Below are 72,089 nucleotides of genomic sequence, written 5' to 3' on the forward strand. Positions count from 1 at the left end.
TATTATTATTATTATTATTATATTTTCATTATCACTTTTACGACTCTACTACTACTTCTATGGTTTTATAAGTTGAGAGAAGGGAAGCACTCTCTCATTTCCTGCCACCAGGGATTGCGACTGAAACTCATTTCGGTTCAACTTCTGGTTCGGGCTAAGCACTTCAGCATATCGGCTCGACATTACAGTCCACGGCGCGGGAGAAGTGAGTTATTCCGGAATATTGGTTCCAGTAACACTGGCGAAACTACTGCAGAGAATCCATTAGATCTTGATTGATTTAGTTTATTTTACTTCGCGTTTTGTGCCTCTTGGCTAATTTGCGAAGATGAGGATGAGTGATGAAATGATGAAATTGATGAATGGACATTCACAAACAACCAAGCCCGACCGGGATTCGAACCCGGGACCCTTGGCGTCGCTAACCACTCGGCCACAGGGTAGGGCGTCCATTAGATCTTCTAAAGGCCAAGAGCATGCAGAGGAAAGGCGAAGCAACTTGTACGGAGGAAGATAAAACGCAGACAGGTGTTCATGCAAAACACTCGCTGGTGCATGATTGCCATATCTAACTTTCTTTTACGCTGGTTATGTATGATACTTTGAATGTAGCGAAAGGGAAAAGTTTAAAGTAATTGGAAATTCATGTTGCAAATTTTAACTTTTCGATTTTTGAATGTATGAAGTTGAAAATCGGAATAATGTTTATTAATGTTACCGTAAACACGGCCAATTAGGAAACGTTTTAATTTGAAATACAGAGTTTTCATATCTACGTAACTTTTTAAAAATCCTGATACTAGAAAGTTGAAAACTGGCTTAACCAAAAATGTAAGTTGCCACATTTGGTTTAATTTTATGAAGGTATAAAGTCGAAAATCGGAATGCTGTTTGTATACAGCCGAACAGGGGAATTTAAATAGCATGAAATACAGGGTTGTCATATCGATTCTTTTTCCCAATTTTAAAGGCAGGAAGCTGAAATAGGTATTTAATGGTTACATACGTATACTACTGCAAAAATTACAAAATGTCTGGTTGCCATATCTAACATTTCAAGTTTGTAAGCAGTAACCTGGAAATAAGCATGGCGGTTATAAGAAAATTGCAAAAATTTTGGAAAAACGACGAATGGAATGTTGCTATATTTAATTTTCTGAGTCTAGAAAACCAGAAAACGTATACGTATAAAATTAATATTCTTTTGTATTAAGTACGTTGTACACAGCAAACTGAAAGCAAGTTTTCAGTAATGAACAATGTGTAGTCAGCAGATAAGTCGAAACAAGATGTATAAACCTTAATAACCGTGATAAACACAGAATGTAATATTATCTACTTGGATAGGGGCATGTCCTGAATTTTATGGTTTCATTTTGAAAAACCGGAGTGCGAGCAATACGTGCCTTCCTCACTGAAGGCATTTGATTTGATTTTTGTTACTAAGCTTTGAATTTTGGCTAATCGCGACGATGATAATGAGAGAATTGATAAATGTGTACTGAAAAAAAAGTAGCGCGCTGTACCCCGATAACATAGTGGTAACAACGTCGCCTTGTAATGAAGGGGCACTGGTATCGATACCCGGTGGAGGGACATAGTGGCTCGAATCCCACTTTAGGTAGGGTTTAAACTGTAGGTCTATTCTCGATAGCGTATTGTTGAGTCTTAAATCCACCAAAAGTCCACAACAAAAGGCATTGTTTCAACGTATGTTGAATGTATAATTGCAATGTATATTGTGATAAATTAATCCTTAAGCATATATACATTTGAAATTCTGTTCAACAATAAGAGACTTCACTCTCCTTTATATCTATTCACAAGAGTTTAAAAATACAACTTAGTTATTAATTTCCAAATGAACAACCTTTTATTTATATCTTTTACGTGTGTGTGTGTGTTTTCTGAAATCTGGCAAAGTCCTAATAATGTATTCACTTCATAAGTGTCTATTACATAACAGAAACCATCATTGGGTATTCAATATCAGACGAATAACGAATTCCATGGGAATATTTCTGCGAGTTCGTGGATGTGAGTTCAGCTCTCAACGACAAATGGTGTTGGTTTGACCCGCGTTAATGTCATTGGTGTTTCCTTTGTGTTTGTTTCTCTATCACAGTATATTTCTTTTCCATAATTTAAGTGTCCTATTTTTTTACCGACTTATCTAGGATTTATTTAAAATTACGGATCATGATAAATATACGATTAAAGGCAAGGCAAAGGTAATAGTCCGGAAAAGACAAATTGAAACTTATACTTAGTTGAAAGGACAATTGGTCATTGTTGATTACAATTATAGAAATAACTTGATCGAAATACTTGGTTTTCTTTTACATACATTTTTGTGGGCCTCCCCCATGGCGCAGTGGTAGCGTCATTGCCTTGTAATCGAGGGGTCCCGGGTTCGATACCCGGTGGAGGCACAAGTGGTTCGGATCCCACTTTAAACTGTAGGTCCAGTACCGATTAGCCTTACTGTGCATAAAGTGGACTTAAAACAGCAACTCAAACCAAACATACATTTTTGTATTTTTTTTTGTGCACCTTTCCATTCCTACTTGAACAGGTAGACTATAAATTAAAACTCGGCATGGTTTCCTTCAATTCATTATTACAGTATAGATCTTCCATGATTCTCGTGGCTTATGTTGCATAGAATTAACAATTACGGATTTTTCTTTGTTGTTCTTGTATATTGATTTAACAAATCTAGTCACCTTATAATTCCATTAACCGAGACTGGTTGGAATGATTTCTCCATTCGCATGGACGTCCGGAAGGGAGGAGGCCACGCCACCCGGAAATGAAAGTCAATCAAGAAGTACATATTTCACGCACATAATTTCATTTCAGTCACAGTAATATATGTTAATTATTGCAAGGGCGTTGCAGGAACATGATAACTTCAAACTGTAGAATTTTTTGTGAAGGGAGTAATACTATTTTGGGGAAATTCTGCCTCATTCTGGCCTCCTCCCTTGTCCCTTCCTGGAAAAAGTCCTGAAGACGTCCATGTATCAGCGGCGTTAAAAATTTCATTAAATTTCCATACACCACCGTTGACAAGCACACATAATATGCATGTAATGATACAAGAGAACACAGCTTGTAAATGCTTCTTTTTATGACAGTGAAGAGAAGAACAACACGCGCAAGTAAAACTTTTAAAAGAGAACAATCTAGCCAGAATTGGTGTAGCATAATTGTAATGCAACTGGCAACACTGGATCTGTCTGGCAAAGGCGATGTCTCTACCATGTACGGATAAGTCGAACGCAACGTACAGTCGGAGAAAGAATTACCTGGGCCACGGGACCTAGAATCTCGTAACGTCTTAAAGCCTGTTGTGTATGCAACCCAAATAACAAACTATTCGCTTAAGTTTGCCTGGTGGATATGAGTTCTCGGGAAGGATGGATGGAGCTTTGATAGCATGAGTCACATGATTCATGCGCCAGCCACAACAAACAGCTTGGTGCTACGAGGCCTCCACAAGGAAATGTCAGGAACTTGGTTTCTTAACAACAGCTACTCAAAAGGAAATATACTGACTGATATTAGAGTCGGTGTCAAGAAGGTTCATCACTGAAATGATGGTTTACATCGATTTCTCACCACAGACAACGCGCAAATATAAAAAATGAGTTGTTTAAGTCCGTTTTATGCACTGGACCTTCAGATTAAAGTGGGATCCGAATCATATGTTCCTCTATCTGGTTTTGAACTCGGAAGCCTTTGATTACAAGGCGAAGACGTTACCATTACGCTTTCGGAGAGGCAATAGAACGCCTTGAAAAAGAGACGAGCGAAAATTGCGACGTGACAAACCATATTTGACCGTAAATTTTAAGATAAGTCAATATTTTGTGGTTACAGGTTCGAACCGTGGGAGAGGCATAGATTTTTTGTCCCATCGTTCATTTCCCGAGTTTTTAATTCCTCCTCACCGACACAATTACCGCGAGTGGTAGAAGAAAAGCGAAGAAACATAACTGAAACATAAATAAAAGGAAAAAGCGAGACAACTTTTATCATTAATATTCTGCAGTCACTTCAGTCGCATTTACGGATGCTACCTTTAAAGAGAGCCGCGGTGTCTCCCTTGTCTTTTTCCTTCCTTTGTGTTCTCGCTTCCCTCTGTCACGATTGGTCTAATACTAATTAATGCAATGTTAATTACAACATTTAAACAACGAAACAATACACAATCAACTGCACCACGTCGTCGCCTTGTAATCAAGGGGTCCGGGTTCGAAACCCGGTGGAGGCACATAGTGGTTCGAACCCGGTGGAAGCACATAGTAGTTTGATCCCACTTTAAACTCTAGGTCCAGTCCCGATTAGCCTTTTTGTGCATAAAGTGGACTTAAAACGCCAAATCAATCAATCAATCAACTGCACCAAACAACATTTCAATTGTTTTCGAATCGGAAAACAATTTAGATGCTGTAAAATGAACTAAGATGCAGTAATAAGGTGAGATTTTTGTACGGTATAGAACTAAATCGGTGGGGGTGTTCGATTTGATTGGATGTTTGTTATTTGCTGTTGCCATTCTTTCACTTTTGGCAAATCGCGACCATGAACATGAGTGATGAGTGATGAGATGATTAAATTGATGAAGGGACATACCAAGAAAACCCATGCCTAAGCTGAGATTCGAACCAGGGGCCCAAGCCGTCATAACGCGCTGTCCTAACCAGTCCACCACGGAGGTCTGATACTAGTGGATATTATACCATACTTTGTGTGATCAATTGGGATCAATCAATGGAATGACCAGGCATATTATTTTTAATACATATTTATCATTATATCACGTCATATTATTTCGCACAAAGTAACATTAGAGACAATCACTCGTGCTGTTTTTCCTTTCAACTAATTCCTTGACTTTAGGTTAATCACAACAATAGGGTAAATTATGAAACAAATGATAATGAATATGGGATTTTGCCAGTTATTACGAATTACCTGACACAATCATAATTAAGCAGGCTCGTCCTTATCCTCGCCATCAGCGAACAGGAAAGAAAAGTGATGTTACGTAACAAAAATTATAAATGTAAACATGATGGAAGAGTACTTATTTCATCTCTCTCGAAATCTCCTACAAAACCGGAATATACGAAATATATGTATCTTAACACACGTTTTCGATTTCTATATTTAACTAGTTGAGACCGAGAACGGGAGAAAATTTTCAATTCGAGAAACCGAGAGACCGAGACACTGACAAATCTAGTTTCTTATTGACAGTTGTTCTGTTTGTTATTGGCAATTATTATCATTATTCTTCCTCTGTAGTAAATCATAACGATTTATGATCAAATAAACCAGATAAAAGGGCAAGAATAAGAAAGTCATGCCTGCCCGGGACTCCATCCCAGAACCTTATTTTACGAGATTTTGAAATTCTGGAGAATTCATCCGTGTTTTGCGTGGTTTTCTCTTTCCTCTACTTCTGTTATTTTATCATACATGTATAATTAAAATGAATCTGAGAAAATATGTAGCGATTCATATTAGTGTTGGTTAGATGCTACAGATGCGAACTCCAACCTGGAATAAATTATTTTCTTCTGTTTCATATGTGGTTGAACATGAAATTTTTTTACACTGTTACAATTTTTTTAAAAATTTTTGTTTTGTGCACAAATAAGATAATCTGTACTGGACCTTCAGTTTAAAGTAGGACACGAACCACTACGTGCCTCCACCATGTATCGAACCCGGGATCCTGGATTACAAGGCGACGGTGTTATCACTACGCCATCGAGGAGGCCCCGTGACAAAATGTTATTCACTCGATTCTAACCATAATGTATTTCAACATTTACAATATCGTTTTCTTTATCTTGTTTATATTTGTTAACTACTTTTATACGACTCTTTTTGTGTCTTCGAATTTCGTCTTGTTTTAGGAAAAAATAATATATGCAGGCTGTATAAAAATCCCTCCGTGCAAATAGATAGAAGGCTCACTCTCGAGAACCAATTTATAAATAACATAACCATTAGGAAACTATTCGAACGTTAACTGATATAAATGCAGATGAAACAATACTTACAGGTAGTAACGAAATAACTATTCTTGTATAGGCTCACAAGCAACAGGTATCCGGTGAGTCATTCACTCTTGCTATCTACGGGCGAAGGTCACTGAACTAAAGGGTGGCAAGGAGGCGTCTGCTCTACCAAACTAGAAGACGATGTCCCGTGTTCCTGTTATCAATGAGGAGGAACGTAGCTTTCATATAAAAAATACGTATGTTTTGGTCCCGTAGAACACTTTCTCGTCGTGGCCTTGCAGTTACCTCAGGACAGTCGCTTCTGTGCAAGAAAGATATATTCCCATTGAGGGGAAGAAAAGAGCTTCGTTGCCCCCTTCGTGACCATCGTCGAATGAGTCGAGACTTTGCGTGCCATATGTGCTATACATGTGCGATTATGTGCGCGAAAAATTTCCAATTGTGCGAGCTTAATAAGAACGCAATAAGATGTCAAAATCCGCGGAGCAGGGTAACGCCTCTCCGCAACTTTCAGATAATGACCTCAAACTTCGTCCCCCATATGTGCTGATTTCAAGCTTCTGTTTGGTTTATTTTGCGTCGCATTTTTATCTCTTGCGGTAATCGCGACGATGAACATGATACGAATACTATGCTACATTTAAGCATCTACAGATTTCGAACCTGGATCCTCTGGCTTTGTAGAGAGTTACGGGGATTTCTATTTTTATTTGGTGTTTTAAGACCACTTTATGCACAGTAAGGCTAATCGGCACAGCATCTACAGTTTAAAGTGGGACCCGAACCACTATGTGCCTCCACCGGGTATCGAACCCGGGACTCCTTGATTACAAGGCGACGCCGATACTACTGAGACATCGGGAAGGCTAAGAGAGAGAGTTACGGTGACTATGCTAATTGAAAGTAGCAGAACGACTAATTATTCTTTAGTTAACATTGGACTCGTTAATGAATATTATGAATGTCAGTTAAAATTGTAAAACAAAACTACGTTTCCAGAGTGCGTTACTAAGTTACTCACTTTATACGACGCCTGGTGAGCGCCGGAACAGCTTGAACAGGTGAACAAATTCCGGATTCTCCCTCGTCGGGATCGAACCCAGATCTCTCGCATAGCATCAAACACCCGTCCTAATGACTGAGCTACCGTGGCACATACAGTATACTAGCCTTTGTAATTAAGGCGAGTTATTTTAGCGTTTCGTTCTACGTATTTAGGCGAATCATTTTCTGACATATAAACTGAATCTCTTCTCGGTGCTGCGACTTGGCTTCAGTCACGTGACTTTCCTGCATTTCTTGGACCTGTTGGCTTTTGCATGAAAGACGAGTTGCTCTTGAGACAGACAGAATCACCCGATCACCTAAAGGTGCAATGTGTGTTGCCTACCCTTCCGGCATTATTTACTGCCATTAAAGTCTTATGGGGAAGAACTTTTTTCCACCACTCTACAGCGCAGTGAACGAAGTTCTCAACCCCGAAAGCACATACAAACACCCTCCACCCCTCTTGAAACGGGCACAAGACCAATGCGCTAGCCGATTGCACTGAGTCACCTGCAAGGAACACGGAATACGGCACAAAACGAAGCTGTTTGTTGTATGGGGGAGGTGGGTCAGACAAATCCGCAAAGCAGAAAAACTGATTGCTTGAAATTATTCGTAACCCATTCAACACATAACATTCAAACTCTTATATCTAAGAGTCACAATACAAAATAGTACATCTCAATACAGAAATACTATTTACGTAATTCATATTTCAACTTACATCAAATGAACAATTTACGTACTATAGCTCTCTCTCTCTCTCTCTCTCTCTCTCTCTCTCTGTATTGAGCCAAAACAACATTCTTGTATTGTTTTACCAAATGTTTAATGTGCATGATTGATTGATTGATTGATTTAGTTCATTTTACTTCTCTTGTTCGTCGCTTTTGGCTAATCGCGAAATTGGGGATGATCCATGTTATGATTAAATTGATGAACGATACACACAAAGATTGTACACTCGCCTCACTTAGTACTCCGGCAGTTTGTTTCTTTATACAGCACATTTGCAGAAGATATAATTCAACATACAAGTGTATAAAAAAAAAATATTACTAACTTCGTTGACCCTGTACAAGCTCATGCCGGGATTTGTACCAACCCACGGATCCCTGACGTCATAGGGTGCTGTGCTGTAGAGAGACCACAAACAAAAAACGCTTCGGCCAAAGTCCCCGCGCACCTCCCCTTTCACCCGTTCGACTAGTGCCATAAGGAAGCATGATCCACTCTGTCTCTCCCCTCCAAGCGGGGGCGATCATACAGACAAACAACTAGAGTACGTGGAAACAGGACTGCAGGCTCTTTTCAATGTGGTTCTAATATAACCACTCCGTCACGGAAGTCGGCTTTAATCTGCACATTCCCATTATTCGTAGTTGCATTACAGCATTCGTGTAAAAAAACCTTCTAACCGGATCGGAGCGTGATGTCAAAAGCACCACGCTCTGGAGCGGAGTGCTGTCGTCTCACGCTCCGCTCCGAATCGGAGCGTGCGTCTAAAAAATCTGAACCACTCCGCTCCGGAGCGGAGTACTGCTGTATCACGCTCCGCTCCGGATCGGAGCGTGTGTCTCAGAAAGCCGAACCACTCCGCTCCGGATCGGAGTGTACGTCTCAAAAAGCTGAACCACTCCGCTCCGGAGCGGAGTGCTGTTATATCACGCTCCGCTCCGGATAGGAGCATGCGACTCAAAAAGTCGAACCACTCCGCTCCGGATCGGAGTGTTGTCGTACAACGCTCCGCTCCGGAGCGAGGAGCGGAGTAGAACTGACACTTCGAAGTCGCTCCGGAGCGCTCCTTTAGTACGCTCCGCACTCCGCTCCGAAACCCTGATTATAGCAGAGTTCTATTTCATGAAAATATTTTAAAAATATGATTTGTTATAAATTTGAAATATACAGGTGACTTTTTCTGCCAATCACGAAAGGAGCGATGGATCATCTTCGTGACTTGTGGATAATTCAGCATTCCATGGGAACATAAACATTTCAGCATACATCCAAATTAATTCAATTTTTATAATTATTGCATTTAGTCATTATCACAAGGATCTTCGAAACCTTATCAAATGTAACTAGTTCTGGCAAGGAACTTTGCAGACAAATATCTCAAATCAATGACTTGTACAGTGCGTTCAGTTTTGTTCGGGGCCGATATAGTTCGTGACTGCAGACGAAGAGGCATGGCGCAGATGCCGGCATTTCCTATCCATAACGTCAGGATTCTATTTAGGGAAACTTGTTCTGAGATTAAGAGAAACAGAACTTACAACAAAGACCCATTCTATTACATTGCATTCTAATGGAAATTCAAACCTTACCTCCACTACGAGACAAGTCTCCATTGGCATTCTTTACAATAACCTGCTTTGACAACAGTCCCTCGTACACTCTTCTATGCAAGTCCTTATTTGTCAGGGGATCATCGCCAGAATCCTGAATAATTCTCAATTCGCTACCTGAGCCAGATGGAAGTTCCTCATAAGCAAAATTTTCTACGAATTCTTTACACGGAGTTCTCGAAGACAAGTTGGCAAGAATACACTGTCGCCTGTGCGCGGTGGTTAGTGACGCTAACCACAAATTTTATAAGTGAGTGTTTTTTTGTTTTGTTGCTTTGGAGCATGGCACCAGGGCTCTATTCCCGGGGTGGGTGATCTAATTTCAGAAATGTTGTCCCTGCATAAAGCGGCTCTGGGGCTCACCCAGCCTCTAATCAATAGTTATCTGGGAGCAACCCTAGGGGTAAAGACGGCTGAAGTGAGCTGATGAGCGCATCACCTCCTAAATGTGCCTTCATGTCACGGTACTATGTGCATCTTGGGTCCTCCATGTTAGCTCTTTAGAGTTCTCGGGGGTGTAAATTTCAAATAAGACAATGGGGTGTGAACGTCCAGCCCTCCTTCGCTAGACGAGAGAGGAAGTATAAATATAAATATGGTTCTCTCTGGAGGAGGCTGGGAGACAGAGAGTGTTGAAAGAGTATCCTACGTGTTTCAGTGGCCTCCGATCATCTTATGTGAGCATCAGCTAGTCCTGTCGATGCTAAATGGCTTTTACACGCGGTCCAGCCGCGGAGTTATTCTTATGGAGAGTACAAAAACTATGCTGCTAATTTGATAAGTGAACTGCAAGAATCGAGGACATATATATATATATATATATATATATATATATATATATATATATATATATATATATAGGGTTTTCCGTATAGGACGCCGAATTAGAAAATTAAATAAAACTAGGGAAAATATCATGAAAATAGTTATATTTCACATATATGTAAGCAGTAACATCTCCCATTTACTTATGAAAGACAATGTGAGGCATATGTCCACACCTACTGAGTCTGCATGCATTTATATGCTCCACAAAATTATTGATAACCCTCTCGCAGATGTCTGTCTCGATGCCTCCAATCACCCGTATGATTTCCGCCTTCAGTTCCAAAAGAGTTCGTGGTTTGTTGGCGTTCACCAGTGATTTCACAAACCCCCATAAGAAGAAATCACAGGGTGTAAGATCACATTTCTGGTCGCACTGTCTGCGTTGCACTTTCATCACTTTGGTAAAATGTCTTCACAATTAGAACACGTTGCTCAATCGTAAACTGTTATATATCGTAACCACAACAAACGAGTCAAAACAATTGAGGCTACATTAATCAGCATAGCAACAGATACAGACATTGGTAACTACAGGTTTGCCAACTTCGAAACAAAACAATAGCACTCGATTAAAATTCGGCGTCCTATACGGAACACCCTTTATATAGTTTAAAAATATGTTAAGCCTATTTCTGGAATAGCCCTGAAATTAACTTCTAAGATCTTGCCTAAGTTAACTTATTATGGGGTTTTAGTCTGCTGTGGTGAAGAACAAGGTGGGAGACCAGGACTAGCGAGCCAAAGTAATTATTTATTTGTTGTTTTTCTATCAGAATCAACCCAGGTGTGTTAACAGAAACATGTTAGCCAAAGAGCTCTATTTATATTACCCAAATGGTGTTATTAATATTGCCAATAAGAGTACAAAAAATTGTTCTCCGGTCACCAGCCAGGTTAATTCGGCGTTATCATCTAACGTTTCGAGCGCATACATTGCTCTAATCAGGGTATACCTCATACCCTCATGATGAGAGCAATGTATGCGCATGAAACTTTGGACGCTAACACCGACTTAACCTGGCTGATAACTAGGGATGGACGATATTGGAAATTTGATATTGCGATATATCGACACAGACGATACGATACGATATTTTTTCCGTATCGTGATATCGACAATATAGTGACGATGTATCGCTTACACGATAGCTATATTTCGCTAAAATATTGTGACGATATATCGCCAAACACTACTGATAACCCAAGAACACTTGCTCGAATCACGTCGCCAGGGAAGCACAATTTCTATGTTAAAGTTCCCTTGAAACACTGGATTGTTTTAAAATTTCAAAATGATATTGCTCTCAGTATTGCTACATATTTTGTATATTATTTATTTATAAGAAGAAACTTAACTTTTTCGGAAGAGGGTATGTTAGGTTAGAGGACTGGTACAAAGAAAATTCAATTATTGTGATGCTATGTAAGATGTTGCTCTCTCATGACGTCAACAGGGAATACAGTTTTTTCATTGGTTTCAAATTTTGATTTTACAGGACACAAAACTACAAAGATGCCACGACATATTGAAGTTCCTACCTTGTATTCTTGCTCACTGGATGCGTTTTGTAGTGTATTGTTGTCAGAAGAGGTTGAAGAAATTGTGAATGGATCTGACACTTGGCCTTTCGACAGCTACCCTACCAGAATGATAACTGATCTGATGGAGGCTGTTGTAGTTCGAGGTATTGCAACTCATAACCATGCTCCCAGAAATAAGAAGATACTCTTCACTCCATTGATCGAGAGAGGAATAGTCTTTTGGTCAGCGGACGACTTTAAAGTAATGGCATCTCGGTGCTCAAGCTTAACCGAGCTCGTTTTGTGCGGAAGAGTGGGGCACGAATTTTCCGACATTCAGCTGTTTCTTGGAAAGTCTCACATACAGAGAGTAATCTTCATGCTTCAGAACTTTAGTCTTACTTTGAATCACTCAACTCTTCGATGTCCTCCAACAATATACACCTACGTACTCAGGTGCTTCGAAGATAGATTACTTATGAACAAGTTTCCAACTTCAATAGGCAGCTCAGCCACTACAATAGAGTTATATCTATTTGAGGTTTCGCTGACTGTGGAAGACATTGGAACGATCCTTAGCTGTTGTCCTCAGACTCGAGTTCTAAGGAATCCAAAACTTGTAGCAGCTTTGTATAATTTGAACAACGAGCTAGAGGAGAAACCCCATTATCAGCTGGTTAACCTTGATATGGTTTTGGAATCAACTCTTTCTTCTCCAGACGAAGTTTCTGCTGCTGTTGAACTTTGCGTTGATCTTTGTCCCGAAGCAGCAGTTGTGTTCTTTCTTCTAAACGATCCTCTGCCTTTGGAGAACATCTACCAATCTTTGATTTCTCTCGAGCGTTTGGAAGCGTTAAGACTGGGCTGCATTCAGCACAGCTTGACATCCAATGAGATGTTCTACTCTCTCCTTGTAAAGAACAGCAACTATCTAAGGTCTCTCAAGATAGGGCTCTTCAAAGGTCTCGACATGAAGCGTTTGATTTCCTCCTGCCCCAACTTAGAGTGCCTTCAACTCCACGAGAACCGCTTCACTGTCTATAGTCTTCCCGATACACCCCAAGACAACCTGAGGAATCTTATGGAACTAAGAGTGACGAGCACATTCAATCCTAGGATGCCGCTGTGGAGAAAGGTGCTAGTGAGTCCAGCACTTGTCCTTGTGGAACTCTACAATGTTCAGCTTGAAACACCTCTTTTGGATAAAGTTATGCAAAACAATTATTGGCCACGCTTGGTGGTGTTTGTCGTATCCAACTGTGACAATTTAGAATCGAGACACGTTGTCAGCCTCTTACAATCAGAGAATGATCTCTCGCAGCTCTCAGTCTACAACTGCAGAAACTTCATGGAGTCGGACAAAATCACTATACAACAATACATTTTGGAGAGAAATTTGAAAGTTGCTTTCACCTTCAGGAGCTACTATACGCTTGTATAATGTCAATTTTAAGATTTACGAGTTTGACAGTCTACCCTTGTAAATTCAAAAAGTAATTATGAATCAAATAAATATTTCTTTAATTCTGTTCCCAAAAATCAAATCTTATTTTGCTCTGTTCCTACACCACACAAGGAGAGAGGATAAATAATTTTATACGAAAAGATAAATTTCAGCAAGCAGAGTAATTTTTCGTAAGTTTCTTCGAAGTTTGCTTCCCAAAGTAAGCACACTATCTTCTGACCTGAATAACGTATTGAACCAAATTCATAATCTACGCCCTCATTAGGAAACTGACAACTGGTCACAGTAATTGTTATTTCGTTTAATTAAGGAGGTTTAAATTACTGTTAATTACTGTTACGTTACGTTTTGAATCGATTTGTGTTGTACATATTATAGCACTCAAGACAATTTCTGCTTAATTTCTACCTAAATGCTACCTGCACAATTACTTTACTGTAGGTTGTAGGTATACATACATACATTATTTGAAGAGAAAATATTTTTAAAGTAGAAATCCAGTTTTACCTGCTTCTTTCTAATTGACATAACTGCGTTGTGACCACTTTGTCGTTCATTAAATTTATAAGATTAGCACACAAAGATTGTACATCCATCTCCTGCAGGCGCTCCAACGTTCTAACAACATTGGGAGGGCTCAAACACTTGAGCTATAAGTTCACAAAAAATCTCACAAATTCTCGCTTCCATGCATTACAAAACCAATGCCCTGCTTATTTTCTTAAATCAGTTATTTACTAATTGCAATAAGCGCCCCAAGAAATCACGATAACAAATATGGAATAATACCAAGAATTGTGGTGGAGAATATATTTGCATGAAAGCAGGTTTAAGATGTTTCCTGTACGAATTCCATTCTAGTTTCCAGTGATGACATTGTTAAAAATGTCGGTGACCTACATGACAACGATGAAGGCGACGAACTCTTTGATTCAGATATGTCTTTTCTGGTGTGTTAACCACCATGACGATACTAGTGAACATTGGAATTTCGTTTGTGAACAGAACGAGACACATGAAAACAATAGCCCACCTGATGAGACGACAAATTATATATGCAGATACTCAGAACCATGTTACTACTAATTCAGAAATAGTGTAAAAGAGACGAGTACGAAAATTACAATTTCAATAGTAAAATAAATTGTAATCTCGTCTTGTAAGAGAACATGATAAATGCTATTTCCTTCACCTAATCTGACTTGCTAAAAGGTACTTATATTTTTCTCTCCCTTTAAGTTTTGTTTATTTTTCATGATACAATTATTACCATCCTTAGACTATTGTCTTCTTCTTCTTCTTCCCCTTGCAGGTATGGGTAACTAAAGCCCGTTTTTCGATTACAAAATTGATGATTCCATCGGCGAAGTGGTCTTCCTGAATTTATTTTTCCATTTGATCTGTATTTTTTTTGCTACCTGGCATCCTCAGAACATTTAGATTACACTTTAACTGAAAATGTTTAATTTCTTCCACTATTGCTTTGATCTTCCGTCTTCGGATTTCTTCACTTTTAATTTTGTCTCGTTAGGTTACTCATCTCATTTCTGAACAATTTATTCTAGTTTTATCATGTTGGCGAAGAGTACATCACTGGGTACCATACAGAAGAGACGGTTTTGAAATTATGTTTTCTATCTAATTTGAATTTCTTTTCTCATTTGATTTCCAAAATTTATTTTCAAAATTCCAATTGTTCCTTTACATTTTACTAAATTTTTCTGAACATCTTTTTTGTGTTGGAACTGTGAAATATGGCTTCCCCAATACTTGTGTACAAAGTCTGTTACCTGTTCAATTATTGTATCGTTTGTCACTATTTTTACTCTAGGATTGCCATTGCCATTGCCATTGACATGTTTGATACTCAGAAATGTTCATGTTAAAATTTGTAATAATTGATTGAAGTTTGAAAAATAGACGTCTGTAGATCATCTTCACTTGCTGCTATCAATATCTGCTGGTCTGTAAATATTACTGTTTGTAGTATTGTATTTCCGTCAATATATATTCCTGAGAGCTTTACAGATTTCCATTCCTGAATAATTTTATTAAGGTACAGAATAAATAGTAATGGAGAAAGATCACATCCTTGCCATAGTCCTCGATTTCTCCCTAATGTCTCCATAGTTCTTTCATGATCTAATTTGATTTTTAGTAATGTAGCTTCATATGGGCTCTTTATTGCATTTAATAAATTATTTGTGACATAATAATGTTTTAAGACTTCCTATAATTTATGTCTCTTGTTAATAAATAACTTATATTTGTACTGACATTATGTAAATATGCCTGTAAGGAAAAACCACCTAAAAAGAAATTTACAGATCGATTACATAGTTCACCATTTTTCAATATGGCGGTTTTAGTGTAAAAATAATAGTTTGGGTGTTATAGCATATTGGCATACCTTACGTACCAAATATATTTGACAAAATTTATTCTGTTATAAGTCACTTCCATTCTCATTCGGAATATTGAAATTATCCTTCACTAACCGTGTGGATGATTAGAATAATATAAAATATCTTGTTATTGGTGTTACTGATGTCAGAGGAAAGTTATATATCAAAATCCAAGATATTGTCAATAACCTTTAGAAGACAATATACAGTTATTACGTGAAAACTTTCATTTGATCGACATGTTTTCAATATCACTGACTTAGCGGCAGGTTGATCACCGGGTTGACATGTTGTTATTAATGCTATGATATATTATGTATCAAATTTCAGCTTGCTATGAATTAGTTTCTTTTTTCCTATTTTTACTGCACTATTTTGCATCATAATAATAAATTATATATTGTCTACTCTTAGAATACAATTTAAAAAAGCAAAACATTCTTATAATTCAGAATTTAGTGTAAGTATTTTTCTTACTTCATGTCGCTTTTCCTAACAATAAAAAACTGGCTTTTGTAGCTTCAACTAAGGATGTACCGCATTTTGAAATTCCAGTGACAAATCGCATGCTAATTGTTTATTGATTTGCTTTATTTTACTTCGCTTTTTGTGCCACTTTTGGCTAATTTGCAAAGATGGGGATGAGTGGTGATATGATGAAATTGATATATGGACACTCACAAACATCCATGTCCAGGCCGGGATTCGAACCCCCAGGCTTCGTAGCGCGATGTGTTAACCACTTTTCTTTCTTTTTATTTATTTAGGAAACCCCTAAGTGGAAGCTTACCCATCATACTTTCATTCATTCATATCATTTTCACTCAAATATCTTGTTCAGGACTTTCAGGACAGACAATCACAAACATCCACGTCCGAGCCGGGATTCGAACCCGGGACCTCTGGCATTGGAGTGCACTGTGCTAACCACTCTGCCACGGGGACCGGCACTTGGAATGTTGAAATTTACTAATTAAATTATCATCTAACAAATGGTGTTTTAATAATGTGTTTCTGGTTAAGCAATATTACAAAATGTCTGTGTTAACTCTAACTATATGGAATTTGTCTATAAATACATTTAATAACAGTTTAATATAAATTAAAAATCCTTAATTATTTACTTCACGGGCCTCCCCGATGGCGTAGTGGTAACGTCGACACCGTGTTTGTAATCAAGGGGTCCCGGGTTCGATACCTGGTGGAGGCATATTGCACAGTGGCTCGGATCCCACTATAAACTGTAGATTCAGTCCTGATTAGCTTATCTGTGAATAAAGTGAACTTAAAACAATTTAACAAGTAATTACGTCACTGCTAATGTGAACTTCTACATCACTTAAGTATTTGATTTCATTGATATAAACGTGATTGATAAAACAGTTCAAAATAGTTCCTCCCTTGGATACAAAGGAATGTATTATAAATGTTGAGCCAAGTCTACAATGATAACCCTCCTGATGGCATCTATTAACTGGTGAAGTTTAGCATCTCAAACCTTGACGATTATGAAGATACATTGTCTGTAATTGTCCGTGTAACTAAAAAAGAAATGACAAGAGCCAATAGGAAGCACATAGTGTTTCGGATCCCACTTTACACTGTAGGTCTAGTTCCGATTAGCCATACTGTGCATAAAGTGGACTTAGAACAACAAATCAAATCAAATAAAATAAGTGCCAATGCACTTCCTTCTAAGAAATTAAGAAAATAAAGAAAATTGAGATATGTCCCTTTTTCTAGATGTGGACGAATTATAAGGCCCACAATACACTAAGACACATACACACACAATAAATAGTATCTGTTTTATTCATATGGTATAAACGTTACATTTAACATTCATCTTTTAAGTAAATGAGTAATCAGTTACGATTTACATTACAGTGTGTTTCACCTTATAATATTTTGCAGATATATGACAACCTTTGTTTAAATAGCCTCATCTGTACTAGCTTGTATTTACTATACAATCTATTGAGTGCCAACTTTAACTCTTTTCCGTATATCATGGACTATTCAGTTGAAGTATCACGCAACAGGAACAGATAGATGATGTCACATATTTTCTTCTGATTGTTTCGTCCCTAATAAGTACTAATAACAAATTAACTTACAGTTTAAGAGGAATGCATTAAAGTGGTTTTAATTCATCCATAATATTTTGTACTCTGAAACAAATCAATTTGTACTCACACCAGTGTTAAGAGTGCAAAGATGGCTAAATTATCTAGCCAGGATTTGACCTAACAGTTTATATTCTGTGACTTTGTTGTCATGATGATTTATTCTAACCACGAATTCTACATCTGATCATTGTTCTTCTTCTCTCATTAGATGTAAACGGTAACATTGCGCTATAACATTAACTTTAGGATGGAATTATGTCTTCAAAGCCTGAATAGCTTGTCATAACTTTTACTTGAAGGTTTTTCTGGAGCAATTATATCACTCAAATATTCATATGGCAATGATCCCTAATCATCAATTAATGTGCATAACTTTTTCCTTCTGTTGAAATACCATTGGCTGAGGAAAACGGATCAAATATATAATGATTCCTTTCTCTGTATGAAATGATTCAAGGAACTGTAACCTCAAAGCTTCCATACTAACCTGAATCTTTAATCCTTAATCCTCGTAGCCAATTGTTAAAATTAAACTACATGTTCTTGAATAGAAAATTTGTAAAATAATAATTTCTTTCAACTGTACAACATGTAGGCCTACACCATTACAACAACAAGACAACAAAACCACAGAATATAAACTGTTAGGTCAAATTCGGACTAGAACATTTAACCATCAGATCACTCTTAACAACAACAATATTCTATGTTTAAAACTGTATGAGATATGAATGTTCCACACTCATCTACTAAATAAATATTACAAGTACTGCGTTACGATCAAAGAAACCTAAGTTACTGCCTGACGTTTCCTATCATTCCCTCTGAGTACTGTGGACTCCGATAGCCTCGGTAAGCCATCGACTGCGCTAGCAGATCCCCGTCCGATCCCTCGTAGCTCCTCTTGTGACCCCCGTGGCCGTAGGAATGCGAGTACTGGGGGTAGCTGACTATTTCGTAAGTGCTGGACTCGCCGGTCGAGAGCTTCTTCAACCCGACGATTGCAGACACCACCAGCGACAGAAGACTGAGGACCAGCGCCTTTCCGGACATCAGTGCAAGAGCTCCCAACGCTATTGGTATCATTGTTGCGTATTTTAGTTTCAGCCCAATAAGCAATGGAAGCAACAGCTTTTTCAACTTCTTGCGACCTGTAGGAAAGAGAAAAATATTTGTAGAGCAACAATGGTCAATTTTGGTTTTACGTGACACAAGTTAAGAGACTGGATACTTTAAGGTATGATGATATGAGCGATGAATACCTACAGCCAAGATGGCTCTATGAAGTTTAATATACGCATAGAACTTGGACCTTGAAAATAGAACCTAAACCACTGTACAATGCAATGTTTCTTCACTTTATGTTATTGAGTACAAGACAACATCGTTAACGAACCCTTGTAACCAGTGGCGGCGATTGGGTTACAGAACTGGATAGGGGCAAGGACAGTTTACTTTCCCTTGGTAGATAAGGTTTAGCAAAAGTTCGGGGGCATAAGTAGCAGAAGGGGGCGGGGGCGACTCACCACCCCAACGGCCCCAATAATCGCCGCCAATGTCTGCATGTGAACCTTAACATACCCTTCGGTATGTGGGATCGAACTGGGTTGGTGTAGCTCACTTATCATTCATCCTTGATTATGGAGCAACTCGCTGCTTATGGTAAGCTTAACGGCATAACACAACACTTGAGTTTTAAACCCCCCAAAGACTGGATTAACATGGCTAATGGAAAACGGTATACCTGTCTCTTGTCTGGTAGCTGAAGTTCTGCGAAGTGTCGTTATGGTCGTGACTGTACAAGAGTCTAACTCACGACTCGCTCCAACACGTTCTTCCTCGAATAGTACTTCTGCCTCTCTCTCCGCATAGCTTGTAACTGACTGTCCCTCACCCCCGTTCTCCCAGACATTTATTCCGATCGAACTTACTAATAATGCCGAATCAGTTACCTGTAGTCTCTTCCTTGATTGCGGTTGTTTACACCTGTTCACAACGATGGCGATCAATGAAGCTCGGCAATGTCTGACAAGGCATTCCTCAGATGTTTCTAGATATTTCCTGTCTGGAAAACTGATGGCTAAATGTCTGGGATTTGTAATTCCTCCTACTTGATATTTTCAATGACTTTATGGACTGTTACGGAACCCTTGATCCCTTACAGTGGTCGACGGGGTGGAGGTGATAAACGGAAGAGGTGGACTTAAAGCAAGCAAACAATAAAATCTTGGTTTGTGCAGTGCGCTACGGCGCCAGTGTTCCTGGGTTCGTTCTCTCAACTGGGCATGAGTGTTCTTCGTGAACGTCTCTTCATCCATTCATACTCACCTTTGCGATTAGCCAAGAGTGGCAGGAAAACAATGTAAAATAAACCAAAGCAATTATTCAATTAAACAAAGTACTTCTACCTGTGGAAAAGGTAGCTGGGGAAGTTCTATCCAATCCCAGCACAGAGGAATGAAAAATTAACGTGAAAATATACTTTTAGACTCGCTACTTCTCAGTGCTACCCACAGAACTTTTCCACGTCCTTAGCTCTGAAATTTCTGGGTTCACGGTGACATACATTTTTTCTTGTGTCTGAGTATAGAACACGTTTCCGGAGCCCTTGCACACACATTTTAAAGCACCCTGTATACGAGTCTCATATTCTTCACCAAATCTGTATGGTTAGTGACGGTTGTATTTCAATAAAGCATGCGAGACTGCAATTTGGTGTTAGAGATCGGAGTCCGCTTATGTTGTTCTCCAATTGTTCTCACGGTCCATGCAAGTTTCGCCTTTTTCCAATTTCGCCTTATTCCTTATCAATAGGCTTTGATTGATTGATTGAGTTCATGTTTTAAGTCCACTTTATGCACAGTAAGGCTAATTGGGACTGGACCTACAGTTCAATGTAGGATTCGAAACCACTGTGCCATGTGCCTCAAACGGGTATCGACCCCTTGATTACAAGGCGACGACGCTACCACTGGCTCATCGGAGAGGCCCCCTTATCAGTAGGGTACGGATTTTAAGGGCCAGGGCCTTTTTAAATAAAGCTGGTTTTAATACCTATCGAATGACATATGTACTTTTGGACTAGAAAACATGTAAAATGAACACACTTTGTTGCATCTTTTCGTGAGATTAGCACATTTATCCCCTTTTTAAACCCTCTTTCATGCTTCAGCACATTGTTCCTTCCTTTTATTTCATGTTTTATTAAAAAAAAAAACTGTACAGAAAAATAAATGATTTTCACCCTTCTTAAGCAGCTACATAAAACCCTATGGTCTCATTTTGTAGAGCAGAACAAGACCCATTAAATGGTAATATAATCATTGCAGCCCCAATAGTTCCCAAGAGAATGTAGCAAAACCCGCAAGAGAAAACGCAAACTTCAACAAAACCTATTCGGCAGAACCACAGTTCTCTACGCGGTCCGCGCTCATTATATACAGAAGGTGCAGAAAAAAGAGAACATTGAATAAAGGCATTTTATCAGCACTTTTTTTGGCACCATTTTTGAAACATTTTCAGAACCTTCTTTTGCCCTTCCCGACCATATTTTTTCACCTTAAAATCCTTTCTCTACTCATTAGCACATACTTAATACAGAAAGCTGGAAATAATTCACGTGAGGGATGTTCCGGAGATGTTTTTTGCCGCTGAATTAAATACTAACTAGAATCAATTGTAAATATAATAAACGTCTAATTATCAAATCAATTATTCACTTGTACCTACCAAAGAAAGGAAAGAGGACATTTTACATTGTAGTTGGAAGCTACATCTCCATGAATCTTCCATGAAGATGTTGAAAGCTAGATGTCAGAAGATCTGCGTCAAAAATTGAAGTTGAATCGTATGAACGAACGTCTCCGAATTTTGAAAGAGATACTTAGAAATTGGGTGATGTGTCTGTTCAACCATGTTGATGTAGTATCATATTGCAGTGGTATTCAAACTATGCTGTGCACCTCCCTGGGGAGACGCCGAAGTTTCGCAAGGAAGGCGCGAAAACTTTGGAAGAAGTATCTTTTTAAAAAGTTCAAAATGTGTTAATAAATTGGAAATTAGAAACATATCAATGTTTTCATCATTTGTCGCCAGAAGGCTCCCGTTTTCTTGAATTGAGACAGGATCTGCACTCGTACCCTTTAGAGATAAACCATGCCAATGCTGATAACTTCATTTGTATAGAAATTGGCAAACGTGTCTGATGTTTTCCACAAACTGAATGTTCTGAATTTATCTCCAATTACAAGGTATTCCAACACCTATACAAAAAGGTGTGAGCCTTCACAAGACAGTTGCTTCTTTGTAATTGTTACCCTGTCCCCGTGTCAGGGCAACAGTATTTTTCTTATTGCAATATTTAATTAATATGTTAATCAATTAGTTAATTACGTGTATAAAAATATGTATATGTGATTACTGTAAATCTATTTATTATGAATTTTTTTTAGGTTCGTATATTCTATGTATTCAACGTATAGAAACTATGTAGCACTCTGTTCTTTCTTCGTTCAAGGAAAAGGCGGACGTTTTTAGCTGCTAAAGATTAAAAATTTTGAAAGAAAGGCCGTTGGCAACACACACCAACCAAACGTATATAAACTCTCAGATGAGAGTGGGGGACTTCGGCTGTTGGAACTGTGACTTGAACAGCTCGGATCGGAGGACAGATCTCCCGCAACGGATGCTGTAAGAGATTGGATTGCCGGGCAGGTTAGTGCCTTGGTGTCCGATTTACAGGTAAAAAGGTAGTTTGTACTGGATGTTATTTAGAAGTAATTACGGTGCGCGGGAGAGCCTAGTGCCTTGTCACCGTGGAATGTTCAGAAATGTAGACGTTGGGTGACTTCGCACCTGTTAAGACGTTTCTTGGGGTACTCCCAATTTAATTCATGAAACGTAAAGCATCCAGGTACAAACAATAGAGATTTACAACATCAAAATTAGACTTTAGGTCCGATAATTAGAGAAATGAACGTTCGGATACGACTTGTATATTTTAAATTTACGTTAATTAAGCTTTAGAAAATATATTTAAAAAAAATCGGTTATTAATTTCACAGTTGCTGGACAAGGTAATTTATCCCCCTGATCAAAAAGTTTCGTAAAGGTTATCCGTTGTCTCTTGGTATTTTGTAGTTAATTATATAATTATGTTGACTTGTTGCAACGCACGTGCATTGTCGTACAAGAAAAATACCCATAGATACCCCTAGACAAATCAGAGCCGAGTGCGGAGGTAAAATATTGGGGGGGGGGGGTTAGTAACATAATATAAAGATTAAAGATGAAGTCATTGGTGATTGATTTCATGCATTCAGTACGTTGTTAGGAGAAAGAATACTACAATTAAATGAGGAAATCCAAACGTTGTTGTATGCTTTCTATCTTATATTATCCAGCTTTTCTTACCTCTTTATCTCATTAGTACCAACATTAAATAAACACATGAATAGATTTTGTGTTGATGTTACATCACATGTACTTATCTGTTATTATTGAGGGGAAGAGCGTGCAGATTTTGACAGCGGAGAGAAGCCACAACAGCTAAAAGTTTGAAAACGTCTGTCCTATTGTATTCATCGTGGAGATATGTAATTATTGTAATGTAGGATATGTAATGTTTGTAATTGATTGGATACCATGTGTGTATTTGTGTCGATTGATTGATTGAATTTAAAGTTTTGGTGCGTCAACACTTAGACCATTTTGCACCCGTCACGTGATACGGGGTCCAGCCCTTACATCATCTAAAGCGTAACTAATAACACTACTGTAATGTCAGACACTAAAATATTATGACTTCAGTTAAAAGCTGAGGCTGTAAAGGGGCACTCAGCATCAGTACACATAAGGACAGACCACAGAACAACACACACACACAGTCCTACAATGATTATACTGGCCGTAGGTCCAGACGCCAGAGCTTCGTTTGTCTGCAAATGCAGTCAAGTGTGTACTACGTGTCGATTACCATATGCGATGTGAAACGGATTTGATAAGAATGCCAGTTGGTATTTGATTTATTTATTTTATTTATTGATTTAGTTTATTTTACTTCGGGTTTTGTGCCTATGGCCTAATTTGCGAAGATGGGGATGAGTGATGAAATGGTGAAATTGACGAATGGACATTCACAAACAACCAAGCCCGGGCGGGATTCGAACCCGGGACCCTTGGCGTCGCAGCGCCACAGGGTTCGACCAGTTGGTATTTGACTCGGAGGCAAAATCCATCATTTGAATATCTCTCACGTGAATTATTTTCCTCTCTGGATGTAAGGCGAAACGGGAAAAGCGAAACGGGTCTTCTGTTTTCACCTTAAAATGACCACTGCAGGTCAACTGGTTTCTATGTGCTGATAAGGCATAAGGCGAAACGGGAAAACACGGTCCTCACGATGCAGAATCAGCGCCGAAATTTAGCAGATCCCACTGGGGTCTCAAACCAAGGACCGACGGAAAAATATTTTAGCGGTTTTATAATCATAAACATAAACATGCTTCACAAACGTGTGCTTCTAAAGAACCGGGTAGAGCTTGCAAATCAAGGTTGACAGTGACGTATCAAGGAAGGAAGAGGCAGAACGTTATAAATTAGCCAGGAGCTCCGTTACGATATTACGATTACGGTCTACCACGGTCAATGCCACCACCTTCTGCAGAAAACGGCAGGAGCTCCTCTGTGACAAATTGCCACGCGGAACGAGAAATAATGAAGGACACAATTTCTTCCACCGTGGTGGCACAGTCTGTCGTCATTACTTACATAGCCTTTTCTCTTCTGTAGCATTTGACATACCTCACGGGCTTCTGCTTAATTCAAATGTCGCCTGCTGAAGCCATGCATCGGTGCTTATGTAACTGTGGAAGTGACTTCAATAGCGGTACGTGGCCTCTCTTCCCTGCAGTGTAACGAGGAACTGCAATAATTGAGGGCTAACTAAGTCAAGGGGGATCCCTTATCAAGGTAATCACATACGCCACGTTATTTGTTACGTCATCATTTCAGCCATCTTCATCTACTGTAACATCCATGTAAGGGTTAAGGACTTTTAGAATCGAGCCTTACGTTATCTCCAATGCCTTCTTCTTCATTGAGAGGTTTGTTCTTCACTGCCCTGAAGGAAATCGTTTACTTCCCATCAGAACAAACTGAACTTCGATGAAAAGTTGTTCTTGCCTGCATTATACAGCGTGTATCAAAAAGAATCATCCGATTTCAAAAGGCTATATTTAGGAAACCAATAAACATAGGAGCTTGCGGTAAATTGTAAAATACATGTTGGAATATAAAGTTTTACTTATAATAGGTTTTACTTTGAGCACCACCGCACTGGCATCTTCTTAACAACGAGCTTCCTCAACAATGGATCGGTTGTAAGGGGTCTACCGATTTGACATTAGACCATTGCCAAGCGATGTCGCCAGATCTCACAGTCTCCGATTTTTTTCTTGTGGGGGTTTGTGAAAGACTCCGTGTATGTGCCCCCTTCCAAGAACTGTGGACGATCTTTGAAACCGCATAACAGCAGCAGTGATTGCAGCAACACTAGACATGTTCGCTCAAGTATGGGGGATGAATTTGACTATCGTGTGGATGTATGCCGTGCATCCAGAGGTGGGTATATTGAGCATTTGTAAAAATTATGTAAGTAAAACTTTATATTCTCACATGCAGTTTACAACTTACTGTAAGGTTCTATGTTCATTGATTTCCTAAATATAGCCTTTTGAAATCCGATGATTCTTTTTGATACACCCTGTACATTGAGTTTGATTGATTGAGTCGGTGCTTTAAGTCTACTTAACCACAGTAAGGCTAATTAGGACTGGACCTACAGATTAAAATGAGATCCGACCCACTATGTGCCTCTCCTCCGGGTATCGCACCAGAGATCCTTTGATTATCAGGCGACGACGATACCACTGCACCATCGGGAAGGCCCACCAGGCATTATAAATTACTGATCTTTCTTATTGAATGAAGGAACATTCTCCATTCATTTCAATACTATTTCCCACATTTCTTTGAGTGAAGGTTTACTGATAAAGAACGGATATATTTATCTTCATTGTTTAGGTGTGCTTCAAAATTGGCATCTCTACAATTATTGTTATTTTTATTATTGACATAATATATCTATTTTATTTGCTTTATTTTACCTCGCATTTTGTGCCACTTTTTGGCTAATTTGCGAAGATGCGAATGAGGGATGACATGATGAGATTGATGAATGGACACTCAGAAACATCCATACCCAGGCCAGGATTCGAACCCGGGACCCCTAGAATCGCAGCGATGTGCTAACCACTCCGCAACAGGAGCCGGCTATTGGCACAATATAGCTGACCTAATTAAATATTGAATATTATAGTATATATATATATATATATATATATATATATATATATATATATATATATATATATATATATATATATATATATATATATATATATATATATATATACAGGGTGTTGCAAAATACCTGTTACAACGCTTGGGAGGTGATTCTACAAGTAAAAACAAGGAAAAAATGTCATGTGAAAAAATGTCGAAATCGGCACCGTTTTCGAGTGACAGGCGTGCGAAAATCGCCTCACACCATGTGTAAAGTACAATAACTCAAGAAGGAAGAAATATATCAATGTCGGAATAAAATAATACAAACAAAATCGTACCTGGTGAATACAATGGTGCATCAATTGAGGCCCAGTGTAAATTGCGCAAGGGGACTCTCAAAGAAAGTGGGGAATCCCCTGATGGAAAATACAAGAAATTTACTACTATCTTCTACATAATGTTGAGATCGGAATGTAGCCAGTAAAAAATGGCGACGTATGTCCACATGTCCCACTACTGCTGGGACACCGTCCCACACCCGGGAAATAGGAAAATAACTGCAAATCTCCTGTTGTACACGGTTCACATTGCGGTTCGAAGAAAAGAAACCAATTTGTCGCATGTCTCACTACTGCTGGGACACCATCCCAAATGGAAAAAAATACTGGAAAATCATAAAAAAAAGTTTTCAATCCCTTAATGTTGACACACTACTTTGCAGTACGAAAAACAAAAGTTAAACAATGGCCACATGTCGTTAGGCTGTACATATACTACAAGAGAGCTCCCCAAAGAAAGTGGGTAATCCTCGAAGGAATGAAGACGGAGAATGGCGAGAAAACGCACACAATGGCATGTAACATTTCCAGGCACAGCACATCTGGAAGGGATTCCACTGAGAAGCGCACAACCTCCGCACATGCAGATCGACGGTATGAAGTACAGCGATATCCAGCATCTTCACTCGTACCTTTCACTAAAGGACACTATGTGGTGCTGATAGGGGCTCACACAAACACCGGTATACTCAGAGACGTTGTTGAAAATGTCCGCCATTGACTTCAAGACAAAGATGGCATCGGCGAAGCACTGATTGTCTGGTACGTGCAAATACCTCTGGCATGTCACCAATTGTCCCAGCAGCGGCACTAACACGAGCAACGAGATCCTCAGCACTTTCCACAGGGGTTTCATACACGAGCCTTTTCATTTCTCCCCACACAAAGAAATCCAGTGGTGTGAGGTCGGGGGAACGAGGTGGCCACGGTAAAGGTCCACCCCTGCCAATCCAACGATCGCCGAAAATATCGTTGAGTAAGGCTCTGGCTCCCCGGTCGAAATGTGCGGGGGCGCCGTCGTGTTGAAACCAGATACGTTGTCTACCTGCCAGTGGCACGTTTTCCAAAAGTTCAGGTAATACGTCATGTAGAAACACCCGATAATTCCCGCCACACAAAGTAGATGGCAAAATGTACGGGCCTATCAAGTGGTCACCTACTACGCCACACCACACATTCACTGCGAACCTATGTTGATGATGGCGCACAATGATTGCATGCGGATTGTCCATATCCCAGACGTGGCTGTTGTGGCTATTGAACATGCCGTCCCTGGTGAACATTGCCTCATCGGTCCACAAAACTATTGTTGGGAACTCTGGAATGGAAAGAGTTTGTTGCACGTACCATTGGCAGAAATCCATGCGTAGGGGAAAGTCCGTGGGCAGTATGTGGTGCACCTTATGCAATTTGTATGGGTGCAATCCCTCCTCTCGAAGAACGCGGAACACATTGCTATGGTGGGTTTGTTGAGTACGAGCAATGACACGTGTGCTGGTGTCAGGACGGTCTCGTATCGCGTCCAACACGTCCTCTTCAAATTGCACAGTGCGCACAGTGCGGGGTCTTCCACAATCCCACCTACGGGGTAGTAGAGATCCAGTTTCACGCAGTCGAGCATCAAGTCTTTGAAAGAGTGCATGTGCTGGTAATCGCCTATTGGGAAAACGTTCGTGATACAAACGACGTGCTTCACGGCTGTTTCGGTTTGCCTCTCCATAAACGAGATGCATATCAGCAAGCTCGTGGGTAGAGTACTCCACCATTGTCTTGTTCGAGAACTGCCCAGAAACAGGGGCACTTTCCCTCCGAGTGACGGATCACAACTACCGTGATTAGCACCCACGTAATGTCACACAGGTGTCCACGCAGTTGTTGCAAACCGAGAAAGAACACGGGAATACGTACTCTACGTACAGTATTCCTTAGCGCAATTCAACCATACACACACGCCAGACTAAACTCCACGCTGCGAGACGCAGAACAAGACAGGAAAAACAACGGTCGACTACAGTCTCTACGTAGTATCCACCAACACTAATACGTAACAGGTGACCTACACTCACAGCGCCTCTAGTGGAGCTTTCTGTACCAATTAGCTGAAATCAATCTGAGCGTAATTTGACGGCATAGCGTCATTTTCGAGTGAATTTCCTATTTCCCGAGTGTGGGACGGTGTCCCAGCAGTAGTGGGACATGTGGACATACGTCGTCATTTTTTACTGCCTACATTCCGATCTCAACATTATGTAGAAAATAGTAGTAAATTTCCTATATTTTCCATCGGGATTCCCCACTTTCTTTGAGAGTCACCTTGCGCAATTTACACTGGGCCTCAATTGCTGCACCATTGTATTCGTCAGGCACGATTTTGTTTGTATTCTTTTATTCCGACATTGATATCTTTCTTCCTTCTTGAGTTATTGTACTTTACGCATGGTGTGAGGCGATTTTCGCACGCCTGTCACTCGCAAACGGTGCCGATTTCGACATTTTTTCACATGACATTTTTTCCTCGTTTTTACTTGTCGAACCACCTCCCAAGCGTTGTAACAGGTATTTTGCAACACCCTGTATATATATATATATATATATATATATTGTTAGTAGAACTTTTTTTATACTAGGGTAAATTATTTTTGTTGTTGTTAAAGTAAAATAAGTTAGTTCAGGTAAGATTAAAGTAAGTTTACATAAATTTATAAATTATGCACAATTACAGACTATATTCTAGTTGCAAGTTATTACCACAAGTCAATTAAAAATAGTGGAACTTGCCTAAAGTAGCAATCAAAATATCTATAAAGTTAAACCTTGACTGTATATTATTACGGTGTAACTACTGGCCTATATCGTTGTCATTTAATGATTGCCCCCCCCCAACCATGCATATACCAAGGATGAGACACAGTGGATTCTTCTCTCATATTCTAATGTGGCCTAAATTATGTTGCTAAGAAGAAATTAAAAGACAAATTATGTTTACTTGTGAAGTATTGGCTTTGACAGGTCTTTACGCTCACCTATTTTGCGAACAGGCGTAACATATGTAAGATAATACAATTTCAATGTGTATCAGGCAGTATTTTCGTCTGGCAAATATATTTCTTTTCATTTCGATCTTCGTTTCCTCGCTTTTATACTTCTTAGGCGACTATGGCAATGAATGACGAGATGAAGAAATGGATGGTGGAGCGAATAGAATGTAATACACATGCCTTACCCGAGGTTTGAATCTATTACCTCTGGTTTGGTAGTGTGTTACTCTCACCACTTCACCACGAAGGTCAGCAACCTATATGACGTCGTTACAACATTAGCATATCTTCGTATTAAAACCCTTTCATTTGACAAACTAACATCATAACAATATTATTTTCTGTTTTAAAATTTAGGCAAGAAGTTGGCATAAAATGAGAAATCAGACACACTATCAGTTAAGAAATATCTATTAGGCATATACGTATGATTGAAATACTTGTATGCCCATTTTATTTTATATCATCTCCAAAACAGCCGACACACGAATTTGAGATATCATTTATTATAGGAAACTATGACATGTTTTCGTATAGATTTGTTATCATTCTTTCTAAAAAATATTCCGATTTTATGTTTCTTTTCATTCACTATGAAATGCATTGTGTGACAGACAAAGAAGAAGAATTATTTACATACGTAAATAATGATGTCTTGGAACACCACAATTGATGTGATCTAGAAAGAATTTTAAATTAAATGGGGGAAAACCCTGAGAATAGCCGCCTCCACTCGCATACTTTCGGGGGTATACGCTTTATGCCCTGGTACCATTATATATATAAACCAGGGCGTCAGTTCACTCAGAATTTATCGGTTCCCCCGTTTATTTTATTATCACTTTATTTATGTTATTGTTACAATGAGTATAGAGTATAAACACCAGGAAGAATTATTTAATCATGAAATATATTGAATGAGAGTTATCAAATCGCAAAAACTATCAAAATTTCACATTTAAATTAAATATTTATCTTCGTCTACAACATAACTGCTAGAAAAGCGAAATGAATATATTAGAAAAATTTGAGCTGATTAACATCACTTTTTTAATGCATAAGGAACACGTGAAAATAAAGTTAGGTACCAATTACTTATGTAAGCGAGTTCTGTTGGAAACCTTGTTTGTGAGCCTACATAGAGGCAAATTGAAGAAAAGTTATTAATATATATATATATATATATATATATATATATATCTGTATTATGTCCCAGACATTGTTTCATGTTGAATTGCTACACACACGGGCCTTTTATAACAAGAATCGACCCCTGTTTTCAAGACTAAGATGCGCGAGGACTATAGCCAATGAAACTGTTCACATGAATTTATGAGGTCTGAAAAAAACCGAGGCATAAATTTGCAAGCTTCAAGCCCTATTGTCCACGAGTCAGGACCTCAAACTTAGGCGATCGGTACCACTCGGGGGGATGGGTTCTCATATGATTTTTTTTTTTAAAGGTGTGGATGCCTGGAACTGGAAAATGTGTGATAGCATCTCATAACTCTTTGCTTTTTATATTATTGAATTAGTAACCATAGCCGACAAATAATGGGTTTTCATATATTTTATATGAAGCTTATAAAGTGATCACAATATTTGAATAAATAAATTTAATTTCAACAGACTTATTAAATTCATAACAAGTGTAATAATATTATTATAATTCGTATAATAATAATAAAACTTTATTATAGTGCTTATATACTGACATAGATTAAATGCGTAAGTTTCACTTACAATTTTCAATAATAATAGTGGCCAAATCTTAAATATGCATGCATGTTATAATTTAACATAAACAAAATTTTATTATTTACATTCATCATCATCATCATCATCTGAATAGGTGTCATCACTCATTTATTATCACATGTGGGTAGTCGGCACTTGTCAGTGCAACTGATGTTATTTAGACAGAAGAAGCAGTTTGTAGTTTCTAATGGATTGGTTGGTTGATTGATTTGGTGTTTCAAGTCCACTTTATGTAGAGTAAGCCTAATTGGGACTGGACCTACAGTTTAAAGTAGAATCCGAACCACTGTGGCATGTGCCTCTACCGAGTATCGAACCTTCAACCCCTTGATTACAACAAGGCGGTGACACTACCACTGCACCATCGGGGCGACAGTTTCTAACGGAGTTGCAAGCTGTAGATATAACAGAGTTCAAGATGCTGGCTGCCATTCCATCCAATCCATGACCAGCTCCTCTGCTCCATCGTGTTTTTCTCAATGTCCACCTTCTCCCACTTGGTCTAGGTGTACGTGGATCATTCAGAAGACATCTCTTGCTTATAGAGGATTGATAATCACACGTTAAACATGTTTCTTGCAAGTTTATAAATGTATATCTCACCCTTCTATACACAAAATAGACGACATGTCATGTCATTCACACAATGTACGGAAGATTTTGGAGCATACAGTAAGCACGAGAACTACAGTTTGTCCATTATTATTTCATTCAGATCTCATTGATCTCGAAGGATGTGAAAATATTTTCTGTGTTTGTCTGCAGGAAGGATGCAATTACTTTTCCTTTTCCTGCAAATGCATATGGAGACTTATCAAAGCTTGACAAACATTTTTAATAAGAATTGAAGCTATTTTCTTAACGTCAAGAACCCACATGGGTATTTTAGTACTATATTTCAGAAGAATTTAACCATGATTATTCTTTCATGGAATCTGAAACACACAATACGCACATCTGTGTCATCTGAGCCTCTCATTACCGCTTCATATCCCATATTAGCATCGGCAGTATTCACCAACAAATTACCATATATTCTTTATGTTTACAGTTGAGAATGAGAACTTTGGGCCTCCTTTCAGATATGATGTTCCATCATTTATCTCCACAGTTCGCGAAGTGTTTTATTCAAAAGATTTACAAAATGCTCTGGTTTCCTGCATTCGTTAACAAGAAATGCAATTAGAGTTGTTTTATTTGTTACGTGACTTAGGAATTTCCTTCACTTTCTGACAATCTGAGAAGATGAGATGATCTGTGACTGATGGCCGAGTTCTTCTAGCGTGTTTATTCTTTCGGTGTACTTTATAGACGTGTAATTGTACATATCAAACAGACATCCATTATTGGACAAGTATATCCTTCTGGAAAGTAATGCACAAGACAGAAAGACCTCACCAAAGTTTGACTCCTCTTCTTTTACTCTCTGAATAAGAGCCATACCATCAATCGCCGTGGCTGAATTTCCAGATATTTCCTCAGGGGGAATAACATATTTCTGCAAGTATGTCTCTAATGACCATGATAATGGTTCTAAGAGAAACCCCATTTGAAGATTCCGATTCTGTGCTGTCACAATAATTCTATCAAATAGTGCCTTGTCTGATAATTGACCTGCCATTACTATCAACTGCCTTCTTCTTGGATCAAGAGAGGAACAGAAAGAACTAGACGAAAACCAGGTACAGCCAATGTTTATGCAACTGAAGGAACATTCAGAGAACAGATACAGTAGAATATAGATTACAGAAGGACCCCACAGTCGCTTGAACCAATGCTCACATGAGGTGCGCCACTATAGCAGTATAGAGCAATGTATGTATCAATAGAACAGCTCAGAAACGGACAGGGTCACAGCAGTAACTCACCCCTAGTATGGTGTGTGATCTCGAACGGCCAACACTGCTGCACATCTGTGTTGAATGGGCTCGATGAGGTGATCGATAAGAGCTTGGAGGATTCCTCGAAACTCTTCACTTTGGGCAATTTCAGCTCTGGAAGAGTTGAGGGAGGTGACATCCTACCTAGAATGCGTCTGCCAAGTGCATCCCAGACATTCTCTATGGGATTTATGTCCAGTAATCACGCTGGCCACTCCATACTCACTATTCCCTCGTCCTCTGGCACGTTTTGCACTAACATAACGGTGTGAGAACGAGCATTATCGCCGATGAAAAGGAAACGATCACCTATTGCATCTGCGCACGGCATGGCAAGAGGTCTAAGGTTCTCATCTCCATATCTAAGGTCCGTCAAACTGCCATTTTGGATGACGAGGAGGTCCGTACGTCCCACAATTTTGATTCTAACCAACAAAATCATTTCACCACCTACATTTTAGAATGTTTCTTGAACAAAAACAGGGTTATAACCAGTTTCACATTCCCTCCAGATTAAGCACGTCTATTGTAAGGCTGGAGGCTGAACCGCGACTCATCGGAGAACACCGCTCAACCCCATTCGTTGTGGCCCCATTTCCGATGTTCCTCAGCCAAGTTTCTACTGACTGAAAGATGTACGGTGATGGAACACACATCATGAGTCTATATGCGTAGAGGCCATCTTTAAGAAGGCGATTGCAGACAGTTTAAGATGACAGCTGCGCCCTATTGCTGTGAGAATGGCATGTTGTAGTTTCGTTACATTCTGTCGTCTGTTCCAGTCGGTTGTTAACAAGAGGTACCCGTTGTCCCATGCTGTGGTTGCTCGCGGACGGCCTTGACCTTGCCTTCGTCGCACATTTCCCGTTTTTTGGAACCGAAAATGCAGGCGAGAAATGGCATTTTGAGACACTCCAAGTGCTACAGATATCTCTCGCTGTCTGTCCAGCTTCCATCCTTCCTATGACTCTCCACGCCATTGATTCAGGTAAATCGCACTTTAGAGGAATTGTACCACTTGCCCACGTTCCAAATGAATCTCTTATACTGTCCTTGGACTGCTACTGTCATTCTCACAGCTGCGCACTTCAGTTGTTAATTCAGAGATATCGGCATTAATGATGGGCAAATAGCCAACTGACTCCATTAATGGTGTTAAATACCATCTAACATGTCAATTAAAGTATTAAAATATTCATATATTTTAATTATAATCTTAATTGTTATCATCATTATTATTAATTTAGGTCAGAATTACTGTAATTGTCATTTCTAATAGTAAAAGTAAAAATATTAAAAATTATCCAAATTTTCCATTTACATCAAGGTTATCTGGGGAGTGGAGTGATAACACACAGATGACAAAGAGTTATGACATGCTATCACCTATTTTCCATCTCTAGGCAACCTTACCAAAAAATCATATTAGAACCCGTCCTCCCCGAGTGGTACCGACAACTTGCCTTGCTCAAGACCTACTAGTAGCGTGTTGGCCTAGTCAGTATGGCTTCTGACTGATTCGATACTCGGGGTGGGTGATCTAAGGTCGGAATTTTTCCGGCCTTAAGAGGCTCCGGGTCTCACCCAGCCTCAAATCAAAGGGTTCCTGGAGCAATCCTCGAGTATAAACGCGGTCGGAGCTTGGCGCTGATCACATCACTTCCAAAAATGGCCGAGATCGAGAATGTGTAGGGCCCTACCACCATATCTTCTAAATGTGCCTCCATGGTACTGTGCTATATGCACGGGGAATTTTACATAATAATAATAATAATAATAATAATAATAACAACTACAAGCTGGTGCGGGGACTTCTGATGCTCGTGAATTGCGCAAGGGTATGGGGTTCCTGAGTTAGATCTCAGTGATAGCACATTGCAGAGAAATTCTTCGATTATTCTATCTGAGCATGAAAGTGGATTTTCGAAACAAAGTGTTGACGAAGTGAGTTGGGACGTTGCCCTCCCCAACGACCAACCCCGGGTGGTAGGGGATTGAATATTAGGAATCGAGGTGATGCTAAAGGATTGCTAAAGACATCCCATAACTATTCGTTCAAAGATGCAAAGTATTTAAGTAGGAGTTAGGTAAACTGAGGGAGAGAGAGAGACAGAGAAAGAGAGAGAGGAAGAAAGAGAGATAGAGAGAGAAAAAATGTGAGTTATAGAGAAAGAAACAAAGAAAGAGAAGAATATTCAATATTTTTGAAACAATTCAGATGTGACAATCATTGATGACTGGGAATCGTAAAGAGTTAAAAATACTTATAAGAACTGGAATTAACAAGAATACTATTTGAAACATAGACTCTAATGTATAACCAGCATGATGTAACACCATGAACAGTTTTTCTTTTAACTTCTAACTAGAAAACTTGTTCCGCCTAAAGAAACGTACATTTAGAATATCTAAGACAAGAAACGAGCATTCGTATTTGTTTTTATCAAATGAACGAAATCTAAAAGAGCCATATTTTTTATGTACAAAATCATGCCTGGAATCTTAAGATTGTGGCTAAGTAAACTAAACTAACCTAACATAGCATATGCATAGCATAAAAGCAGTATCAACATACTTCTACGGATTCGTATACATTGATTGATTGATTTGTAGTTTTGAATCCACTTTATGCACAGTAAGGCTAATCAGGACTGGATCTACTGTTTAAAGTGGGATCCGAACCACTATGTACCTCCACCGGGTATCGAACCCGGGACCCTTGATTACAAAGCAACGACGATACCACTACGCCATCGTGGAGGCCAGGATTCGTAGATATATTGACGCACAGGTGTAATAAAGTATGCAGAAATATTCAAATTACTCCATTTCACATTGACAGAAGACGCCTACTCAGAAATGAACATTTGCTTCTATTTAGATAAATAATGTCAATTATGTTATTTATGAAAAATACTAAACAGCACTAAAATAATACAAATGCGCACGTCAAAAATATGACATCAATTTGTAGTTAAAACACTAATAAGAATGTGTTTTTAGAGAGCAAGAACCAATATACTTTTTTGTAAAGAATGGGAAGCATATGGAGTTCTTTCTGCCTGGAGCTGCTAATAACCATACTATTTCATCATCTCTGATGCCCTTTGAGGTATCACTGTTGGAGTCTGCTTACATTCCTGTTTTACATCCTGCCTCGCGTGTTTCTCTTGCTTAGAGAATGTGACATAAGTAACTAATTTGCTTAAGATCTCACGTTAAACTGTGGACCAAATTCCGATTAGTCTATCTGAGTGTAAGGCGAACAGATTACTGTTGATCATTCCTTTCGTCGTCATCATATACGGAACGCACCCACTACCCGGTGGAGGCACATACTGGTTCGGATCCCACTTTGAAGGGTAGGTCCGGTCCAGATTAGCCCTTCTGTGCGTAAAGTGGACTCAGGACCAAACTCAAATAAACAACAAATTGTGGAAATGAATGTTAAATCTTGTATTATGAAAGCAATGAGAAAGTCTTAGAGGATATAAATATGGGACAGATACAAGATTTGATTAATTGATTGGGTTTATTTTATTTCAAATCTCTTCCATTTTTTGGCTAATCGCGAAGATGGAGTTGAGTGAGGATATGATGAAATTGATGAAGGCACACTCACAAAGAACACCTAGGCCGAGACTCGAACACGGAACCTGTGTCAACCACTCCGACACGGAGGGGATAGAGGCCAGAGATGACTTATTTATTCAAAGTTTCAGATAGAGTAATGAAAGACCACTTCATACTGAAACTGGGGCAAGAAGAGAACAACAGGAAAATCGCACATTCTTAAAGATTGCCGGGAACGGTTCTGGCATGAAAATGTCAATATCTATAGGCAGGTTATTATATAAGCGAGGAAGCCTGGAGAAAGAAGATCGCTGTAGAAGGGAGAGCCTTTGGGACAGTGAATTAGCTTTACGGATTGACCGATTGGGTAGGCTTAGATGAAATTTATTGATTAGGAATTCGGTTCCAATTTTTCCATTTATGATTTTATGCAATAGTTTCATGTCTGCTAGTTCGCCACGAGTGTGGTGACTGGATTTTCAAAATAGACGTGATATATGTTTTACAGAGGTGTCTGAGAGAATGTGTTGTATGGCATGCAATGGCGAGAAAAAAACCCTGAGGACAGAATCAACCCTGGAATGATTAGTTTTAGAAGCCATGGTCCAGATGGGATAGCATCAGTGGCGGCGTTTGGGTTCCAAAACCGGGGGACAAGGTGCCAAAACGGGGGGGGGGGGGGAGAATGGCGAAAAGTGGGGGGCAACTGCCCCCTCGCCCTTCCTAAACGCCGCCACTGGCAGTATTCAAGAATAGAGGAGATAAAGTATTTGAGAAATATGCTAATGAATGATTGACAGGGGCGCCCGTAGAATTTTTCTCATAAATTATGAAATTGAAATTCAATTGAAAATACTTTGGCGTTGTACACAAGTTCAGACTTGACTTTTCGGATTCCAGAACAGTAAAGATATTTCAAAAGGTCGTTTTTAAAAGTGGTTAATTTTTAATATTTTATGCACTATAAGTGTCCGAAATATTTTGAAATTGTCAATTTTTGTTCCAGAAGTGCAAGAAGGGCAAATTGTGCGCAGAATTTGAGATTTTCACCGATTCGGAAAATGGCAATTATTTTTCAGTCCCAATCATCGGGATTATACCTAGGTAAAAATTTGCCTTCCCAATCTCTCCCCGGTGAAAAATTATTTCGCCCCGCACAACCCTAGTTACGGTAGTCTACATGATTCTAATGTCTCTGGAGACAAATATGTTGGATTTGGCAGTTAATTGTTGTAACTTACACCATGTAAAAGCACAGAGACAATATGGTGTAAATAATGTCTAATGTTTTTTAACAATTACATAATTATTATTATTATGTAATTGTTAATATATATTTCAGAAAACCTGTAGAGTACAGTCCCAGGTACCATTGTAAAGTCTTTCGAACGCTCTACAATTATAAAGGCAAAATGTTTAACAGGACTTTATAATTATTTAGTAATTTACTCGAAAACGTTAAAACAGATACTGAAAAATATAATTTCCTTCCGTTTTTGTGAATATATTTCATAAAACGTGTCAAGTACATATAATATAGTTTATTCTGTAAATTGTCCAATTCTTCAATTTGGTGCACTATTCTGTGAGAAGTTATAGGCGTTTAAATATTGCACTACAAATTCTGACGGCGGCCATATTGATGAATTCATATCTCCGAAAGCTGCGAGAAGATTGTTTGGGGCAAATATGCCTAATTTGACTGCTAAAAAAAATTCGCAACAAGTCGACATTTGAATTACATTTTTTTCCAGATGTGGTACTCCTTGATGATTAATTTTGGATTTCAGTGAGCCTTGTACAGAAGACGAACTCCAGTCTCCACATGACCTTCAATAAAGGTAGCCCTAGGTACATTCTAGTAAAGACAGAGTGACCGTTGTTCAAATTTCCGCAAGAACACCTCTTACATGACGGCTGGAAGGATTGCAACGTTACAGTTTAGACGTGTTATTTCCTTGTTTCGTCTAGTCAATTGAGAGAAGCAAGCAGCCACTGGAGAATCAGGCAACTCTTGTCTCCCGAGCATGTCGCTGCCGTGCTCCCTCGATACAAGCTCCTGCTTTGTAGGTGGCGCTGCATTAGGCGGATTGGCAAGTAAATGGGTCATTAAGAACAAGAAGAAACAGAGCGAGGGAGAAGAGATTACTGCCTTCCTTTTCTCAGCACGGATCAAGACATTTCCTCGCCTACGTTTCCATGCAACGAACAAAGTAGGCACGTCTGTATAAAAATGGTGCTGGAACGAAATGTGTCCCTAATTCATACTGGATGCTCAGAAAATACATGATAAAAACATATACGGAATTACAGAAGTGGGTTGCTGCTCCCAAACCAAAGGCTCCAGAGCTGTTTGATTGGATTGATTTGTTGTTTTATGTCTACTTTATGTGCAGATAGGCTAATTGAGACTGGAAATACAGTTTAAAGTGGCATTCGAACCACTGTGCCATGTGCCTCCACCGGGTATTTATTACAATGCTTTAAATGCAGCTCTAAATGCTATAAACGTAGACAAGAAATTTATTCAAACGCCTGCCAATTCCAGCCCACCAAAAAGATGTATCAAGTTTGAGTATGTTCCCTTAATTTTTTTCACCAATTTTTATGGATATATTTCATTTATATATACACATAAATACATATATTGGCGGAACAACCTTCATAGCTCCAGACTCAGAGAATTATGAAGAAATCTATTTTTTCTTGTGGTTGGACGAAATCTAATAATACCAACATTTCCTTGTTTTTATTTGTTAGGGTTATTGAGCAATAATTAAATGCTTTCAGTGAGTCTACTTGACGAATATATAAATAAGTAATAAAATATTCCATGGGAACTGAGAAGTTTATTTTAATGTCTAATTCATATATAATCTGACTTGATTTTTCGTCGGAATTCGACTAATTTACGTTGCTGGAAGACGACACTCTTCACCCATACAACATTGGATCGCTCACCTTTGTCAATCGCCTGAGGTGGCCTAGAACTAAGTTCTTAGAAAAAGATATTCCAAGCTTTATCATTACATTACTTTTTGCATTTCTCTCTCTTAGGCAGTTTTTAATTTGGAAGCTGTAGCATCTCTCCGATGGTATGAAGTATAATAGGTCTTGTTTAATGGTTCATACATTACATTTTCTACCAAATTTTGAATGTTGTATAGTTCAGTATAGCTTTCCTCGCGAAGGATATTGCAGACAAAAGTTGATACTAAAAGTATGCTGTGTATTGGGAAATTACTGCATGTGTGATCAGACGCATGCCCTTTGGCACAATAGATACCACTTAAGAGCTCCGCCCCCACAAAAAAATTGGCCTAAGGATTCAAAATGGCGATCATTTTTAAATATAATTTGCGTAACGGCGGTCGTGGGCATGTGGCTTGAACTAGCATCTAATTTTGAGGACGCTGAGTTCGATGGAACCAATTAAAATATCATAACTTTAATATGTCTTTTATTTAAATTTAATAATTTGAACAATTGGTTGGTAGAGCATCTGGCTATAACACGGAAAACACGGGTTCCAATCCAGGGGCAGGTGATCTGTACCAGGGATTTTTCGTCATTTCCCTGTTCCTTCGCGGCTCTGAGGCCCGCTCAGCCTCACGTCAATATGTACCTGGGGGCAACCCTGGTAGGTAAAGGCGGCCGTTCGAGATGTTGATCACATAATCTCAATAATGAACGAGATAAAGAACATCTATCTCCGCATCATGAGACGCACAGCGGCACCTTTGCCTTTTATTTTAATTGGAGCAGTATCCTCCTTAAGAAAAATATAATGGGCAAAAATAAAATATGAAGTGGGTTCCCTAATCACCAAAGCTGCTAAACTGGTTGGATAGCTCATATAGTTGGAGATATTCAATATGGCCGACAAAATATTACTGTCCATGTTTGCACAAAACTCACTGGATGACCAGTGTGCACAAATTCAATTCTGTACTTTAGTAGCTACGACGATACATTCAAACGTATCACAGTGTCAAGTGTTGTTAGAAATTGCTTACTATTAATCTTGGTTCTCCTTGACCCTAGTCTCCAGCTCACGTAACCCTACATATAGACAAAGCTAATCATTCAATCAATGTTTAATTAGACAATATAAAATTTGGACTATCAATTAACCAATTGTATTCCCCTCTTCAGGCGGTGGTCTATCGATATCTTCTTCTAGCACATGCACAAAATATTTGACGTAGATAGCAAATTGCAAGACATAATTGTAATGTAAATATTAAATAATTATGCTAAACTAAGGTGTAAAGGTAAGAGCTATTCATTGAAATTTATGTTTTATTAGTTGAACGTACGAAGGTATTAGTATTGAATACACACAGGGCACAATGCACAGTGTACATAATTGTATCACCTGCACTGTTTTGCAGGTTGACCGTCAAGGGTACGATCTGTGTTGTGAATATTACCAGCAATTTCCTTGTCAGAATGTATTAATGTATTTATTTGCAATAAAATAAAACGAAAAATCCATTAGGACAATAGTAAACTAGATTGACTAAATGACGGCCTGCCATACAGTAAAAAGAAGCCAGAAGCCACATGCGGCATCATTTTGTGCGGGAGGAAAGCGGAGGCGCAAATAAAAAAAAAGTTTCCAGCTCACGCGTGGTCACAGATGTAAGCTTCCCCTCCCAAGCTGTATCAGAGCGACACATTAAACTAACACTTCATCCAGTCAAATAACTACTACGTTGTATACTCACAATCCTTATACTCTTAACCACTTCGCAGTTTATAGATTTTTAAAGACGTTCCATTACTATCAAGAAATATTATAATCGATACAAAAGCACATGTTACATCGAACTGCCAAACTACAAACACTACTCATGAATAAATTGTCACTGTTTTTTTGATAGTGGCAGTGGCACCAAATGGAGGTCTCTGGGTGTAAGATGCGTATCGCAGACATTTCAGGCGGTAAATACAAAGGGTGTGAAATGGGTAAGGAGGTGAGAGGTGGACATTTTTGTGAGGAAGTATCTCGTACGATGATCTCGTAGTATTATCTTACCAAAATCTAGCTTTTGTTTATTTTTCCCATTATATATTTTTTTATAATTAGGAATATGGCTATTGGCTACAAAAACGCAGCTTACTCTCTCTCTGCGTTTCAATGCAGTGCGAAAAACAAGCGCTTAATATTTCTTGCAGGATAATAATGAATTAAAATTAATCATTTTTGGAATTGTTGGCAAATTTACTACAAATTTTTAAATGTCACTTTTTTTAAAAAAAAAAATAGGAAAAAACATTGAAATATTGGGTTGAAATGTTACATTTTTCACTTTATTTGTGACTTTTTAAAAAAATCTCCAAGATGCAAGAAACGTATATTTTTTTAAAATAAATTGTTCTATGAATCATTGTTTAGAGCAAAAGTATCTTGCCACTATTTTTTTTTTAAGGGAGCGATCAATGACGTCTTGGTTGTTTGCAGATCAAGGAAGAAGTATTCTCTTTATGTAGAGTGTGTTCTGTTTCTCTTCAATTTAAGCATATGGATTCGTTTCATCTTTTCTGTTTGCTTGAAAATGGACTCTATGATGATAAAAGTTCCTAATATTTGTAATAATTAGTATAATTATTCAACAAGATATTTTTAAAAGATGGCATTTTCTTATATGTGGAGAGATAACTCTTGACTTCTAAGATTATCGGAGGTCTCCCTGATAGCGTAACGGTAACGTCATTGTTCGATACCCTGTTGAGGAAACATAGTGGTTAGGTTTCAACTTTAAAACTATAGGTCCAGTCCAGCCTGTGCATAAAGTGGACTTCAAACAAAAGCTCAATCAATCAATCAACAAAACTAACGATTATTAGGAATTTCGGATGGAAATAAGCACAAATGCTTCGATATTTGTGTAACGTCATAACTTTGCTGTAGTATAACCCGCAATTTCCAGTAGCCAGAAATGCAGATAGATAAGTATTTCAGAATGCATGACTTATAAGATTGTTTTAAAGAATTTTAATTGAAAATATAATGGAGAAAGAGAAAAACAGATTTACCTGTTTGTCGAACATTTTCTTCAGCTTCATCTTCTATTTCGAGTCCCAGGTCTAATGCATCCGATTCAACGTCATTCCTGGAAACCCTCAGAGAAATTCCTGGAAACAGGCTCTGAAGGCTCATCCTTAGGTTGCGAGATCTGAAGAACCTGGAAATTCTGTCGAACAGCAATCCGTCAAGTCGCCTCCCACCATCCTCCATGTCGCGAGGGAGGTTGGATATGAGCTCCAACTCCGTCAGAGGTTCCTCGGGGACAATCTGAGCAGCATTCGGACTCCTCTCCAGAACAACATACTTCTTGACGATTGGGATGTCCCCACCACGGAGGATGCTGTCCATGCCAGTCACAATCTTCACCTTCAAACAGGTGATGGTGTCCTTTGGGAGGCACTCCTTGTAGGTGTAGTAGAGTGTCTTGAGGATACCCTCATCTTCTTTCGGTGTCGCTGTGGTTATATTCGTAGCATTCACTTCGGAGCTTATCAACGTAGTCGTACCGCCGACAGTTGTTGCCAGCAAAGCCATCAAGACCGGCAAAATCTGTTCTGCAATTCCCATGACGGTTCAACCAGCAACCCTTCAATCTCGAGGACGATTTTTTTGAGCTTGCAGCCGTTGAGGAGGAGACAAATGTGGATGACCTGTTGCGTGCGTCCTCTTTATGTATGTCCACCTCAAGATAGTACTCCATGCGTTCATGAATTCGTCCTGTCAGCCCCACCTAACCATCCTTCTGCGAGTTAAAGACATCTTCAAAAATGCAGGTGGTATGTGGTGCATGACGGAGGAAGAACCTTTACATAATGGGTTGCGAGATGTAACCGGTAATTTGTATGAACAAATCATTCACCGTTGTTGTGTTGCGGTCAACAGAAGCAGCAAATAAGGAAGCTACAAATTGGATCAGGCTTCTGTCGTCTCTTTTCCAAAATAAATTAGCGACATAATTAGGTCTGCCTGGATAACAAAATAATTCATCTCCCTTGAACCAAATATCGGTCGGCACTGCAAGAAAGGAATCTTCAATACAAGTTTGCTGATGCGTTTTTGCTTTGAAAATCTTGAAAACCTTTTCAGTACATTTTACTGCCGTCACTGGCTATAGGGAATTATCAGACTTAAACCAATACTCTCTCCATTATTCTTCTTACGGTCGACCTGTTTTTCCTGACTAAATAATGCATCTTACTTTCTATAAGTGATGCTCTGAAGCGAATTTTTACATGCTTTATAGTGTTTGACTTGATATGAGTTTTAAGTCCACTTTATGCGCAGAAGGTTAATCGGGACTGGACCTATAGTTTAGAGTGGGATCAGAACCACTATGTTTCTCCACCGGGTATCGAACCCGGTACCCCTTGATTCCAAAGCGACGACGTTATCATTTCGCCATAGGGGAGGCCATGCTTTGTAGTGTAATAAGCAGTAATACCACTTCGATTTTAAAGGTTATGAGTTCGAATTCGCGTGTATTCTGTCGCCAGTATCATCAAGTAATAATTCAGTGAATTATCATATTTACCAGCATTTGAAAAGTTCCTTGTTATTATAGTTACAGTTACTCATTTTAAGAAGTAACTCAGTTACGGTTACTGGTACTTCAAAAGTAACTATAACTTACTTTTGCAGTTGCTTTCCGCTGGAAATTTTCTTACAAACCAATTACACCACCAACTGTTGTAAAATAAATGAATGAACACTTACCATGTTCAATTTATGTTTCACGTATATACCTAATATGAGTTTTCATGTATTTATATTATTACAAAGAATAAATGATTGTCCAGGGAAACAGCTGTGCTTGATTGATCATATTATTAAAAAAAATCATTGAATAATATCTTTTTATTACAAAAGTTAATGTTACATTCAATGCTTAAAGGTAATTTCATTCCAAACTTAACAAGATACACTCCCATGACTTTAGCTTCTGTCTGGTACGACTTCCACGTTCCATATGAATGCGGCAATGCGTCCAAAACAATGACTTTTAGCAGACAATTACAAATGGCGTAGATGTTCTAAATGTACCATGCAACAAAGCCTAGCTTCTTTGCCTTAGGTTATTCCACAAACATTCTTTCATTTAGCGTCCAAAGAAGACAGTTTTAAACTGAATTTCCAAATTGATCTCTTCCCTTACGTTACAATTTTCAAGTTAACAATTCAAGTGTCGTAAAGCAACTACAAATAACTGCTGATAATGTTACTATTATTGCCAAAAGTAACTCTGTTGCAGTTAGAGCTACTCACTTTAGAAGTAACCTGTTACAGTTAGAATTCCTGAAGAAGTTAACAAATTAATTCCAAAAACTGATATTTTCATAACTGAACAAGTTAAAACACATAATTCAGTTTTGTCAATTCAAGTCATGATCGGCTGAAGGACAATGTCAAAGAGAATTCATGCAGATATCTAACCCGCATAAAATATTAATCAAGAACTTTACTTTTTGTCAACTGCATCTGACAGTCTTTTTTATTGTTCAATAAATATTCAATTCTTGGCCTATTTGACATTAATTTACTTACCAGCAGGGACGTAGCCAGGTTGATCATTTCGGAGGGGTCCAAAACTTACGATTTTTTTCTATCAAACCATTAAAAACTAACAAACTATTAAGATACCATATAGGCCTACATAAGTACATGTACAGTATGTGTGTGTGTGTGTGTGTGTGTGTGTGTGTGTGTGTGTGTGTGTGTGTGTGTGTGTGTATATATATATATATATATATATATATATATATATATATATATATATATATATAATTTACTGATATAGACTCGCGAAATCCACGGCCATTATTCGGGAATCTAAATGCAGAATGAACTTATTAACTTAATGGCATCTAGACAGTGTTTAAAAATCCATGTATTTTCTTTTATGTCAGATTTTTGAGACACCAAGAACAATGTCATTAGTCCTTACTCCTTAGATTTGTAAATTTGCTCGAAGAAAATTGAGAAGTAGAGAAAACCCTCTTCCGTCAGTTTAAATATAAAAACGTGTTGGAATCAGGTGCACAAGTTTGACAACGGTGCGAAAATGAAATGTTTGTGTAATGAGTTCAAGATAGGCATCCCATGTATATTGTTTATACCAGAAACGAATCCGGCGGGCTTTAGTGCAAGGCGACACCCTTAACCACAATTTTGTGGGACATGCACGAGTCTTATGTGGCGTCGTACTGTACACATTGGAGAATGATGACTATATATATAAAATTTTATGCATACATCTAATTTCTTAAAAGTAATCCTCTTTGCACGTGCAAAACTGAATATATGATGGCAATAGAAACAAAAAAATTCTCGCGCGCTCAAATTATTGCGCTCTAGTCTTTCAAGGTTCGATCCCTGGAAGGAACTCCAAAATTTCTGTGATGGCCCAACATCGTGAGGACAATTGGGAAGCTACTTGAAATCAATATGTAAGCGAATTCCACTCTCAAAGCTAGATGGGACTCGATGTGATGACCATGCGTCACCGAATGGAAAAACACTTCGGAGGCTTTGTCCTTCAAAATTAATTTTACTGAATAACTGTAGTTTTCTTTAGAGGACCTAAACATGGCTTTTTTGCACAGTACAATGTTGTTTTCTTTCACCCTACTTTTATAGTTTTTCATTCAAAGGATTCCACTCCCGAAGCATGAGCATGACGCACTACTAAACCAGAGGTCAAAGGTTCGGACCTTGGACAGGAGGTGTGGTTGCATCATGTCTCGCATCGCTATTCCTTCGGATCATCATTCAATCTCATCGTCGCATTTAACTCAAGAGGTAGAAAAGCGGCGTAAAATAACGAAATAGAAATTATTGATTGACTTGGTTCATTTTACGTCACTTTTCTGACTTTTTTGGCTAATCGTGAAGATGAGAATGAGTTAAGATTAACTTGATGAAAGGACCATCACAAAGAAGACACATGCTCAGTCCGGAATTCGAACACGGGACATTCTGCTTCGTAGCGTAACCTGATAACCACTCCACCACGGAGTTGTCGGCCCAAATAGAAATGAAAATTAGAAAATGCCGTCTTGAATTTGCAGGAACCGAGTTCACCAGCAAGGGCAAAAGATTTTCGCTCCCACTAGGATAGACAAATAACAGAAAATGCTTGATAAGTAATTTGGCTCTCCATATTTCATGATATTATTATGGAAGTAACTATTATTCGCTACATAACTTTGGATTAATTTTATTTGTATGTGTAGTGAATTTCCCGCCTAAGCAGCAGCCACAGCGTCTGCATTTGCGGGTGGAGGCCAGAGTTGTTAAATGTCCAGGAATATTAAATAAATTCAATTCCCATCCAGGAGAGAAAATCAGCAAGCATAAATGGGTTCTGGACCGTAAGGAACCTCTTCATCTGTAACGTTTTCAATTCGGTCCATGATTTTTTTTCAGATGATTTTAATTTCGGTCCAGGAACCTTACTTCCTGAAGAATTTAAATACGGTCAACGAACATTTTTTTCCGGATCAGTTTAAATAGGATCGAAGTTCCGCTTGAAATGAAACAATTCGCAACTTGGTACGAATTTAGTTTGTGCGAGAGAAAAGGTTCCGGTCCCATAACGGAATCCTATAGAACAAGTAAGAATGTACGCGTTCCCTAATCTTTAACAAACACAGGGTTGTTAATAGTCCAGATATTGTAAATAAATTCATTTCCCATCTGGGAGAGAAAATCGCAAGTGTAAATGGGTTCTAGGCCTCAATTCGGTCCAGGAACCTTTTTTCCGTATGAATTTTAATACGGTGCAGGAACTCTTTTTTCGGTAAAATTTAAATACGGTCCAGGAACCTTGTTTTGCGGCTGAATTTAAAGAACCTTTTTTTCCAGGATCAATTAAAATTTGGTGCAGGAATATTTTGCGGATCAATTTAAATATGATCCAGTAACCTTCTTCTAATGGAACAATACACTACTAGGACCGAATTTAAATTGTGCGAGAAGAAAGGTTCCGGTCCTGCAACGGAACCCAATAAAACCCATAGAAGTTGTAGGTAGATGTACCTTTGACAACCCAAGTGAAGGCTAAATGAAGAAAAATCACAAAATATGCAGAATTTTGAAACATTATTTCTAGAGCATGCACACTACTATATAAAGTTGACATACCTCGTTTCCTTCCTTAATTGAAGTGTGACTTATTCTTAATCACATGTGAGATCAACCGCCCTGGGAGTCAAACGCGGTCTCCTGTGTGGTAGTCGGACACCAATTTAGAAAGTCAATGTGTTGGACATTTGGTCGATCAGTCGATCCTACTTCAATTTTTTCGAGAGGTAAATGAGCTGGCAGCTTCACATTCGAAATTTCACTTCGCCTACCACCGTGGCGGAGTGGTTAGCACATCGTGCTACGATGCCAGGTGTGCCGGGTTCGAATTCCGGACTGAGCATGGGTGTTTGTGAGTGTCCATTGATCAATTTAATCATATCATCACTCATTCCCATCTTCGCAATTAGCCAAATGTGGCAGAAGAGCAAAGTAAAATGAACCAAATCAATCGAAATTTCACTCGCAATGCATGAAAATGAGATCTCAAGCACTCTGTGATCCTACCGGAATCTCACGTTTACAGACGCTAACTATGAAACCACTTCTCGGATCGAACTCTTCTTCGCAAACTCTTCTTCGAACTAGCTGACAGTCATCAATTGTCGACCAATCAACACAGTAGGGCAACAAGAAGCAGAAGGAAATAAAGTCGGTACATTACAAAGGCTTATTATGGCCTTTCCCTTCATTGCAGGTTATGAGCACAAGGGTTGAGTGTGGGAACCTGAAGGAACCGCGACATCTTTGTCATTCATCTTCCGCCATAAAAAGGACAAACAGTAGAATTTTGTCTCTTGCTATTTGAAAAGCCTATGTCCATGCTGAACCATAAAGTAATTAACCCAGAAAGTCCTAGCTACCTGCAGTGCGTTTCGGCGTGGCCGATAACCAGAGCCAGATGAAGAGAAGATTTTGTCGGAAGGGGGTGACCTGGCTTAGGTCCCCTGGTGTGCATGAAGGGAAAGTGTGTTTTCAAAAGGTCCCCGACTTCCCAGAAAGGGACGGCCCATAAAATCACTTCATTTCCTACCAATGCATCCGTTTGTGTTCAACCAAAGTGTATGTTACCGTAGGATCCGAGCGCTTCGAGTTCTGTCGGTTGTGGGACTTCTTGAGTCTTTTGTCAACATGGTGCCAATCAGAGTTTCTTTCTGGCAAGGTCGTTGCACCTATGAATCGGCTCTTCAGCTTGAGTGGCAAAAGACATGTTGTACGGAGGAAAGTTGCACCGGAAAAATTACCTTCTTAAATACGATGAAACCTGTAAAACATCCACAGATATTTATTCGGGGGAGGTCCCTTTGACAAAACATCAATATTCTCAAAATTCTTCGAACGGACTGTGTAAAACATTCCAATACTCCAAAAACTGAACCTGCTCTACAACACAAGGAAAATGCCTCATTTAGCAATCAATGTGCCTTTGTTAAGTTGGTAAGTTCAGTATGGCTAAATTATGCTGATGGAATAAATCAATAAAGTTTGTTAAATGACAACGACTTTTTACCACAAGAATATAATTATTCTTTACGGATATCCCCTGTAACGGTTGAGGGGTCGACGTGCTGACCCCACGTCACCCCATTACTGGTTAAAGATCTCCACATCTCTAGGTAGGATTGTGGGAGGGACTGGCAGTCGGGAGATAGACCAAGGCCCTTCCAGGGCTGTCGAACCACGGGTTATTATTTATTTATAGATGTTTAAATATATGTGCAACCTCACATGTCTTTCGATTGACTTATTGCAAGGGTTTGTTATTGTACTTGACTCAACAAAATAAGCTTACTGTGTGAGGCAGATTCATACGAACCAAAAATACCCAAAATAATAACAATAATAATAATAATTTACTTCAAAATTACAAAAATGTATTTACTTGTTCTTGTTTAAATTTTCGATTCTTCGAAAAGTTTGTTAAGGAGTTGAGTTGGTGATTTTAAGTCCACTTTATGCACAGTAAGGCAAATCGGGACTGGACCTACAGTTTAAAGTAAGATCCGGACCACTGTCTACCTTCACTCATGTATCGAACCCGGGACCCCTCGATTACAAGGCAACAACGCTATCACTGCGCAATCGGGTAGGCATCGTTTGTTAAAGAGGATTCTCAAAATCGGTCTTCACGATATCGAGAAAAATATGCGACTCGAGAAATCGTACAGTTTGTGAAGATAATTACTTTTAACACGTTGCGTGTTTTAGACTGTTTCAATAGTAGAATAGATATTTGGTGCGAATAATACTACTTACCTGGAGATATGAGGCATCCTGCCACCATTATACTTATTTAGCGTGTATTGCGCTGTGATTCTGGGCCAGTTGTAATGGTTTGCATATATGAGGTTTACCGCTGCACAAGCGGTCGTTATTCAATCTACTCAAGCTCAAAACATTGTTTAGACGCAACGGCAACACTCAACGCCCAACCCTGCCTGTTGTTGACCTGCGACTGCTAGGGGTGGAAAGACAGCTCCCTCAAAATTTCGAGAAACAACAAAGTTCCAGGTTCCTACACTGACATCCACTATAGCTAGAACCAGGAAAACGAGAAAGAAATGTGGTTTTGGGTTCGTGCCACTCAAATTAAGAACAGTGTTTCTAACTGAAAGAAAAAAAAATACTGAAAAACTATTTTGCAATATTTATCATGAAAGTAAAATTTTCAGCAAATGTAGAATTATTTGCCGGGGCCACGTGAACGTTTCAGGGGGTCAGTGCCCCCCAGGCCCCCCCTAACGACGTCCCTGCTTACCAGGGTAGCAGTTTTTATGCAAATTTTGGCGATCTTAACTACACGCAAGCTATATAATGAATATGTGCTGTTATATTTAATAACTTATATCGTCTTTTAACATATTCATGTTTAATTAATGTACATATTGTAATTAGTATTATTTAATCTAATTTAACATAATTATAATTATTATAATTAAAACATTATTAATAAGAAGAAGAATAGGGGAAAATGGGGTAGCCCCGGACATGTTCACACAGTGATGTGCTTCTTGGTAAGAAGATGCAAAATTGTTTTAAAACAAGCCTGAAATATTTATTTGGAATGTGATCTTTATTGACAAAGCAAAGTTATCGAAAGAAATGCAAAAAGAAGTACATAAACAAATGACAATACAGATCGCTACATTTTACATATTTTCACATATTGGCGGGTACCACCGGACACTTAAGATAATTGAAAAAAATCATATTCTACACTTGGAAGGAACAATAAGAACACCTACCCAGGAAGTTTACAGTGATCACATGTGTAATGGATATCAGTTGATTCGATATCGGTGCAGTTGTCATGGGCCCAGCCATCGCAGGATTGACACTGAATCCAGCCTTCATTGAACGTTTCACCGCAAATGATGCATTCAGCTGTGCTATCCTGTTCGTCTGGTCGTATGTCCTCTTTGTTATTGTCACAAGCAAGCTGATCGTGGCCCATTAGCTTCTTGCGTCCTTTCTTTGCTAGTACAGGGAGGTTATTTCAGTCGTTCACCGCCAGCGTGACGGCCGTTCGTCGGAGTCTTCATGCAACAGGTCCCGGCAAATTGCATTACAGGAAGTCCGTAACAGAAACCGCTTGTTTTCTAATGTTTCCACTTTTTACAATTACAGTTACAATTACAATTGAAATAAGCACGTACCTTGTCGCAAGGATGCTGGAAAAGGTGCCCTCCCAAATACAAATATTTCTGGCACCTTATTTCTGACATCTAATCTTAGATTAGACATCGCTACTTTATCCTCAGTTGTCGCGACAGCGCCGGCAGCTTATCGGGGGTTGGGGGAGTTGTCAGCCGCGAGAGGGCGCTTCAAACTGCACGTATCGGCAGTGATGCCAACCGTAGGGACATGTCCCTACGCATAGGGACTTTTCACTAAATTTCGCCCGCGTAGGGACGTAGGGACAGATTTTGCCAAATGAGGGAAATCGTAGGTACTTTTTTCAATCTTGGAAAATTACATTTTATGTATTAGTTTATCTGGATACTTTAGCGAGGAGGAAAAAAAAGAACTAACTGACAAGTCTCCATCAGAATTTTGGAACATGTTATCGGTTACCAAAAACTTTCAAGGCACGTTCTTTTTTGAAAACATTTCCACTCTCGCGAAAATAGTGCTAACATTGCCCCATTCTAACGTGGAAACGGAAAGAATATTTTCAATGTTAAGTGATACAAAAACAACAAAGGGAAATAAAATGGGACCAAAATTGTTAAAGACTGCAGGAAATACAGCATATATCACCAACCAACATCTATCTCTTCACAGCAACACCATGTATGACTTCAAATAACATAATCAATAGTAAACGACTCAACGTTATTCATTAGGGGTGTGCGGGATCCCGAAAAGTCAGGACCGGGATCGGGAAAAAAAATTACCGTCCCAATCCCGACTTCGGGAAATGACTTCCCGACTTTTCGGGATCCCGAGCAGTCGGGAAATACCGAATGGTCACTTTAAAAAGTCGTTAATTCTCGACGTTTTCTGCATTGTAAGTTTTTGGAACTTATCGAAAATTGTAAATTTTTATTCTAGAAATGCAAAAACAATCACTTAAAGTGAAAATGACTTAAATTTCCAGTGCTTCGGAAAATTTCGAACATTTCCCGTCCCGAAAATTTTCCGACTTGGTCGGGAAATTGCAAATTTTTCAGTCCCGAATGTCGGGATTTAAAAAAATTACCGTCCCGATCCCGTCCCGACCCAAAAAATTCTGTCCCGCACACCCCTATTATTCATTAAGGCAAGAATTTACAATACCGGACCCTTCTGTAATTTCTATGCTACGTCTTATACTCACGAAATAATTAGTCGTGATGATTTATCTCAAGTTAACATGTTGGGGTGAGGGGGAAAAAATGTTAATTAACGTGTAGAAATTGTAAAATAAGCTTTTCAATTCTCGCAATGATTCTCCGTATACAAGTATGGTAGCCATATTTGTTGATATGAACAATTGACGTTTGCAATTAGTTACGCTTTCTACAGCGTTGCCACACTGTTGATTTCATACTTGGAGAGCATGAATTGTGTAATAATGGCGGAAGAGAACAGTAAAAAGTTGTTAATGTTGTACAGATTGTTAGGTTGAGTGTGCAGGAGGATGGCTGTGGGCTAATTAATAAACTTATGGATTTCAGTATATTGTCCAAAGAACGTCCTTACATGTGACAGCGACAATCACGATGTAGAAGAACTAATTTGATTACAGGTAAATTTGGCAACAGTACATCAATCATAAAATTGCAGGATACGAAAATGGCGTCTTCGATGATGAACGTTTGCCGTTAAAGTGCTACGAAAATAAGATTTTTTATCGGTTCGTAATCACCATTAGCGCAAAACCATTCACGGATAACCCCACTGACCATTCTCGGTAAGGTTAGGTTAAGTTAGGTTAGGCAAGGCAACCATAGTTAAAATTTGGGCTCGAAAAAAACATGCACGGGTAGCCCAACAAACCATTGACGGATAGCCCCACGAACCATTCAGGTACGGTTAGGTTAGGATAAGCAAACATAGTTAAAATTTGGGGTCGTAGTAATATCATGAATGTATATTTCGTTTTTTAAGTATTGGAAACACAAAATCTTCCGGTAAATAATGAGCAATCGTGCCGATCGCGGACCACTCAATTTAACTTATTTTGCAATTTCTACACGTGACCCACAAATTTTAACTTCAAATTCGTGATTAGGAGGCCTCAATTAGTGAGTATGCCAAATATTACAAAAATCGGGGAGGGGTCCTGTACAGTAAATTCGCTCCTTCATTAATTGTGGAAGCACCGAGCAGAAAGATTTGGTAAGTAAATGTGTATATTTTATCTTCTGTCTTGCATGCTCATGAGGTGTTTTTTTTTTTAGTCGCTTTACGTGGAGCAGGAACATTTGGTCAGTTGTAGGGACATTTTGACTACGTCTGTAGGGACATTGCCGAAAAATGGTTAGCAACACTGTCAGCTACCAGACGTAGTCACTGTACGTTAATGTTCACTTCTGTTTGCGTTTATCAGTACGCGTGTTGTTTATACTGTGTTATTGTAATGTGCTACTCATGGCCAGTGTTTATTGTGGGTTAATTGTTATTCATTCATTACTTATGCCGTTAAACAAATATACTCTTGAACAGAGAGTTTTTATGTACGATAATTACGTGAAAACGAATTCTTGCAGAAAAGTGGTCAGGGAATTACGAGAGACAGGATCTCTTGAACCTAAGAAGGTTCAAGGAGGTCATTTTCAACATCTCTTATAACACAGGAGGTTAGTGATCATCATTATTATTACTTTTAAATATCATTTTACGCTTTCGGTTTGCTTTATGCGCCGGGATGCTGTCTTCCCTTAATGTCAACTGAGAATAAAGTAGCGTTGTTTAATCTAAGATTAGATGTCAGGAATAAGGTGCCAGAAATATTTGTATTTGCGAGGACACCTTTTCCAGCATCCTTTCGACAAGGTATGTGCTTATTTCAATTGTAATTGTAACTGTAATTGTGAAAAGTGGAAACATTAGAAAACAAGCGGTTTCTGTTACGGACTTCCTGAACGCAATTTGCCGGGACCTGTTGCATGAAGACTCCGACGAACGGCCGACACGCTGGCGGTGAACGACTGAAATAACCTCCCTGTACATGTGTTGAGGTCTCCTTTCTTTCAAGTTGCTTCTTATATGGTGAAGATGTTAATATCTCACTCACTGCAGTTCTTCTTGTTCGTGACGCTAAACGTCTCTTACGATTTTCTGGTAATGGTGATAACTTTTCAATAATGGAGAGCCCTTTGCTAGTTGATGGACGAGGAGATTCAGGTTCCTCGGTGACATGTAGAGAACGTGGATCCACTGCAGACGACGGAGAAGAAGCAGCCCTCGTTGCCTCCACCGCTGCTGAAGTTGAATGTTCTGGGTCTTCACAGGTTTGCGGAGTGTAACATCTTTCAACGCGAGTCACGTTTGCGGGCAGGTAGTCAATGTCTGTGAATATATTACGGTTGAATGGATATATTCCAGTCCACGAAAATCCATTGAGAGCAATGTCCATGCGACACACCTTACGGTATGCCTCTGCAACAAGGTGTGCTACATCATAAACGGTTATCTTTACTCCAGCATTCTTGCGCATCCACATCGAACAAACTTTATTGTATGCTCCTTTAAACGGTTTCATAAAAGACCTGTCAAGGGGCTGAGTCTTGTGCGTGGTATGTGGAGGAGTACTGAGCATATGAATACTGTGATCCCTCGCATATTGGATCACTTTCAAATCCTTATGACTGCAATGTCCGTCAATAAGTAGCAGAACTGGAACGCTATCACAAAGTTTGAAGATCGGCTACATTTTGTCCGGTGTTACCCTCCAATTGCCTGTCCGGCGCTACCCGACACGTACTATTCGACAATAACATGCCTCATACTATCACACAGTCAAATATATACTTGCGGTTTCACACACGATTTGTTCAAACCGTAACCAGTTCACTGACAACAATTTGTGTTTTATTTACTTACCTATATAATAGCAATGACCTTCCTTAAGTTACTTCGGGACGAACACCGCATACGCAGAAACAGAGCGGCTTGCAGTACGTCCGCTATTCTTCACCGACCAACTGCTACTACTTGCACGTGCAGGGTAGAACAAAGTCCTTTCTTTTTCTGCTGATACAGTATTGCTAGCTCATACCGCAGTTTCGGAACTCACACTGTCCGATGGTACCCGATGTCCGGGGGCCTCCCCGATGGCACAGTGGTAGCGTCGTCGCCTTGTAATCAAGGGGTCCCGGGTTTGATACCCGGTGGAGAGTAGTGGTGTTGACTGTACTATAAACTCGAGAAAGGAAGAGCACCCCCTCAAGCAGATTTGCTATACTTAAAACAAGCTCAACATGGCCATATGAGCTTTTTGCTCTAGTGTGGAATTCTGCATAATCCAAGGATTTTGTAAAAATGCCCTTCAGAAAGGAAGAGCTCTTCAGATTGATTTGCGCATACTTACAAAAGTTGCATCAGCCAGATTTTTGTCCATAAATTTGCCAAAAATTGATATATTTTTGGCCACACCAGAAATTAAGCACATACACATACATATTTACTTCTAGTTTAAGTTTAATTGGACCCCAGGTTCAATTTGCTTATCTAATATTAAAACAATGCAATATGCAGAGCTCCCCTAGAATTGCTCCGTGTTTGCATGTTTCCCCCTCTGTGTCAGTGTGTACAATTCCCGAGACGGTAGTATTGATTTTTGCTTTGCATGTTCTCCTCAGCGCCAGTACTTACAGAAATTCCCGAGTATTGCATCAGCCAGTATTGTGAGAGTGACTGAGGAGAACAGATGTGTTGATACAGTGCTTCTCATACTTACAGGCCTGTTTGGTTTAATTGAACAATATAAAATCTGATATTTGTTGTAATCCACTTACATTTAGAGTCAAGCTTATATTTGTCCCATTTGTGCTGGGTCAGTGTGAATTCTTTTTTTCCACTTGTAAGCTATTGGCTTTACAACCTGTCATAATAAGCATAGAGATTAGATTTAAAACCCAGGAAAATTTATATAAATACCAAAGCCAAAAATATTAACACACATACACACCTACACACCTACACACATATACACACACACAAAGCACACAGCTGAACCCAACTGATTCAGTATAAAGTTTTGAATTGAAACCCAGGAAATTGTATATAATAAACAACAGCAAAAATGCCGAATCAAAAATATTGTAATCAATGCAATAAAAATATATTTAGCTCTAATTGGGCCAGACACCAAAAGATTTGTAACCCAGACAAATACAGAACTCCCACAAAAATTTGCCCCAAATGCAATAGAAAATATAACATGGAATATTTCACATATAAACATAAAGATACTTGCTCTGCACAATCATCAACACAACCATCCACATCTGGTCTGAAAAGAAGGCATGAAGTACCTCTTAATGCTTCACCTGCAAAGCAGCCACGCTATGCAGCACCTATCCGTAGCAGTTTTAACAGCCAATTAAGGGATTACCGGTTTGAATCAGAGCCAAGATGTGGCATTGAGAATTTTTTGAACAATATAAATCCTGATCTGCAGGCAATTCTAAATGCACAAAATGGCTCTTATAAGCTCTCCCTCAAATTGTTTACACAATATAAGAAGCCAAATGGCACAAAATTTACACAGCCCCACATAACAGAAACTGTACCGGTTTATTCAAATACAAATTCAGACACAATAATAAGCAGCTTGATAAATCAACTGAATATCAAACACTCTGAATTTGCAGCAAAAGAATCAGGATGGAGCCTATGCGGTTCATCACACAAGTTATATGTTCATATTTCTGAATTCAGCCCATTACAAGGATCTACATATTTGCCATTACCTACCAATATCAAAAACAAAAGAGCCGTGGTCAATATTGAAAATACCGACCAGAAATGCTTTTTGTGGTGTATATTAGCTGCTTTGTATCCAGTTTCAAGGAATCCTCAGAGAATAAGTTATTACAAACAGCATGAACATGATTTTGACGATGCAATGGAGGGTTTAGAATATCCAATGCTTGTTCAGAATATTGATAAATTTGAAAAAAAGGCCAGGCACATCAATGGCAAACAATTATCTATTAATGTATTTACTTGTTCCACTGGCAATTGCTTGATAGATCCTCTCAGAATCAGTACAATTGATGATGAATCTGCAATTCCGATTGATCTGCTCTTAATTGAAAAGGATGGCACTTATCATTACACTCTGATACATAATCTTCAAGCTTTAGTGAGAACACAACTAGACAAAACTCATACAATATTCAAGTTGTGCAGAAGATGCTTAACTGTATTTTATGGTCAAAAAATGGTAAAAGGGGTTCGGGAAGAGAGTGCAGAAATTGCTAAAAACAAGTTAATTGAGCATCTGAAATACTGTGGCAACCATAAACCTGTTCATATGGTGATGCCCAATCCAAGTGAAAATTGCAAATTCAAAAAGTTTGAAGCCTTGTTGGAACACCCAGCATATATTGTCTGTGATTTTGAATCGAATCTCAAACCTCTTGCATTCTGCAATCCAGATCCTGAAGAATCTTCAACTACACCATACCAGCTACATGAATCTTCCAGTTTTTGTTATATAGTTATACGGGATGGTGTAGCTAGTGAGCCACACTTATACATGGGACCAAATGCCATCAAAGAATTTGCACATAGAATAGAAAATAAGTGCCGTGACATAGCATCTAACATCTTATTAAAATCAAAGCCTATGTTGCCTTTAACAGAGAAACAGATTGAGGATTTCAACAATGCAGAAAAATGCCCGGTATGTGATTCTGAATTTTCAGATACAAATATCAAGGTGAAACACCATTCTCATACAGATGGTAAATTCTTAATGGCCCTGTGTAATAGCTGCAATATTCAGATCAAGAGACCAAGATTTGTCCCCATATTTTGCCATGGAGCATCCAATTATGATTTTCATCATTTGATCAGGTACGAGGGTTTTGACAAACAGAATTTAAATATTTTAGCTGAAAATGATGAGAAATATATATCTATTAGCAAGATAATTAAAGTTGATGGTGTTCCTATTCACATAAGATTTCTTGATTCTTACAGATTTTTATCTGCTAGCCTGCCTACACTGGCCACTCAATTATCTGATGATCAATTGAAAATCACACGTGCTTCGTTTCCAAATCAGGACCTGAAATTAATTAGGCGGAAGGGTGTATATCCATATGACTATGTTACAGATTTTTCTAAATTTGATGAGTGTTCCCTGCCACCACAAGAAGAGTTTTACAGCAAAATCAGAGGATCTGGAATCACTGATGAAGATTATCACCATGCCCAATTGGTATGGAACAATTTAAAATGCAAGACATTTCGTGATTATCACATGGCATATTTAAAACTTGATACGACTCTCTTAGCTGATGTAATACAGGTATTCAGAAAATCTTCTATGCAAAATTATAAACTGGACCCAGTGTATTTTTTCAGTGCCCCGAGCCTAGCATGGGCCGCAACGTTTTTGAACACTAACATGCAATTGGATCTGATCCAAGATCAAGATACGTATCTGTTTATGGAGAAATGTATAAGAGGGGGGATGGTGCAATGTTCCCAGAGATATGCCAGAGCAAATAACAAATATATGCCTGATTATGATCCAGCACGGCCATCAAATTATATAGTGTATGTAGATACAAACAGCCTCTATGGTCACGCCATGATGCAAAAACTGCCATATGCAGGGCTTGAGTGGGTTGAAGATTTCAATATTGAAGATCTTCAGGATTTTGATGACAGTAAGTATGGCCTCATCTTAGAGGTTGATCTGACAATTCCTGATGATTTGCACAATAAATTTTCTGATCTGCCCCCAATTTCCGAGGTTCAGTGCTCACCTGGCTCTAAACAGAAGAAGCTCATGATGACACTGGAGCCGAAACAGGGATATGTCACATATTACAAAAACCTCCAGTTCCTGATGAAACATGGTGTTCAAGTGACCAAAGTTGGAAAAGTTTTGAGGTTCAGGCACTCAGAATGGTTGAAACCATACATTGATACAAACACAGAGCTTCGAACATCTGCAAAGAGCCAATTTGATAAGGGCTTGTTTAAATTGATGGTGAATTCAGTGTATGGCAAAACTATTGAAAATGTCAGAAAACATACCGATGTTAAAATAATTACTGACCCCAGCCTGAGCAAAAAATTGGTTGCAAAGCCCAACTTCAATTATAGAAGAATTTATGATGAGAACATGGCACTTTTCAACATGAAAAAAACAAAGATCAAATTTGATAAACCTATTTATGAAGGGGCTGTGATATTGGAATTGTCCAAATTACATATGTTAACATTGTATTATGATGTGCTGAAACCTTTTTATGGTGATCGTGTAAAATTATTGTACATGGACACGGATAGTTTTATTCTTGATATTCAAACAGAAGATGTTTATCAAGATATGTCACAGCCTGAATTGTTTCAATACTTTGATACCAGTGAACATACAAAAATTCAACACCACCACAACAAAAAGGTGCCTGGCAAGTTAAAAGATGAGACACTTGGTGATGTTATTGTGGAATTTGCTGGGTTAAGTGCCAAGGTGTATACTTTTAAAACATGTAGTGGTGCTGCTGCCAAAAAGGCCAAGGGCGTTGGCAAAGTAACTGTGGAAAAAGATCTTGAATTTGAAGATTATAAAAATTGCCTCAAATCCCAGAATTTAATCAGAACATCAGAAAATAGAATTCAGAGTGTGGATCACTTGTTGACTTCAAATATTGTAAGAAAAGTGGCCCTGGACCCACATGATGATAAGAGATGCATTTTATCATGTGGCATACATACTTTACCTTGGGGGCATTGTGATTTGAAAAATGGAAATCAATGCCCAATTACAGAGCATGATTTGAAATAAATAAACATGCCTATGAACTTATTTGGGTTCAAAAAACAGGCTATTATGGAGCTGCCAACACCACAACCCTCTCCTGATATGCTGTCTAAACTGAGTGGCTTGTTAATTATTCATCTGAACAGCATATTTACAGATAATGATGATGAAACAGGCAAAACATTGTACATATTTAACAATAATTTAAATCATTACCAATTACCTGTAGGTGGGCAATTGCAATTTATTACAACCCCTGAGGGTGATGTCAAGATTTCAATAGGGAGAAATATTTATAGAATTAAGCACTCAAACATGGTTTCTGGCACTGTTTATACTGTTTCTGCTGGTGACTGCTTATATATTGAGGTCCCTGGATCTTATGACAAGCTTATACCCTTTTTTATAGAATTAAGAATCAGATACTCTATAATAAATAACCACTAAAACAAAAATGCCTAATGATATATTTGGCCATACAAGACATGAAGATCACAGTGATGAGATTCTAATGCTTGATGTCAGAGTCAAGAAATTAAGAAGTGATTTACAAGCTTTACAAACCACACTCAATGCCAGTCTTCAATTAGAAATTACAAATTTGCAATCACAATGCATGGACCCTCTTCTTAAAATTGATTCTGAACTCAAAGTGCTGCTTCAAAAATATACTGATTTGGCCACATTAGATAATTTTCAAAGTTTGGAAGAGGCTGTAGCAGCTCTTCAAGCCAAATTTAAGACCCAGGCCACCAATTCTGAGCAATTGAAACAACAATTGGAAGAGCAGATAAATAATGTCCAGACACAGCTCCAAACAATTGTCAAAAGCATAAAATCACAGGAAGATTTTGATCTAGTCATTTCCACTCTAAAAGAACAGATTCAATCACTCCAAATACCTAACCTGGATCCTCTGCACAATGCCATAGCCGAGGTTAAAGAAAAAATTGAGACACTTGAAAATTTTATGAACAACTTGCCATCTTCTGATGCTTTGAATGCAATAACTCGGAGTGTAGCCAACATTAAGCTGCAACTTGAAACATATGAAGATTTTGGAAAAATTCAAAGTACCATAACCCATCTTGAGGGTACAATAGCAGCAGTGCAAAGTGATTTGACAAATGTACTAGAATCCCGCTTGCCTGGTATTGTAGACACACTTGTCAGTGTCCAGCAACAGATCACAAAGCTTGAAAACCTCAACACTGAATCTGAGCTATCTCATTTTCATCACTTGATCGATGATATCCAAACAAAACTTGAAATTTTACAACAATCAACACCCTCTCAGGCAGATATAGCCCTGCTCCAAAATGCTATGCAAAATGTGGCTGATGCTTCTGAATTAAACAATGTAAAATTGGCACTTGAATTTTTGCAAAATACAGTATCAAATCTTCCTACATCACAGGAACTTAAAAATATTAAGAGAGCTGTGAATAGGATATTGAAATCAGAAGATATCAAGAATATCCAGACAGAGATCAAACATCTCACTCAGACAGTTGCCACTCTACCAACCAATCAACATATTAATGAACTGCATGCCCTGTTTGAGGATATCAGAAGACAGGTCCATGATCTTACTGCTCAAAATTCAAAATTGGCAGTTGTTGAAAATTTGCAACAAATTGTAGCTAATATCAAGCAACAGCTAGGGACCATGGAATCCAATCAAGCAAATGCCCTGTCTGTTTTTGCCACCCAGCTTCAAGAGATTGTGCAACAATACAAGAAACTTATTGTGGACATAAAAATCAAGCCAGGCCATGATGATGTTGTTAGGACCATCAATGAGCACCTTGAATCTGTAACAAGCAGATTGCTTACAGCAGAAAAGGAAATAACAGGCATAATCGAGAATCCAAAACATACAGTAATTCTTGAATTGTACAGCATCCCCAACAAAGAATATGATTCTCCATTTACACCAGGTGGCAAAATATATATGCTGTCCCCTGCACAATTTTATTACCAGTTTTTTGTTGGGGGCACACTGAGACCAATCAAGATCAAATATTGGCTTCAACCACAGGCACACCACTACCCTACCTTATCAATAACAAATGCTGAGAACAAAGTAAAAATCACCAGTGTAGAGTTAGAGGATTTTACAGACCCCAATACATTAGAAACAGCCTATACTGAAGATGATGGCACTTTGGAATTTAAAATACAAATAGGGGACAAATTATATTTAGAAAATCCTGTAGTATCAGCTGCTGAACACCCCATAGTTGCAATATTCTTGTTTTCATATTATGTCTAGAGAAATTATTGTTGATGAACTACACAGACAAGCCAGACATAATTTTAAGAGACTGCCAGTAGTCACAAAGGGCATAGATGATTTATGGCAGAGCGACTTGATTGAGTTGTCAAGTGGACAGTTGAAAAACTTAGACAAAATCAACAAGGGCTACAAGTATCTACTCACTGTAATAGATACATTTTCAAAATTTGCCTGGGCTGTGCCACTCAAATCCAAGACTGGAAAATGTGTTACAGAAGCCATCAGGACAATCATCAATCAGAGTGGAAGATCACCGCGCTATTTGCAAACAGATAATGGCAAAGAATTTTATAATTCAGTGTTCCAACAATTTATTAAAAGCCAGTCAATAAAACATTACTCGAGTTACAGTGATCTCAAAGCCTCAATTGTAGAGAGATTCAACAGAACCCTAAAAAATCTTATGTATAAACAATTTACACTTCAAGGTAATTATAAATGGATTAATATTCTTCCAGAACTTCTACATAAATATAACAACTCGGTCCATTCCACAATCAACATGAAACCCTCTGAAGTAACTTCATCTGATGAGCAAAAATTGATCAGGACTGTTTATTATCCTAGATATCAGCCAACAACAAGAAAGGCCAAATACAGGGTGGGTGATCAAGTAAGAATCAGCAAATATAAGCACTTATTCAAAAGAGGCTTTACAAGAAACTGGAGTACCGAATTATTTACAGTGGTTCAAGTTAAACCCGGGACCCTTAACACATATATAATAAAAGATCATAGAGGAGAAATTCTCAAAGGCAGGTTCTATGAACAAGAACTCAGCAAAACTAAACAGCCTGACACATATCTCATAGAAAAAATCATCCGCAGAAAAGGCAACAAGTTATTTGTCAAATGGCTGGGTCATCCGGAAAACAGCTGGATCGATGCAGACAAAGTGATAATATGAGCACCTGGGATGTTATAAAAAGGCTGCCAGAACCTGAACAACAGAATAAGAGAAATGGCAACTTGCTACCTGATAATATTAGATGTCTTATTGTCGGGCCATCTGCTTGTGGTAAAACTACACTAATGGTTGATAATTTTTTATTGGCCCCCAACTGGTTAGACTGGAAAAACAGGCACTTGTATGTTTTTTCTAAGAGCTTGGAACAATTAAAATATCAGCAGCTGATGAAGCTATATGATGGATTGGATATTGCCACTTTTGAACCAGATGTTAAGCCACTTCATGAATGTCTCGATAATTCTGTTGTTGTGTTTGATGACATTATACTGGATAATCAAAACAAGGTTAGAAATTTCTTTACACAGGGCCGACACAAAAACATTGATTGCTTCTACCTGGCACAGACTTTTTCTAAAATACCGAAGCAACTGATCCGAGACAACAGCAATTTTATATGTGTGTTTCATCAAGATCATACCAACCTCAAACACATACATGATGAATATGTAGGTGGGGACTTGAGCTACAATGATTTTTCCAAGTTTTGCAGCAGGTGCTGGAACCAGGACAGTTATGGGTTTGTCACAATTGATATGACAAGAACACCTAGTAGTGGCAAATACAGAAATAAAATCAACGATTTTCTAGACGTTGAGACGTATATAAATAACCATGAAAAGGCCAATCATTGATGATCTTAAGTTAAGAGATTATCTTGTAAAAAGATTTAAGGGATGGAAATCAGAGAACCGAGGAATCTATGAAAAACACAAACAAGCAGAACAGCCTGTAATTGATGCTATTAATAATTTAGGTAAGAATATCAAAACTGTTACAGAGCAAAATCAAGATTTGATCACAGAGCTTGTGCCTGTAGCTGCAAGGAACATATTAGATTATCCATTCACCCCACTTTCCAGTATTCATACACCTAGTCCTATTGCTCCTAGAAGAATTGAAGCTACTCAGGATCCTATTGAATTGGGTCTTCTTGCTCAAAAATATTTAACCACACCTAAAGACAACAAAGATGAGGTCTTTGGCTTATATGCCGACACAGAGCTTGATGGTAGCATCATACATAGAATTGGCAATTTCAGAGTAACATTTATGGGAGATGATCTGATTGTTTATTCAGAATCTCGTCTCGGAGAAAAAGGTGCTTTTGTTAAGTACCCCGGAACACCTGGATTGTGGAACTGATGACTCGGAAAAGGCCTGGCAACTATACAGATCAAGACTATGAGCACTACAAAGAAATATTAATAAAATCAGATGCTCTATACCAGAACAATGATCCCACACAAAAAAGAGTCAAGTCTAGCAGTGGGGCAAAATACAATAATTTAATCAAGCCCATATGGTCACAGATCAAGACTGGCAGTGGAATCAAACAATACAACACCCTGCCTAAAGAATTTGTGTGGGTTGATGATGTCAGGAAACTTGTAGATAGGTTATTGGTGATAGCTGGGGAGGAAAATGCTGGCAACCACAATTTTTACAATGAAAAGGTTGGAATTATGGACATGATAAGCACCAAATTGTCTAATTTTATAGTGAATGACCCTAAGGGGATTGGATATCTCATAAAAATTATTAATACTCTACCCCCCAAATTTTGGAATATTTCTGAGGGTCGGGGCTTGGTTAATGACATTATAAACAAGCTGCCATTTGAACTACACATTCCAGGCTATCAGTATTGTGGTCCAGGCACAAAACTGGATCATAGATTAAACAGAGGGGATCCTGGTGTAAATCCCCTAGATGCTGCTTGCAGAGACCATGACATAGCATACAACACACATACTGATCTTGACAAGAGACATGTTGCAGACAAGAAATTAGAAGAGGCTGCATTTGGTAGATTTGTAAGCAAAGATGCTTCTTTAAGTGAGAGAATAGCAGCATTGGGAACCACCATAGCTATGAGCACCAAACAAAAACTGGGGTGGGGGTTGTGAATATGTATATAATAAACCTACGATGAAGGCCAAGGGTGTTATGTATCAAATACCTTATGCAGGTCTCAAATCTCTTAAAACTATTGACAGTCTCTTGACCAAAAAGCAGCGCAAGAAAAAAAGCTCTTGTCTTGCAAAGGGCCATGGTATGAAATTGTTGCTTAGTACCCCCCAATTAAAAAAATTACAACAATCTAGAAAAAAATCACATGTAGGTTGATTTATATTTACCATCCCTGCCATCTTAGCAGCACTCGGGGCTGTTGGGAGCTTGGCTGGGGGATCAGCTGCCATAGCAAAAACAGTAATAGATGCCAAGAAAAATAGGGCAGAATTAGATGAGCAGAGGCGCCATAACCTGGCAATGGAGAAACAAGGCAAAGGTGTTAAGAGAGCCATGAATAAGTTTAAAAAAAACAAGAGCCGCTTACAAACCAAGATATTGAAGCTTTAATCAAGCCACTGGACATCAAAAATTTTAGAGGTGTGTACATGTCTGATTCTTTACCAGAACAACCACTCAACAAAGAGTGTGGCATTGTTAATTTGGATAAGTTCAAAAATCAGGGCACTCACTGGATTTGTTATCTTAAATATTTAAACAATGAGGCATTTGTGTTTGATTCATTTGGAGGTGTTCCACCTGAAAATTTAATAAAATATCTAAATTCAGCTAATCTTTATTACAATAATGCCCGTGTTCAAAATTTCAAAGATGTTAATTGCGGACATTTGTGTTTATCTGTTCTTAGATATATGTCTCAAATAAATAAACCATCAATTGAAAATTTTCAAAAGGCCTTGTGGTATTTGAAACATCATGGGGGTATTCCATCTCACCAGCCAAAATTCAATATTGAAACTCAAATTGCATGATGACATAGTGTATCCCAAAACAATAGCTCTCAGAGCATTTTACGGCATGTACTTGATACCTAATATTACACACCACAACAACAAAATTGCAGTAGGGGATCAAAAAATTGTCATCACTCCAGGGCAATATAATCTGTCCACTCTAAATGCTCAATTACCCAGAGGTGTAGTGTTAAGTCAAAATTCTGTCACTCACAGAGTGGAGATTGTATCTGCTACAGAAACAGTGGATCTGGGTACTATAGGAGAGCTGTTAGGATTTGAGAACAATACAAAACTTGAAGCAGGCATCAAACACACTGCTATGAATATACCTAAATTCTTGGCCATAGAGACTCTGAACATTCACTGTAATGTGGCCGAGGGTATGATCACCAAATCAAATGGTATAGGCACTCACAAACAAACTGGCATCATTGTAACATTCAAACCTAATTCCGAATTCATGGAGCCCATCATCTACAATCCATCCCCAACATTATATTTTCCTGTGTGTCATAATAGAATAGATTATATTGAATTGATGGTCACTAATGAAAAAGAAGAATTAGTTGATTTTGCTGGAGCCACAACAACTGCTATCATAGAGATTAACATTTAAATAAAAATACATACAATGGAAAATATTGAGAGTTATGAGCTACAATCATTCCCCCCAAACAGGAGGACATTTGCAAATTTAAATCAACCCAACACAGAAATTGAGGTTGATCTTGATGTAGGGGATGGCTTTATACACCCCCACAGAGCAGATCTATACATCAAATTTGATGTTGTAAAGCTCGATGGAACAGATTATCCGGCAAATTCAAATATAAGATTGGTGGACAATTTTGTACCGCATCTGTTCTATGAAATTGAGATCAGAAAGCATGGTGTTGTTATAAACAGAATAGATTATCCCGGCATTACCTCCACAGCTTTGGCCACTCTAAAATTATCCAAAACCGAAGCTTCTTACTACAAAATAGGTGGATTTGAGGCTGGTGATAAGATATTATCTAAAAATCACACAGTGCTGTTCCCCATGCGCCTGTTGCCAGGATTCTTCTCAGATTACAAAGATATTATGTGGAAGGGTGGTTTAAGAATTACATTTAGAAGAGCTGCAAATAATAATAATGCTTTGATGAGGTACAGCACATTAAACTCTACAGGGGAAGCTCTGCCTAATACCTTACCAGATGCGGGCAAATGCATTATTCAGACTATGGAGCTAAGAATCCCGGTTGTTGAATATGAAGCCAGTTATGCTCTTAAACACAAAGCAGATATAGTAAAAAATCCACAGATTCTTCTGCAATTTTATACATATCAATGCGTACAGAAGCCCGCATCTGGTACTTATTATGAGTTTGATGCTACAAATTCATTCTCCAGTATTCAATACGACATGCCGGATTTTGTGGTGGTACTGTTTCAGACTGGGAGACACAATAATCAGGAAAAAAATTCAAGTAGATTTGATAACTGCAACATCAAGAACATATATCTTAAAAATAGCAGAAATGAGGTTTTTCCTAGAGAAAATTACAATTTAGACATGTCCAAGGATGATTTCCTCAAATTATATGAAGCATTTTCGGCATTCAAACGGGTCACTATTGGCAATACTGACATGTATTACACACCAGATGAATTCAAAACACGGAGACCCATGTTTGTCATCAACACCTCAAAAAGAAAACAAGTTGTGGTAAATGACAGGACAAACATTAAAATTATCTGTGAATTCCATGAGGCATTACCTGATGACACCATATGTAGTGTTATTCTCATAGGTGAAAAATCATATGTTTATGATGTAAGAAATGAGAGAGTCACGGAGCAATTCTAGAGGGTCTCTGCATATTGCATTGTCTTAGTACTAGATGTTCAAGATGAGCCTGGTGTCCAATTGAACTCAAACCGGAAGTGGACCGGAAGTGGACCGGAAGTGAACCGGAAGTGGACCGGAAGTGAACCGGAAGTGGACCGGAAGTGGACCGGAAGTAGACCGGAAGTGGACCGGAAGTGGACCAAAAGTAAATATGTGTAGGTGGGTGTGGGTGGGTGTAGGTGTGTATAGGTGGGTGTGTATGGGTGTGGGTGGCCTAGTTTTAAGTGTGGCCACAAGAGAGGCATATTTTTAACAAATTTATGGACAACAATCTCACAGAAGTGCCTTTTGTAAGTATGCGCAAATCAATCTGAAGAGCTCTTCCTTTCTGAAGGGCATTTTTACAAAATCCTTGGATTATGCAGAATTCCACACTAGAGCAAAAAGCTCATATGGCCATGTTGAGCTTGTTTTAAGTATAGCAAATCTGCTTGAGGGGGTGCTCTTCCTTTCTCGAGTTTATAGTACAGTCAACACCACTACTGTGGAGGCACAAGTGGTTCGGATCCCACTTTAAACTGTAGGTCCAGTCCCGATTAGCCTTACTGTGCATAAAGTGGACTTAAAACACCAACTCAACTCAACTCAACCGATGTCCGGGGCTACCCGATTTTACCCTAAAAAATTCTGAGGCACTTGAATCAGACCCCCGAATAACATTTCTAGTTACGTGCCTGTGCTTTAGTGTTTATAAAATGCTATTACTAATTACTGCACTGTAAATGTGTTAGGTGTTTGCTACAAGAGGAGTAATCTGATATGTATTAATATGCCCACTGCGGATTTAGTAACATGATTTAGTACATGACTTAGAAACTCAGTATAATGTTATCAAGTCATGATAAGTGTTGTAAAGTAACTACAAGTAACTTCTGATAATGTTACTATTATTGCCAAAAGTAACTCTGTTGCAGTTAGAGCTACTTACTTTCGAAGTAACTAGATACAGATACATATTCTGTTTGTATTCTCTGTTGTTTGACATATGTCTTAGGAATTGGATGATTTTATATTACTGTTTAGATTTTCATATCTTTCTTCTGGTCAAACATTTTGTATTTTATCCTTATGTTCATTTTCTCCTTTACTTTGTGATACTTGCTTATGAGTGTATGTGTAAAAGTGCTGTACTTTGGAATTTCTATACACAGCACTATATTGCAGTTTGAAATAAATAAAGAAATAAATAAGCTGCGTATACGTGGAGTCATCTAGGTAATAGAAGAGGACACAACTGTTTTAAAAAGTTTTATTTTCCTTTCCTCCTGATATTATTTCAACCTGTAAAGATCGGAATGATCTTTGCTGATTTTTGGTGTCGTGTTAATTAATTGTTGACCAGCAACAAGGTAAAGTGTTAATTAATACTGTTCTCATATACATATGTGTATTTTTATCTTTGTGATTGGATGTATGTACTTACAAAAATGAAATAGCACAGCCATGTTGCATTTTAAATTAAAGTCCATTAAAAGAAGAAGAGAATGACACCAATGTGAGCTCTCTAGGTGAAATAGTGTTTGATCTACAGTTATTTAAAGATTTCAAAATGTCGTCAAATTTTGGGATTTTTGCTTTTTTGAAAGTCAATAACTCAAAAACTACGAGCCAAAAATATCTGAAATTTGGCAGTTTTCGTCAACTTTAATGGTTGACGAATTATCAATTTCTGAGATGTCAAGGTTCAGACCCCGGTTGATTTGACATGGAATGACCCAGGTACAATTTTTTTTATTTAGAGTTTTATGATTGACTCGGAGTAATGCACCTGTGCAAGCAAGCAACTTGTAAATAATGTAAATAGGATCAGTATACAATAAACCCTATATATTCCTCCATTTGTATGTATTTGATTTAAAGACAAGCTCCCTGAGCAAAATATACTCCCAATTAACAGTAGTTAATACACTCTCTGTACTTGCGTAAAAGAATCTAGGGACAAAATATGAATGTTATGTATGACCCATTTTTCCGTAATTCCGGTCTTACTGTAATCTTCTCTCGAGACACCAAGGGAAAGGCGTGGAAGAAGAGGACGGATGAATGGAAGTAACCAGGGCCGGGTTTTAAGCAGGGAATCAGGGGCTCAACACAAACTCATTCTACAATTGCTACATTTCTTTAATTTCAGCTCCAGGATAGTTCCGATCTGTGTCATGTCTCGCGAAATAAATTACTGCCGATACGCTCGTATATATTTTTTCTGATTTCTTAAATCACATCGATTCTCAATCTCTCTCTTTTCTCACCGGTCCTCTTCTATTTTGCTATGCGTGATTTCTACAGACAATAAACAACTTAGAAGTTCCTAAGACCACAATATTAACATGCATCATCCACTGTGATTTAATCCGTAAACTGCCGGCCCCCGTGGCGGAGTAGTTATCTCATCGCGCTAGGACGCCAAGGGTCTCGGGTTCGAATCGTGGCAGTGCCATGCATGTTTGTGAGTGTCCATTCATCAATATCATTATATCATCATCACTTATCCCCATCTTAGCAAATTAGCCAAAAGTGGTAGGGACAAGGGCGAAGTAAAATAAAGTCAATCAATCAATCATTATCCTGTGAACTGATGGATTGTTTAATTTATTGCATGCATGTGGTAAATATGTAAAAGGCCGTCCGTTCTTACCAATATTTAATGCAATTCTAAACACGTTAGTGGTTGATTTTATGTCCTTTTTATTGAGTATGTTAATATGATTCCTACATTTGCTTCAATTTGAACTTTTTAGCACATTTTCGGCACTATTATTGTGTTTCTCATGACCAGAGCCCGGATTTGTATGTAATTACATATTCTATTCCTTTCTAGATACATATCTTGAACAGGAAAGTGTCAACAAATTATATAACTGACATGATTTTACATACGTATTATGTTGTATATTGTTACATATGTGCCAGGATATTACATATTTTACATATTTGCTAATTTAATTTACATAAAACGATATATTTCGGTATTTTTTTCCTGTCTTGATCCTTTTTCTTACGTTTTCGATCTCTGAAACATGATGAAGAAAATTTGTATCTCATGTGATGTCATATTTTCTAATCAATGAGATACTTTGTGCTTACGGTCACCTACAATTGACTGCCAAGTCGAAAGACAGGCTGAAGAAACAGAAAAAGAATACTGGAACTCTTATTTATCGAAATATGCTGTAATTTTTTCTCCCCTTCCTGTTCGGCTTATATATTTTCGTCTCGCTTTTAGATTTCGGCAAAGCACCTAGAAACTTGGCGTCGGTGAACAAGAAAGCTACTTTTCTGTCCTTAGCGAGTTAAACAATATGTTCGTTTGTACAAAAAGTTCAAAAGTAGCTATATATTTTCATTCGATCGTTCTTTCTGTAGATGCTTCTTTTTACAATTTGTTTCGAAAGTTACAAAGAGCTCTGTTCGTTACCTAGAAATAAAGAAAGAAACTTTTTTGAATTTATCTATCCAGCCATGTTTATATGTACATTAGTTTCTGCTTTACTATAATTAAAATGCTATTTTTTTATAGTTCCTGTATGCTTTTTTTTATGATGAGCGCCTTAGTGGCCCTACTGAAATCTCGTCTATTTCTGAAGCTTTTATTCACGTGACAGTGCCAAAGCTTTTCGCTTTTCTGCCTGCAGCTGCCCTTTCCAATTCTCTATAATAATTATATCATTTTCCTTGTTCTTTCACCCACTAAATTGGCCTTTTTTACGCAGCGTCGACATTTCCGTGTGCACTTTTCTTCAATGTCTTTTCATTTCTCTTCTATCGACCTTTACTTCCGTTTCAGTTAATCACATGTCTGACTTGTTTTTATCTCAGCTTGCTTTGTTCTTTGACTTCTTGTAGTTTCTTTATTCTTTCATGTTAATTTCCTTTCTGATCTTTACGAATAATT

The 72,089-nt window shown here is 38.4% G+C and overlaps 2 protein-coding genes across 2 annotated transcripts; one reads left to right on the forward strand and one right to left on the reverse strand.

The window, feature by feature from the left end:
* Positions 1–10,987: 10,987 nt before the first annotated feature.
* LOC146003095 (uncharacterized) lies at positions 10,988–13,253 on the forward strand. Its single transcript, XM_083141267.1, has 2 exons — positions 10,988–11,007; positions 11,761–13,253. The coding sequence occupies exon 2, from the start codon at positions 11,778–11,780 to the stop codon at positions 13,224–13,226; it is 1,449 nt and encodes a 482-aa protein (XP_082997393.1). The 5' UTR covers positions 10,988–11,007; positions 11,761–11,777; the 3' UTR covers positions 13,227–13,253.
* A 4,214-nt stretch (positions 13,254–17,467) lies between these two features.
* Positions 17,468–43,378, reverse strand: LOC146003096 (uncharacterized). Its single transcript, XM_083141268.1, has 2 exons — positions 42,760–43,378; positions 17,468–18,935 (listed from the first exon to the last, which is right to left on the reverse strand). The coding sequence occupies exons 1-2, from the start codon at positions 43,316–43,318 to the stop codon at positions 18,580–18,582; spliced, it is 915 nt and encodes a 304-aa protein (XP_082997394.1). The 5' UTR covers positions 43,319–43,378; the 3' UTR covers positions 17,468–18,579.
* Positions 43,379–72,089: the final 28,711 nt, after the last annotated feature.

The sequence above is a fragment of the Lepisma saccharinum genome, chromosome 19, assembly GCF_977018435.1.
Source record: "Lepisma saccharinum chromosome 19, izLepSacc3.1, whole genome shotgun sequence".
NCBI lineage: Eukaryota > Metazoa > Arthropoda > Insecta > Zygentoma > Lepismatidae > Lepisma > Lepisma saccharinum.

Coding starts and splice junctions, on each gene's coding strand:
- LOC146003095 (XM_083141267.1), top strand. CDS start 11,778: ATGCCACGACATATTGAAGTTCCTACCTTGTATTCTTGCTCACTGGAT.
- LOC146003096 (XM_083141268.1), bottom strand. CDS start 43,318: ATGGGAATTGCAGAACAGATTTTGCCGGTCTTGATGGCTTTGCTGGCA. Junction 18,936..42,759: donor AGAAAATGTTCGACAAACAG/GTAAATCTGTTT, acceptor TCTTTCCTACAG/GTCGCAAGAAGTTGAAAAAG.